Genomic DNA, 72,089 nt, shown 5'->3' with positions numbered 1-72,089 from the left:
CTTCTGTTGTTGCGAGCTGTCTTCTCTCTGGTTACACTTGTTTCCGGATTCTTTTGTGTGGTTGTACTCAGATATCTTGAGGCATTCTTGATGAATGGTGTTGGTGTCGTGCTGGTTGTGGCATGCAATGGCCGCGTGAGCGTAGGTCTGGGGTTGCCGGCGGGGTTGAAATCGTCGCGAGCAGACCCCTGATCCAGTGAGGCGTGGGCTATCACACACGATGCACTTGGGGACGCATGTGTGGTCTGCAGCAGCGTTGGGTGTCCCGCAAGTGTTGTACTTAGGCGCTGGCCTTGCATTGGGGCAGACGACTTGTCGATGACCGGGCTGCCAACAAGCTGTGCAGACCTACGTCTTGCGTTTAAAGGGCCTGCACTGGTAAGTAGCTGCTCTGTACTTGATCTAGAAATGGACTCGGGAGCCACTGAATAGAATATGTACTATGCTGGAGGTTCCGAGGCGTTTTGCCGAGAGGATTTCCAGGTCGAAGTTGTAGTTGGTGACGCTGCGTAAAATGTCTTCATTGTGGTTGTCTTCAAGTATATTGAATATGGCTCCAGCGACGGTGTTGGCTGGGGCTGAGACGTGTGCGTCCATCTCGTATCGTCGGTCTTTGAGCTTAGGGATTGAATTGAGGCGTATTTTTGAGTCCTCTCCTCAGCGGGGGTGCTGATTAGCAAATAGTTCGGCGTTCGGTGAACTCGTATCTTATCGATCATGTTTTGTGCAATGAATGCTTCTTGGAAGATAGCATCGGCCAGTGTGGCTTGGGGCACTGATCTGAGGTCGAGTCCTCCTCTTGGGCGTTTTACGATTTTAGATGCAACGCATCTCATGCTCGCTTCTCTGTCTTTCCTACGTCTGTCCAGCGTTGTCCACACAGCTGCGCCTCTCCTCATCTCCTCTCTCCGATAGCGAACAGTCTCTCCCAAACAGCTGCGGGTTGGCGCAGCGCGCTCCCACTCCGTTGCTAGGTGCCGGTGGGCGGCGCTGCACGCGCTGCGCATGTGCAGTACTCTCTCTCTCCGCGCTCTCCTCTCCTTCGGGTGCTGTGAATACAAAGCGGCGTGCCGCGCTCCGGCGGTCTTAGTGGACGGTCGTCCGCGTTACGCTTGCACTCTCTCGCAGTACTCGACGATTGCTTGGTGCAATCGTCGAGCCCCTAACTGTGCACTTTACTGACCACAAGGCACTCATTCTCGCCTGCAATAAAGACCGTACCTGAGCATACGTGTACTGCATGTGCATTGCATAGTGAAAATGGAAAATTACGCCCACCTTCCCTTCGCATGAGAATCCCTTCTATAAGTGTAATCAATACGATGGAAAACGCCAATGGAACCCCCCATGAGATGCGTTGCATCGCACCAGGATTCCCGCGAGGGGAGGTGGGCGTAATTTTTAATACCCTCCTCGGGGAGCGGCGATGCCGCCGGGCCATGCCGGGCAGGTCAGTTCCGGTCAACGTTGCGGCCGGTTGTGTTGTTTGTTTGGGGGATTTAGAGAAGACTAAAATTTGGCGTGCTGAGAGGCGCGTTGCCGTTGTCGTGTTACATCGCAGCCATCTTGGTTGTGTTCGGAAGGGTGAATATCCTCTCCCTGCACTACGACCTCCATGACCGCGGCTGCAGGCGAGGGTCAAGGGGGCTGGTTGCAGGTAGGCGTAGCCGCTATGCCCAACCCCTGCGTGGTCCACTAAAAATTGAAAATTGCGTAGAAGAAAAGGCCATAAAGTTTGGAAAACTGATGTCTAGCCGTTCCTTACATCTTCCGACAACGATGGGCACTGGGTTTAAGGGTTCTGGGAGGGAGCTTCAGCTGAACACTCGGAAAGTTGGCGGAGCTTGACGAAGCACGTCCCATCGAGGCAAGCGACGCAAGCGCCTCCAAAAACTTTGAACTGATACGCCTATCGACCCGAAAATTCCGTACCGGTTATATCAAGGCCTAGCCAAACGGCTTCAATATAATGCGTTCATTGGGCTTATGGTATATTATCGCAATACTTTTGAAATTTTTAAATTTACATCATGGAGAAAGTGAAAACCGGTGAATTGTTTTTTCGGATATTTATTTGTTATCGCAATCCAATTCATTTATTCAACAGGTTTTTTACTATTGGTAACTTACGTAGGTATCTAAACTCTGTTCTGAAGCATTCTTTCATAACATCTACCTAAAAGGAACAATCAAGATTTCTGGAAAACTGCTTGAGCTTACACGTTCTTCAAAGTATAAAACCAATTTTTATATCCAATTTTTTGTTGTTTTTTAATGCTGCCGATACAGTTGTCAAAACATCTGTGCCAACATTTTGTCGTAACACCCGTGCAAAGGCGCGAGCGGGAATTTTTACCTTACACCTTTCTGAACTTGGAATGTTCTTATGTCTCCCGCCCACTGATGGGAGCGTGTGCAGCCACGCGCCTCCCCATACCAGCCCATGTTAGCTATGCCTATCAAGGGAAGTTCCAACTGACGCTCTGACTGCCTGCCTGGCTGATTGACAAACTGAGTCAATGACTCTTTGACTCAATTATTCACTGACGCGTCAACGCCAAGCCAATACTGTTACCCTACAGGCTTGAAATTTCGGGAGTACAATTGTGTAATGGCGTAAGGGCTCACTAAGACACTATTTCTCGAAATAATGCCCGTCGAACAAGGTCGAATGGTGTCAACTGCGTTGTTTCCTGGATCGATGTCTTCTACGTAAACGTGACATACGGGAAGACGTCATCCCAAGTCTTATGCTCAACGTCGACGTACATAGCATATCCGCGATCGTTTCGTACAGACATTCTGTTGCGTTAGTTCAGGGGTGGCACGCCGCCGTTCTGCGGTGATCCGTGTTGCTGTAGGGTAAGATTCCTTGCATGAGCTCCGCAGTGAAAGTCATTCCACGGTCCGTGATTAGGGCTTCGGGGGCTCCCTGTCGCAGCACAACTTGGTTCATGAAAAATTCGCAACTTCTTGTGCAGTCCCAATCGGAAGAGCGGTGGTCACTGCGTAGAACCTTATGTACTCTGTCGCTACGACATACCACTTGTTCTCGCATCTTGACGTAGTTAATGGCCGCAGGGGATTCCATTGCAATGTGTTGAAAGGGCCTCGATGGGACACAGAGAAGCTGCAGATATCCCGCGGGTCTCATCGGTGGCGGTTTTCGTCGCTGATAGTCACGGCAGTTGCGGACGTAGTGGGCCACACCGCTTGCAAGGCTGGATATGTCCAATAGTGCGAGCTGTGCCGAGGCCTCCGGAGGATGGGTCGCCATGGCACGCTTCCAAAATTTCGTCACGAAGGTCTGCGAGAATGACAAGTATATAATTTGTTCTCGTTGTAAGGATGAAATTTCTCTTCACAAGGACGGAGGTTTCGAGGCTGAATGCAGGTAAGTTGCAATTGAAGGCCCTTGGCAAGCTGACGTGGTGTCCTTCTATATAGCCAATCAAGACGAGTAAAGCGCTGTCCTCATGCTGCTGTGCGGCTAGGTCGCTTTCTGTCAGTCCTGCGAAAAATGCGCTCTTTTCGTTCCAATCTTGTGGTGGTGGGTTGATGTGGCCGCGAGGCAGGCAGTCGTCGTCAGAGTGTTTATTGCCGTATTTATAGACAATTGTAACGGAAAATTCTTGCAAGCGCAAGCTCCACCTACCGAGACGGCCAGAGGGGTCCTTCAAATGGGCGAGCCAAAACAGCGCGCGGTGTTGAACGTTGAGCGGTCTTCCATACACGTATGGGCGAAATTTTGACATGGCCCATACAAAAGCGAAGAACAATTTTAAAGAGGATTAGTAGTTTTTTCTTCCTTTGATATGCCACGGCTGGAATAGGCGATTACTTTTTCCCAACCGTTCTGCTTTTGGACGATGACGGCGCCCAAGCCTATATTACTGGGGCCTGTACGCCTTTCTTATTCGGCATTTTCGTCAAAATGAGCGAGCACAGGCAGATTTTGCAGGCGTTGTTGCAACTCACAGAATCATTTCTCTTGGGCACTTTCCTAGCTGAAAGGGGTGCTATCTTCCGTCAAGCGCTTGCGTAGCTCTGGAATGCGGGTGAAGTTTGCGACTAAGCGCCCGTAGTACGCGCATAGTCCGGGAAATCTTCGCACGACTGTCTTGCCTGTCGGTCTTAGGAATGTCCCTATGGCTGAAGTTTTTGCCGGGTCTGGCAGTACTTCCGCGGCGTTGACGACGTGGACCAGAAACTTCAGCTGCTCGTACGTGAAGCGGCACTTTTCAGGCTTCAGTGTCAATGCCGACGTACGAATGGCCTCGAGTACCGACTCCTACCGAGTAAGGTGTTAGTCGAAAGTCCGGGCAAATACAACAAGGCCGTCGAGGTATACAAGGCAGTTATGCCACTTCAGGCCATCTAGCACAGTGTCCACGACTCTTTGAAGCGTTGCTGGTGCCGTGCACAGCCACATCACATTGAACTTGTATAGGCCGTCCGGGATTATGAATGCAGTCTTCTCTCGGTATCTCTCTTCCAATTGAATTTGCCAATAGCCTGTCTTGAAATCTATCGAAGAGAAGTACTTTGCATGGCAGAGGTGGTCGTGGGCGTCGTAGATTCGTGGCAGTGGGTATACGTGTCCTTTTTGGTGAACTTGTTCAGTCGCTGGTAGGCAACGCAGAACCTTCATGTGCCATCATTTTTCTCCACGGGTACGACCGGCGCAGCCTAGCGGTGTTTTGACGGCTGTATAGCGTCGTCGCTGAGCATGTCGTCGACTTGTGTCAGGATCGCTTCCCCCTCATGTGCAGACACGTGGTACGGTGACTGTCAGGTAGGTCGGGCTGTATCTTCGGTTATAATTTGGTGTTTCCTAGAGGTGTCTGCCGTACTTTTGAGTTCGTTACCATTTTTTGCGGTAGCGCTGGGTTCACGTTGAAGGGATGCGGAAGCTTGAAGTCGTCTTTTCGTGCGCGTTACAATTCGGCGACCACGGTCAAGTCATTTGCTTCTCGCGTTCCTTGGGAATACTAAGAAACCCCGCATGGTGTCAGAGCCAGATCAACGCAGTTTAAAAGAACTCTTCGAAACAAAGTTTCGCTTTTGAATGAGCAGAATGACGTCAGTGTATACAGGCTAATTTCTGAGAACCTAACATCGGCACTCATTGAATCAGCAGCAGCTCTAGGAGAGGATACGTAGGAAGACTAACAAGCAAGGAAAATGAATGCCAAATGTAGGTGCATGAAAGAGTCAAATACGGCGGGTCGGATTGCATTAGGCGAGCTATCAAAACTGAAAAACAGAAATAAAACCAAACACATTCTTATAATATGGCAGTGATTGATGAAACGCTGTAAATATGATCAAGTTTGAAAGAAACAAAGTGAAAGCTAGTCATCTGCAAAGACAGGATTTAAGCACTCGGAGATGACCATGGAAATATTGCGCAAACTTGGACGAGTAATAAAGGTGGCCAAACTATTCTACACCAAGGTATATGTTACCGATGTTAGGCCAGGTAAAACTACTGAGAGTAAAAGCACCACTTTCGATCTCCCAGTGGTAACTAAAGAGGAGGTCGAAAGTCGTAAATGCTCTCAAAGGAATGAAAACAGGAAAAACTGCAGGTGACGACGGTACAACCGTTGATTTTTTGAAACTCTCCGTAGTATTTTTCGAATGCTCGAACACTCAAAAAGTGCCCATAGCTCGGGAAAACACGCAAGTTATCCTGATTCTTAAGAAGAAAAATACTACAACCTCAAGAAATGCACAACCGATAAGACGCACAACCGATACACAAAGTCATAGTTAGACGCATATGTTACAGTCTGGATTTCCATCCACCCAGAGTTAAAGGCGGGGTTTAGAAAAAAGGGCTCTACCTTGGTTCGCACTCATGTCGTCAACCAAGTGATTAAAAAATACGCAAGTTACACCTAAACCCTTTACATCGCTTTTATAGCTTACGACAAAGCGCAGATTCCGTACTCAACTCAGCCGTTTTAACATAAATAAAATACCAAGGAGTAGAGAAAACCTCCATAACCCTTCCAGAAGACATATGTAGGGGATGCAAGGAGAGAATAACCCGCCACAAGCAAAGTGATATATTTCTGATAATAAAAGCAGTAACACAGGAAAATGCCATCTCTGCAAAACTATTCGCAGAATGCCTGGAGGGCTTATTTATAAAGCTCGACTGCAAAAACTAAGGACCAACGATAAACAGGATAACATGAGCCATTTGAGATTTGCGATCAACATAGCCTTGCCAAGTAAGACAGCAGAACACAAGCAGGCTATGCTTAAAGGAACTAAAATCAGAAAGACGGCCATCGGGGTGAAAATAAATATTGATAAAAAAAGTAACAAGGAATAGAAATCCCAGAAACTTCCACTTTAGCTTAGGAAAGGAAACGCTCGAAGATATAGAATATAACTACATTGGACAAATGGTGAGGGCTGGCCTCACCCCCAAAAGAAAAACCGGTGCAGAATAGGTATGGGATGGGGAGCACTCGCAAAGCATTCCTAAATAATGAAAGCTGAGGTACCTTACCCTCTATCAGCCTGCTGAGGTCCCCTGCCGGATGAAAGCTTCTCCCACTGACCTCGAACCACTCCTGCCCAGCACATCTCAGGTAAACAGTTCACACCCCCCCAATTACTGTATAGCATCCTTCCATCATGTAATGGCTTCCCCTTATTCTGCACCAGTCCCTAGGTATTCACTCTGATACCCTGTATGACAACCGGTTGTCCGTTCGACTCACTACATGGCTGTGACAAGTGTGTGGCGCCCCCCTGACCCTAATATTCGCTGGCCCAATTCCATTTCTTTTTCTTTATTTCAACTCTGATATCGCCCAGTCTAGTTTGTTCGCTTAGCTAGGTAGCTCGTTTCTTGTCCCTGAGTGTTATTTCCAAATTAACTCGTTCCATGCCCTGTTGAGCCGACCTAAATTTACTTTCCAGGTATTCAGTAAGGCCCCAAGTTTCAGCTCCGTATGTCATCACCGGCAGCACGCACTGATTGTAGATTTTTTTTGAGTGAGAGAGGTAGCTCACATTTCATTTTTCGCGAGTGCTTGCCGAGTGCTCCCTAACCCATACCTATTCTGTGCCAGATTTCCCTGTCGTGGTAGGGGTCGGCGCAATCCATCTGTCGGAGGCAGTTTTATCCTTTAGTTCCGCTAGCGTGTCGTTTGCTAAGCTGAAAAAGGTACTCTTGAACGCTTGTCCCTCCACACTTTATATTTATTTTTATTTATTTTGAGCCACTCGGCCGTGCTTTGTGATAATACTTCCTCAACCATTTTTTGCGCGTGTAACGCAGTATCAATGAGCAAAACTATGTCTTCCGCAAACTTCAAATGGCTCAAGTATTCTCCCGTTATCCTGGATGCTATGTTTTCCCAGTCAAGCTTTCTCAATACCGCCTCTCAACTAGCTATGAATAGTTTTGGAGAAAGCTTATCTCCCTGCGTTAGTGTTTTCCTGATCAGGTATCTACCACTTTGCTTGTGGAGGGCGATCCTGCCCGTGCATCCCTTAACTATATATCTTCTAGAAGTCTGATGTAGGTTTCCTCTATTCTCTGGTCTTTTAGCGCTTCTAAACCGGCTGCGATGAGTACGGAATCAAGCGCTATTTGTAATCACTAAAAGCGATGTTATCGGGTTTTGTGTACTCGGCATTTATCTCTCTCATGGTTAGCTACATGGATGTAATGTAGCGTTGAGTACCTTTTCCGAAATTGAGCATGCTCTCCGGGTTGATTTACATCGGGCCTGTGACCTAAGCGGCTTACTATAACTTTGTTAAACAGCTTGTAAACGACTGAGAGTAGTCTCATGGCTCTGTAATTCTTGAGGTCCTTGGGACCTCCCTTTTGATGGACGAGAATGATGTTGGGATTTTGTAAGGCTATACGCACTTTCGTAATCTTCAAGCATTTCTAAAATAGTACAGCAAGCTTATCAAGTATAATATCTCTTCCCTCTCTCAAACGTTCTACAGTTATGCCTTCATTAACTTCAGTACAGCATGGTCTCGAATCATCTGCTGTCGTAATTATCTCGTCCAAGTTGTGCGTAATGTATCGGTTGTAATCCATGAATGCCTATATCCGGTCTTTGCCGATGGCCAGCTTTCCCTTAGTTGTTTCAAGCTTCCCTCTAATTGCCTAGTTTCCTCAATCACTGCCATGTTATACGCATGAATGTCTTGTTTTATTTCTGTTAATCAGTTTTACAGCTCGGCTATTTCAGTGCGATTTACCGTACCTAACCATTTCATGTTCTTAGGTTTGGCAATTAGAACTTCCTTTTCTTAGTCTTCCAGATGGTTCCCTAGATGTTACCTCTCACACAGCTGCTGCTAATTCACTGAGTGGTGATATTAGGTTCTCATTCAACCTCCCTACACTGACCTCATTCGGCACGGTCAAAAGTGAGAACTTGTGTTGAAGAGCTAGCTTAAACTGCGGCTGTTATGGCTCTGAGTGAGTCCATGCGTAGTTTCGTAGTTGTCACAAGTGTCGTTCTTTGCCTTCTCAGATTCTGCCTTAGCTTGCATGTAACCATTATGTGACCGTTCCTCAGAATTTTACTTGGCACCACTACATCTTGCACTACACTCGGGTTGGCATAAAAAGCGAAGTCAATTTCATTTTAGGTTGTACCGTCGGGACTTTTTCATGATCATTTCCTAATATTTCGATTGTAAAAGAATGCGTTAATGAACCTCAGGGTACTTCTCTCTGGAAATCCCACAAGTGTATCTCCTCGACTGTTGCGATTGTCTATTCGTACGTTTCCCACTGACCTCTCTCCCATCTGCTTTTTGCCGACCTTGAGTTAGTCTCCCCTCACAATCGTGAACTGCGTTGTTGCCTTCTTCATTGCTGAATCTAAGTCCCCGTAAAAGCTATGTAAATCGTCAACCTCATAGCTGGTTGTTTGCGCAAACGCCTGTTTTATGTTTAGCCTGCACCGTTTGCTTAGCTTGATTTTAAGAGCCGTGACTCTCTCGGTAATGCTGAAAAACTTCTCCACGCTTCCTGCTATTGCTTTGACGCATCGGGATGGGGTGGGAGTTAAAATCCTACCCTATATTTTTTCCTCTCTTGGGGTCCAATGTAGCACAGAAAATGTTCACACATTGGGTATGCCCACTAGTGAGCTGTTTGATCTGTTCTGCACTTCGATTAACCCTAAAATATCCCAATTAATGTCCGAGAGCTCCTGTAGTAGCAAAAGCAACCATCCCTCTCTAGACAGAGTGCGTGCGTTCTAATGGCAGCCTGTGCGGACATAAAGATTTTTTTCACCGTCTGCTGCATCGCTGTACCGACCACCGCCGTGGACAAGTGCTCTACAGGCGCTGGGGACTGAGGACCAAGAGTTGAGTTGGTTAGTCATGGGAAAGGATGGCCAACTTCTACACCTGGGTGGCCAGACCCTTCTCCGGTGAGGCAGTGCTGTTTATGCACCTAAAATCATTCATAGGATTGCTGAACCTTTCTAGTGTAGCCACATAGGTATCCGGGATGATGGTAAGCTTCAGAGTAGGCACGACTCGGTAGCTACGTAAGTTCGGCAGAGGGAGCCAGACGAAAACGAGCGAGAGAGCGAACGAACTTCCCGCCGACGACGTTGCCACTCACGCCTGCAGTGATATTCAGCCAGTGTTTGTCGGTTTTGCTTTTATGGCTGCGGTTCTTAAGGAACAAGCTTAAACGGAGGTGCACTGATGAGATTTACCGACGTCTGGTTGTTGGAAAGGTAAGGCACTGGCATGCTGTAGTGTATAGCTACGGAAAAGCCTAGTTTGAAGAATAGCCTGCCAAACATAAAGTGAGCTTCTCACTGGACGCTCAGTTGGCTAGCTTGAATCTTAGCTCCGGCACTTCCGCCCAATCACGTGTGCCATGAATGGAAGGAACGTACGGTGACCGTTTGTTTGCACTTCTGCTTTTGACTGTAACTTCACAAAAAATGCGCCGAGTGAGCTAGTTATAGGTGTAAAAATATCGAAACAGCAACGCGATGATGCGAGTTCGTGGTTGAAACGGTCACCTTATCGTTTAATTTACCTAGGTACTCTGTACAGCAGTATTATTCGACGCGGGCAAACGCCTCCGCGCAACTAATAGAAAATTTATGTCTCTTAAACTAGTGCAGCTAGATAGTAAAACTTTGATGGAAGGGCAATCTTGAACTTTAGGGAAGAGCAGAGCAGAATATTGTGAACTTTCAATGCAGATTTCCTACCGAAAATGCTAAACATCCAGGAACTTTGTACTAGCATGTCCGCCTTGAATGAAACTCTCCCGAAAGTACGGCGACTGTTAGTTTCCATTCGGCATTTTGCTTTAACTTTACCGAAACTGCACCTAACAAGCTCGGTTAACTTGTCAAACTATCGGAACAGACACGCGATGACGCGAGTACGGCGTTTAGGAGGTCTCCTTGCCGCTGATGGTAGCTAGGTTTGCTTTATTTGAACGTTAGTCAACGCGAGCGGCCGTCCCCAAAAGGATGACTTCCCGCGCTGTGACCAAAATGAAAAATCTTCAACTGCTGCTTACAGCCGGGAATCACATACGGAGCTTAAACTTGGCGCTTAGGTAACAACTGGAAAGCAAAGTTAGGTCGACTGAATGCGCCAATGAACGAATAATGGGGAGAATAACACCCAGGGACACAAAACGAGCTACCTGGATCAGAGAAAAAACTAGAATGGACGATATCTTACTTCAAACAAAGACAAAAATGCACTTGGGCTGGCCATGCGGTGAGAGAAACGGAGAACTGGTGGACAATAACGGTAACACAGAGGATACCAAGAGATGGGTCAAAAAGACGGGGAAGGTCATTACCCTGTTGGAGGGACAAAATCAAAACTGTGGACTCGAGCGGCGCTGGACTGCAGCGGTTGGAGGTGAATAGGAGAGGCCTTCGTACTGCAGTGCACCTGAGAAGGCTGAAGGTGATGATGGCGGACATTGATGTTGGTCTTCTGCGTGGTAGGCGATGCGGACGGTGAAGCGTGACTGATCTCGTACGACACATCAGCGACCTTCTGCAGGACCTTCCAACGGCCATGGCATTGCGAGAAACACTTTTTCCAGGGAGGAAAACATAGCGGCATAGGCGCCGCAATGACACGAGCGTTACAGCAGGATTATCTACGTTGTAGCGCTTAATTTCATATCCTGTTTTTGGCAAAGCCTGTGAAGCCGAAAGATTGGCGCGAGCGGCCTCATGTGCTAGAGGTGCTCGAAAAATGGCTTCGAAGGCAAATTCGGGCAGTAGAGTGGTTGATGGAGGAACCAACGTGTCAAGCGGTAAGGGGGGCTCACCTTCAAAGAGAAGTTCACAGAGTGAAAAAACCGCCGTATCATGGCGCGAGATGTACGCGAAAGTGAGGTAACGCATCGCCGAGTTCCAGTATTTGTGATCGGCGGAGACATATTAGAGAGCATGTGCATACGCGTCGGTTAAAATGTTCTGTAAGACGGCTGGTCTGGCGATGGTAAGATGTGGTAAGCTAGGGTGTAGTGGAGCCTAAATGAAGCAGATAACCTACTGTTTTTGACATAGAGCTCCATGGTCACATAGAGCGCCGTGGTGTAGACCTAGATAGACTGCCTTAGCTGCTTGGTGCAATTTCTTGAGAACCAACCGTAGAAGCTGTTCCGGGAAGTCCAGGGGGAAAACATTGCCGGCAGGTCAAAGACGGCTGCAGTAAAGCGTCCCATTTGGTAATAGGCACGTCTGCAGTCAACGGTCGTGTGAAGTTGAGGAGACATATTTCATGAACACTTGTAAGGTCACTACGCTGATCTTCCCCAATATAAATCAAATCGAAAATAGGCAGGGCATAAGCGTTGGTGTCCAGGGAAGAGGAACCAGGTGGATCGATGGTATCGCCGGCCAAGCAGTCCGCGTCGTAATGCATGCGACTAGGTTTACAGGATACAGTCAAACACTGCACTTGGAAGGTCGAAGCCCAGTGCTCTGAGGGGCGAGTGGAGTCCTTAAAGGAGGACAACAAGCAAAGGGCGTGGTGCTCGGTGACAGCATTAAATGTCCTCCATAGAGGGCTGGACGGGACGTTTCTGCGGTCCATTTAAGAGCAAGGCATTCGCCCTCCGTGATGGAGTACTTACGCCATGATGACGTTAGAAGAAATCTGGCGTAAGGAATGACTCGGTCACAGTTTGCCTCTCGCTGCTCCCAAACAGCTCCAATGCAGTATTCTTTCGCATTCGTACGGTTTTCAGTTGATGCCGATGGGTCAAAATGTCTTAAAAGTAGAGAAGCAGTGAGAAGGTCCGTTATCGTATTGAGAGCTTCCCTATGTTATGAACCCTATGAGAAGGTTGTGTTCTTGCGAAGGAGATGAGGGGTTGTACGATAGTCACAAAATGTCTATGGAAGTGACGAAAGCGTGAACACAGGCCGACAAAGCTTCGGACATCTTTTGAAGAGTGAGGTTGGGGAAACGTTTTGATAGCTGAAACCTTGTCAGAGTCGGGGTTGACTTCCATTGCGTAAACTAGGTGGTCACGAACAGTGATGCCGTGAAGCAGAACGCGACGCTTCTTTTAATTACGCTGGAGTCCTGCCCTTGGGAATACGTCGAGGATCGCCGAGAGGCATAGGAGATGCTTTTCAAACGTGGGCGAGAAAAAATTGACATCGCCAAGATAAGAGAGAGAAGGTGGCCATTTAAAGCCATGTAGTAGAAAGTCCATCATCCACTCGAACGTGGCGGACGTGTTCCATAAACCGAAGGACAATTGCATAAATACATAAAGACCACCTGGTATTACGACAGGTGTTTTCGTGATCGAGCTCATCAACAGCCATTTTCCCGTATGCACTGCAGAGATCTATGGAAGGGAAGCACTTGATCATGTGGACGCAATGCAACGCGTAGTGAATGTAAGGAGGGGGTTACACGTCATTAGTAGCAATTTTATTTAGATGAACATAGTGTACACAACACCGCCATGTACCATCCTTCTTCTCGGCCAGTATAACAGGGATACCTATCGAGTAGTGGAAGGCTCAAACTTTTTATTGCAGAGTATCTTGTGTACTTCCTCTTAAATAGCTGGGAGTTCAGACACGAATACCTCGTAAGGCCATCTGTGTAAGGCGTTGGCATCTCCTGTGATGATGCGATGCTGGAGAGCAGTCGCCTGTCCCATGGGCCACCGTCAAGGTCAACGATGGCTTGAAACGATGACATTAAATCACCAAGCCTCCTTCGGCTAATAAATTCCCCCGTACTGCGGTATTAAACACAGCGTAGCCAGCGATGCTCCTTTTGGAGTAATATGCGCTGTATAACTGAAGATGGTGAGCGGCAGTTGGAGGCGACCATTCGAAGAAGTGAGGCCAGCGTGTGGCGTCATCATACTGCGCGTCACGGCCACGTCAAAAGGAGGCGAAACGTGGTAATCGCCATCAGTATCAAGCGGACACAGTTGCAAAGACACAAATGTGATGGCCACGGGCGGCAACAACGTCGTGTGAGGAACGCAGGTGGTGTTTAGAACATCGTCGTGATGGTGATAACGAGGCAGCTCCAAGCGGAGGACTCTACCCCAGCAATCAATGAAAGCTGAATGGTCCGCGAGAAAATTTACGCCGAGAATCAAGTTGTGGGAGCATTCGTCCTTCACAGTAAACAACACTATGATTTTTTGGCCAGCACAGACAGCGACTCATACCCACTGGATCAATACAGAGCCCAATAGGCTCGTCACAGTATAAAAAATGCAATCCTGTTCCCAGAAGAGCCCAATATAGCACATCACGGTGCAATCCCTCGAGCAAAATATGTTTCCGTCTCCGGCCAAGCTTAGGCCTAAGTATGTTTCCCGGGCGGGCTGGAAGAATAACACAGAATTACAAGCGGCCTTTGCCCGGCCAAGGTGTGGATATACATGTTTCGTTCGGGCTGTGTCGGACCGCCCGATGTAAAAATACACCGCGCCATGCAGGGGCTGAAAAGTGGCCTGTGCAGTGCTCTAGTATTACTCACCGGGACATTCTACATACACTTGTTGAAGAAAAATCAACAGGCGTTAGGTTCTTAGGGAGAAATGTTCGCCCCTCTTTGCACAAGTGCAACCACGCCGATGCCCTCAGCTTGTGCATTCTAGAAGCAGTTCCCACAAGTCATTTTGACCAGAGCACTCAAAAATGACCAGATGAAGTTTTTAAAAGGCAATAATTTAGCGGAGCGCAATATGTTTGGACTAGAACTATTCATGTGCGCTTCGTTAACCCACGCAAAAGTGAATAGTGTATGGCATTGCACAATGTCCGTGGGCTGATTACGTTTGTCATCTAATTGGGACCCTCCACCATATGATTTGTTCAATTTGCACACTAGGCCCGTTCCATTGGTGTTTCTGGGCTATTGTAGCGAAGACACCCTACGGGGACGTGGACGGCGTTCCGCAGCGAGGAGCTTGTTGTTCCCGCAAGTCGTCTTGACCGCAGCACTCAAGAATGACAAGATAAAGTTTTTAAAGGGTAATAATTTAGCAATAAAGAGGGAGCCCAATATGTTTGGACTAGAACTATTCATGTGCGCTTCGTTAACCCACGCAAAAGTGAATAGTGTATGGCATTGCACAATGTCCGCGGGCTGATTACGATTGTCACCTAAATGGGACCCTCCACCATATGATTTCTTCAATTTGCACACTAGGCCCATTCCATTGGTGTTTCTGGGCTCATTGTAGCGAAGACACCCTACGGGGACGTGGACGACGTTCCGAAGCGAGGAGCTTGTTGTGTGTAGTGCACATTTCTGGTAGCACCTAAAGGATTTTGTCCCCTCCCAATATGGTTCAGCAAAGTAGGCGCGAATGAAAAGCCGGTAACCTACTTGGTGTCTATGCACTACTGAAAGAAATAAACAATGTAGCTAGCCGCACGACAAAATTCGCGTGCAAGCCACTTACGGCATGGGAGTTGCACAGTAACTTACCGCGAAGTTGAAATGGTAGCCCCGGTTTTGAGCCACAAGCGTACGGAAATTGTTTAGGTCAGCAGGAAAGTCTTCCAGAATCTCCATACCAACTGGGTGCTCCCTTTAAAAACTAACAGCTAAATTTAAATCGCGTCTTTTCGTTACCTGATCTAGTGCACTACCGAAGGAATTAGCTTGTGATTTGCCTTTGGCCTAGGAAAGTATGGGTTATTTGCTCACAAAAGGGCAATATTTCTCGTGTAAAAAGATTTATACTGCTTCCGCACCCCCAGCCCACATCAGGTCCGTTTCGTTTCAGCGCACTCAATATATGAGCCACCGGATGGCCGGCTGCAATCCGAACAATACCACCGGGTGTGCTCACTTGTGGGTCATAGGCCAACACCTGTGAGAATTCGACTTCTGCGAAAATCGCCTTGGCGATCGCTCAAAGAACAATCGATATCCTGCCTCATTTGTTGACAGTGCTCATTGCATGGGGAACAAAGTCAGCTATACAATGTGCTCTTTATTCTAAGCCCTAGAAGCTCTAACGTATGCAGGCAACATATCAAAATGCGGTTCTGAAGAAACTACGGGTCATAATGTTGAAGAGGTGCAAAGCTATAAATCACAGGTGTATTTTGCTCTTTTGAATCCCATTTCGCGCAATCCTCTCCATCTACAATTAACATTCAACAGTGAAAATCGACGTGAGAAACACAAACCTATAAATGCCCAATATAAAATCCAAACAATTTGGGAGAATCAGTATGACAGTACTTAATGCCTCTAAAGCTTGCCACGCAACTCACCTCACACGGTATACTTGACGCTTGTCATGAAGGCCGAATGCTTTTAGTTGCAATAACATCATTATTCTCCGATAATTAAAAAGTGCGGGACTTGCCGTAGAGAGCAGTCCAATCAAGTTTGGGTGAAATAATGTTTGATATATACATTTACATAGGCATGTAGCACAGCATGTAGCTGTTGAAATAAAGAAACCGATAAAATGTGCCGCCGGGAAGATGCGACGCCACGGGTGCTAGGAGTGATGGCAATATTAGACCATAAACAGCCGCAATTACAATGTCGAATTTCTGACAAATCTCAGCATGGACATGATTGCCGAATAAATGATTCATTGATAAATTTTAGGGTTTAACGCATCACAGCTACAGAAGCTTTGAAGCTAGCCATAATGGAAGCGTCCGCATCAAATTAGGCCAACCAGGAATCTGAAAGTGTTCTTGCTTTTTGACTCCGTCTTAAAAGCGGCCGCCGCGGCGGGGAATCGAACTAGCGTACTTCGGCGCCCCAGCCGAACGCCTTACCCACTGAACCATCGCGTGGAGTCTGATGTCCGTTAAGAAAGGCAGCCAGATTTATTAAACACGAAATATCTGACAATAATAGATTGGCACAAGTGCAAAGGCTGCATTAGCGCCAAAGATTAACAGTCTGTCCCCACATGAGCTCCGTTTTTGGCGTGATCTAAGAACGAATAATCGTTAGTTATCGTTTACCTGACAACTGCAAAACCTTCCTTGGTGCAGTTTTTAACCTGGGGAGGGTCACGCAAATGTTCCAAGACGATACGTGAGCACTCTATTCATGCTTTAGGCCAGACTCGAACCACCATTTTGTCAAACCGAGTTAACGCAACGGTAGATTGTTCGTTCCCGGCTTAGTGGAGAGACGGGGAGCGGCAGACGCAACTGCTATCACAGCGCAACGGCTACTTCCTCCAGGACAAAGTTGTTATGCAAACAAGGAACACCAGCCCGTGTGGGGACCATTGTTAAAGGGTACCTCTAATAGCACAATAGCACGCAAAATCTCTGGAGTGCCGCACATGGCAGCGGTGTAAGATCGGCGAAGCCCTGCAGCATGGCACTTCGACCCCACTTTCAGTGACATAGTCACGCTGAAGTAGCAGAAGACTGCCCTGGTACAACGGCATCGACGCCTCCCTGCGAGAAAGTGAGCTCAAAGTAGGAGCAAAACGCGTACTCAGCCGAAGCAAATGTCAGGACATCATAAGATGTCACAAAACGTGTCATGAACAATATCCCTGCGTATGAGTAGATAGACGATTTAGATTACTCAGCGTCCCCGGCCGCATCACACAGGAGTTGCATGTTTCGCAAAACGTCTTCAGCCCACCATACCGCGGGAATAAAATGCAGCACTTCGCCTATTACTAGAAGCGGAATAAAGTCTCTACAATTACCAGAAGCACTGGTTTGCTCCACTTGCATCAAGTTGGGTTCCTGAATGAATGGGTGCCCTTGTGCTACCCGTTGTGATTGCTGTTCCTGAGGACTCTATAAACCTATGGAGGATTGTAAATCTGACCAAAGTCAACTCTTTGCGAAAAGCACCATCTCAAGGGGACAAACCCTGCGCACAATATCGCCGTACTCCATTCGCCAGTTTCTCTTGAATGTCACGGTATCATGTTGCTTCTTTTCCCAGGCCACGAAACGCTACACCAGCCGCCCTCGTGTCTTCGGAAGGAGAAAACCATACAGTCTAGTCCAATTATAACAATATCCAAGTGGCAAAAAAATCCCATCGTTATAACGGATAATTTTTATAGGCGGATTGTGAAATAGGAAGATGGAACAAAGCTGAAAAGATTTTATTCGCATGCCTGCAAGGTGGTACTGCTACTAATTTGCGCAAAAGAAGCCACAGTCAGTCACCTTTGTTTGCCGCGTGTAAAGCTAGCGGAAATCTTTTCCAAGAGCATCTACAGGTGCTTCACCTAGCTGAGGTAAATGTCCTTGGTGGAAACAAAGTCCCCGAGTGACAGTGTCACGCATCGGGCCGCCTATGAAGACAGTACCTGAGTAGGCTGCGCAACCGGGTCATTAGAGTCGTCACTGTTGCAATTTTGGTGCACAATATCACCGTATTCAATCTTTATATCCGAAATCATGGCTCTGGAACATTGTAAGAAGCGGTTTGTTTTACCACAGAAGGAATACAAAAGTTGAAGTTGCCATAGCGGTCCTTCGTTATATCCGATATATTGTTATAAACGGTATCGTTATAAGTGGACTGGACTGTATCCACAAACCGCAGCGACCTTCATGAAAATAAACACGCGTTCCTCAATACACTGCACTCTGTACGGTTGGACTTGCAGATTGAAAGAACATCGGGGCGAACATCAGATTTGTGCTTCGAAGTGATGGCTGCCGTAGGCCGTCGTTTGTAGGTACACACCAATGTAGACGCCTCCGAAACATCTACTTAGTTAGCAGACGCGGTTTCAGCTCCTGGCCACAAACAAATTTAGCTCCAAGTAGAACCAGCACAACTCAAACGTGACACAATCACTCTATCAAGTAGGGCCACGACGCTCGCAGTTATAGCCACGCACTCCTCAGTGCTGGTCCTGTCTTCTGGAACTTATAAACGAGGACGACGCATCCTGCGGGTAAGCAATAGTGCACGACGACATGCAATAGCTGAATAAAATATTGGATAATAAATTCAATCTCTGCATTTACAAGCGGGACATCATAATAACCGCCCTTGATACAGCTCTCGGCAAGTTAAAAGAGACGGCCGCTGCAAGTGTAACAGCCTAGGGGTACATCCCCATGGGTGTACCACCGAACTGCGTTAGCCCTAAGTCACCTCATCAGTACGGTCGTACCTTGTGGCGAAGAGCGCTTAGAATCGAAGCATCAAGACCGAAGTAAACCGAGCTCACTGTCATAGGGAAACGACTCATGAAAGGCTACCACACACTGTAATGAATCTGTAGTGTTTAAAGGCTCTGAAAAGCTTTACAGCAATATCTTGGTGTCCTGCTTTACAACTCATAGCCGAAGCCGAAGTAATACGGTAGTCCCGCCGTACTCTCAGGGTACCGCAGCTGGCACAGACGGGCCACAGAAATAGCATGTAAAAATAAACACAGGCTTTGCGCAAAAAAGACACCACACACAGGACAGACGGGATAAGCGGTCGCGCAAAGCCCGTGTTCATTCACCAAGATGCACCAACTCGCACAACAAGTTCTTCTAAGCGGGTAAAAATGTTGCTCGGTAGAAACATTCCCGCCAAAAACCTGCATATCAACCGCTATTTCGCTGGCCGCGTGTTTTTAAAAATTCTCTCTTCATCTGCTCGCACGACCAAAGATTATTCATTGTAAATGTCTGCAGCACAAAAAAAAACAGTCGCGAAACATCATGCAGCTCCTACAAGAAGCCACCCGCATGTCGAGTCCCAACCTTACTGCCGATTAGGCTCTGCATGCGCCACATCGTTCATGGGGCTATTTACGTCAAACAAAAGAGGCAGAGTGAGTACGAAACAGTGCAACAGAGCGATTTGAAACTTCTTAATACGGCATCTGTTTCGGAGAATTGACTATATCTCTGCCATCGGGATGAAAAGCTACCGAGAAACGTGAATTCAAGTAGAACAACATACACTCCGTGGAGGTTCAAAATGTGAAAATTCGGAGTACACACACTCTACTTAACTGTTCGCAGTGTTTTAACGCGTGACGCAACGCAGGCGATGAGGCGCGGCGCAGTGGAGGGTTCCGGATTGATTTTGGCCACCTGGGGATCTTTATATGCGCCAACATCTCGTACACACAGGCGTTTTTGCTCGCCGCCTCAACCAGAAAAGTGTCCACCACGGCCGGGACTCGAACCTGCGTCCTCGTGCTCAGCAGTACAACACCTTGGCCACTGATCCACCACGGTCAGTGGAGGCCACACATTCAAGAACGGACTGGGGCATAGCAAACAAACATGCTTGGACATATACGGCAGATGGCTTGGTCTTAAAGGAGGAGGAGTAGAAGAGAATTTTCCCTCGCAGAGAAGCGGGGAAAACCTGGTTGAGCATTGACCTAGATGAACCAGTTGACCGTTTTTTAATGCACATGCTTGATAGGTCTTCGCATATCATTATCATGGTTTTTTAAAAATTTGTAAAGCGGCCTTTGCATTTGGGCGTGACATTGAATGCACTCGATAAATAATATAAAATTTCGCTTTAAATAAACAGTAGAAAGCTGGAATCTTCGCACTGTGAAGGGCTAGATCTTATCACTGTGAGGGTGTGTATGTGCAGAACAATTTTATTTTATGCAGGCCTCATAGTCATCTGCCGTAGCCAAACCACTTTCGGAGATGCTTTTGTGTTTAATTTCCTTGAGTAAATGCAGCTCTAAAGATACCTTCCCTAAGTGTGTCTATAACGTATGTTTTGTAGTGTTTAGGTATGTTTTGGGGTGTTCACACTGCCACTCCTAATTTGTACTGCTTTTTTTCACTATCCTTTCGGATGAGCATATCAGCATAGTTGTCGACTTTTATATTATAACGCCATTATGAATGTGCCCTTCCATTTTATTCTGCAGCAGTACAACAAATTCTCTTTCTGTGATATTTATTTGTATTTGAAAAACGTTGCATTCGTTTTTCAGGCTCATTTCAAGTAAAACTGGGCGCAGTGGCAATTGTTGCAGCTACAAATGGTTGGATATTTTGTCTTTCAAATTCTGTGAAAGGAAATGCATGTCGATAGTTGGGTGCTTTGGGATAAGAATGTCTCTGTACATAGTAGCTGACAGCGTTGGCTTCCTTCCTGGTTTAGCGAAGATGAAGAGGTGGAAAATTCCTTTTCCCTGTCATCAATGTGCCGGTGTATTGGAGCACCAAAGGAAAAGAGTGTCTTATCAGGCGGTGAGAAGGACAACCTACTGAAAATTATTCTTAGGTTTATACAATAAAGTGGTTTACATAGATATGAAATAAGAATGCAAGCATGAAAACGTACGTTTTAAGGAAAGGCTGCTAAAGTAAATGAAGAAAACATTAAATGACGAGGTAATAGTCACTTATTGTGATAAGGGCATACAGAAATCAAAGTGAAGAAAAATGCCATGATTGCCGCAGCAACCAAACCCACGATTTCCGCCTAACGCGGGCGGAGCTCTTCCAACTGAGCTATCCCGCCAGAGAAATCCTTGTTGATTTCAGCGGGTGTTCACATATTACACGGGTTAGAGACAAATCTACTTGTGCTGCTACTCGATCACGGCGGGAAACTCGGAGCTACTGTTGTTATGCCAGCTTCTCACCACGTCGAACGTGGTCGTATGTCGGGTGTAAGCCGGTAGAATTTCCTGACTTTTGGGGCCAGAATCATCCGAACACAATGTGAAGATCCAGAAAATATTGACAAGCGATTCAGTAAAAAAAATAGGTCTGGCTTAGCTCGGGTATGCCAGGATATACGTAGCGTGAGCCGGTTATTCTTAGGTTTCGTAGTTGTCTAGGATTAGCTGATTATCATACTTACTGCTGCTAAAACGATTTCCAATCCAATCCAATTCAGGTCTATGCAATGAAATCATCTGGTGGAGCTGCTTGGTTCATGTCACTCGATCCACCAGCCTGGAACTGCGCAACCAGACAGTGCTAGCCCTCTCTTGTACCACCATACCTGACGACAGCGGAACCGCATCGCCGCTTCTGCCAACCGGCGATGGCCTGTCCCAAGGCGATTTGCCAGCGTGACCCTCATATCTTTACCGGCACCGGCGAGCACAACGCCGAAGACCGGCTTAGCTCTTACGAAAGGGTAAACGCGCACAATAGGTGGTATGACGCAAGGAAGATACAGAACGTCGATTTATTGCTTCGCGATGTCCCAGAACTGTGGTTTAAAAACAAAGCAGCCAAGATGAAGAAAACAGCCTGGAAACAGACTGAAAAAAGCCAGAGTCAAGAGTATCCATAAATTAGAAAATAAGCAGAGTCTCAAAAATTATCGTCCTGTCTCACTAACTTCAACAGTTTGTAAGTTTCTCGAACACATTATCCACAGTAGTATTTTAAATTTCCTGCACGAACATAAGATAGTAAGCCAACATCAGCATAGATTCAGCAGGAATTTTCAAGCACTACACAATTGGTATCAACAATACCATCATCATCATCATCATCATTAGCCTATCTACGCCCACTGCAGGGCAAAGGCCTCTCACATTATTCTCCAATTACCCCGGTCCTGTGCCGACTATGACCAACTTATCCCCGCTAACTTCTTGATCTCATCTGCCCATCTACCTTTCTGCCGCCCCCTGCAACGCTTGCCTTCTCTAGGGATCCACTCTGTTACCCTTAATGACCAGCGGTTATCTTGCGTTCGCATTACATGCCCTGCTCAGGTCCATTTCTTTTTCTTAATCTCTACTATTATGTCCTTGACACCTGTTTGTTCCCTGACCCACTCCGCTGCCTTCTGGCCCCTTAATGTTACACCTATCATTTTCCGCTCCATTCCACGATGAGTCATTCTCAATTGAAGTTGGACCCTCTCAGTGAGTTTCCAAGTTTCTGCCCTGTAGGTAAGTACCGGTAAGATGCAACTGTCATACACTTTCTTCTTCAGCGATAATGGTAGGCTGTTATTCATTATCTGAGAATGTCGGCCATGTGCACCCCACCCCATTCTTATCCTTCTAATTATCTCTGCATCATGGTTGGGATCTGGGGTCACAACTTGGCCTAAGTAGATGTATTCGCTTACCACTTCCACTGCCTCGCCACCTATCTCAAACCGCTTTGCTGTCCCTAGGTTATTGATCATTACTTTAGTTTACTGCATATTAATTTTCAGGCCCACGGTTCTACTCTGTTCGTCCAGTGCGGAAAGCATGCTTTGCAATTCGTCCCCCGAGTTACTTAGCAAGGCAACGTCATCAGCAAATCTGAGGTTACTCAGGTATTCTCCATTAACCCTTACTCCCACCTGTTCCCAATCCAACGTTCTGAATATTTCTTGTAAACATGCGGTGAATAACATTGGAGAGATTTTGTCTTTTTGTCTGACACCCTTCCGTATAGGTATTTTACTGCTCTCCTTATGGAGGATGATGGTAGCTGTGGACCCATTGTAGATATCCTCTAGTATTCTTACATAATGCTCATCTACCCCCTGGTTCCGTAATGCCTGAATGACTGCTAGGGTTTCGACCGAGTCAAATGCTTTCTCATAAGTTATGAAGGCTATATATAGGGGTTCAGTATACTCAACACACTTCTCTATCACCTGATTGATCGTGTGAATATGGTCCATTGTTGAATAACCTTTACGGAACCCTGCTTGTTCTTTAGGTTGACTGAAATCTAACGTTTCAGAAATTCTGTTAGTTATTACCTTGGTAAGTACCTTGTAGACGACTGACAGTAAGCTGATCGGCCTGGAAGTTTTTAAGTGTTTCATGTCGCCGTTCTTATGGATTAGGATGATGTTCGCGTTCTTCCAAGATTCCGGTACACCTGCGGTCATTAGGTATTGCGCATACAGGTTTTCCAGTTTTTAAAGTACAATTTCTTCGCCATCCTTCAAGAGGTCTGCTGTTATCAGATCCTCACCAGGTGCTTTGCCCCCTTTCATTTCTTTTAAAGCCTTCCTTACTTCTTGAGTCGTTACTGGTGGGATGTCTATCTCCTCTGAACTACTGTCTCGTTCGCCATTATCCTGGATGTCCCGGCTACTGTACAGGTCCCTATAGAACTCTAGGCAACTGTGACTATTTTATCGCTATTTGTGATCACATTGCTTTGGTTATCTTTAGGTGCATACATCTGATTTCTCCCCGCGCCAAGACGCCTCTTCACTGCTTTCAGGCTACCTCCGTTCTTTACAGCGTATTCGATCCTCTCCATATTATACTTCCGTATGTCAGTGGTCTTACGCCTATTGATTAACTTCGAAAGCTCCGCTAGTTCTATTCTGTCAGCTGCGGTAGAGATTGTCATGGTTTGCCGTTTCCGAATTAGATATTTCGTCTCCTGTGAAAGTTTACCAGTATCCTGTCTAGCCATCAACAATACACGACTTCGCTATTTCAATTATTAATGGCAAACAAACTGACGGAAATTTTATAGATTTTTCAAAAGCTTTTCAAAGACTTTCGCTCAATAAATTACGATAGAAATGCAAAAAATTCTCGGGAATGATCAACTTAATAAATGAATATTGGCCTACTTCAAAAATAGGAAACAGTTTGTAGTTTTAACAATCATTCGTTTCATACGGTTGCCGTTGACTCTGGCGTCCCCCAAGGGTCGGTTTTGGGCCCCTTTCTAATATTTTGTTCATTAACAATATAGTAAATGATATCCCTGTACATTTTAGGCTCTATGCGGACGATTGAGTTATTTCTTCTAAAATCGAATCCCCGAAGGACCACGTTTTCTTAAGAGTCACTAAACAAGGTGGTTTCTTGGTGCAAGGCTTGGTAAATGTCCATCAATTTTGAAAAAACGGTGTACCTGTCCATTTCACTCAAGAAAAATAAATTAAATTTTCAAAACACTACAAACAATGCCATTCTTTCAAAGGATGAACCCTACAAACATCTTAGGTTGTGGATAACAAATGATCTTAACTCGGACAAAACACATCGACATCGCAACTTCCAAGGCTAGCCAGAAACTATTCTTTTTACAAAGTGCTTTAGGGCTTTCACCCCCATCCGTCCATATTCTTGCTTACAAATTGATAGTGCGGCCCATACTTGATTATGCCGCTGTGATCTGGGATCCTTTTACGCAAATTAGCATACATAAAGTAGAAAAAATACTAAGAAGAGCACTTCGCTTCATATGTAACAGTTATGGACGAACCTCGGCAACTGAACTATTAGACAGAGCTAACTTACCTTCACTTTCAGACATGCCGATATCAATTAATTAATGGGCATTGCAAGGTAGATATTGGAAAAATTATTTCATTTTCTTCAGGTTACCCCACTAGACATGCTATTATCGTACAATGTCTCCATTCCGTGGACGCAATAATTGCTTCAACAATTCTTTTTTCTCCAAAACCGGGCAGGATCAGAATAGTTTAAATAACCATCAAGTCGCAAAACAGTCTTTAACAACCTTTGCCACTTTAATAATTTTACTTCTGTGTATTTTTTTCTTTTCGTAAAATGCGAGTGAGTTTCACGTGTATGATTTTGTACACTTGCTTCTGTTTGTAAAACGCAAGTGATGGTTCGTTGTTTGCCTCGTGTAATATGGCTGCCTACAATAGGAAATGCAAGTGATTGTTCTATCTGTTTGCATTATGTTATAGGCTTATTTTTTCTTTTGCAACCATCTGCTAAAATCCCTCCAGAGGATAGCAGTACCTATAATCAATTAATTATTTAATAATAAATTATTGCATAAAAAAGTAAGCAAATAAAAATGATTTAATAAATTGGATTGGAAAACATTCAATGAGCATAAAAGTGGGTGGCTTTCTCAGTACAGATAGCCGCGAGCTAGCGCAGCTGCTTGGGCCCGAGTGATGAGGGGTTCTTGGTCCTCGCACCGTGAGCCGGCAAGCTTGCGCTCCCACTGCTCAGGGGATGGGGAAGGGAGGGGGAATTTATTCAGTAAACAAAAAGATAAAATAAGACGTGGCACGCATTCAACGCCCTATTTAGGGATGTGTTTTGAAAGCCAGCCGTGCTCAACCTTCGCGCTGAGCAGCGCTTAGGAGGACGGGTAGAACAGGCTGGTGCAACCTTCGCCGGCTACATAGTAAAAGGGCATCGAGGAAGACGCTTTCCAGATGTTGCTGAGCGAAAACTCCAGAACACCGGTTAAGTCGTCAGATTATGTGAATGCTACGACGAGCTGAAAAGAGCGCCTCTACGCTTGCCACTGACTAGCTGGAGCCGAACCATCCCTTTCTGCGCTGTCCTTCGACGAACCTTCAGTACAAGAGATGATTAAAGATCTCGTACGCGAAGACGTAGTCCGGCCACTTTCTCTTCTCGTGTTTACACCACCTACTTTTTTTGCTCAAGTGGCTGGCGTGTCTTCCCCGCTTCATCAATTATCCAGGAAGACGTCGCTGAGGCTCTTCTTCCGACCTGTCAGCAGACAGCTGTGACAACACCCCTTTCGTATGCCGAAGTTGCAACTACATCTAGCTACCCAGGTTCCTTCATTCCATACCCTTCGCCCACGCCTACTGCATATGACGGAGTCCCAGCCAGGCCTCGTTACACAGGCCCCACTTTGGAACGTTCGGCCCCGACAGTAGCACGTCTTTTCATTCTTGCCGCAACGTCCACTAACCCTAACCCATGGCACACAGCGGATTATTGTCCAATATGTTTTGCTTGCCGCATCCCGTGTCACGTTGCTCGTTTTTGCCATCTTTCGGTCCCACCACCGGATTACTCCTACCGTGTGTCCGCGAATTAGAGCAGCGTCTATGTTACGGCCCAATCCTACGTTTACACGTCTCCCGGCAAGCCGCGTAGTTCGTTTTCTTCTGACAAACACTGCGTTAGGCGTCACCAGTCGCCTTCACCACGTCGCCGCTCCTTGTCCCAGCGGTACAGTCTTCCCGGTGCACCGTCCGGGAAAAACAGATGAGCGCAGTTCCGGAGGCAAGAACTGCGGCTTCGTCGAACTACCACAGTTTTTCTCTTTCTCCTACAAATGCGATAGAAGTGAATGTTGAAGGAGTCGTCACGTCAACCGTTGTAGATACCGGAAATGCCGTGTGGGTCATGCGTGCGAGCCTCTGCCGCAAAATTCCAAAGGTAACAACTCCGGTATCTGACACTAGTCATCGCATTGCCAGCGCTCAACACGTGGCTGCATGGACTGCGTGCATGGCCATTGTGGTAATTCAAAAATTCCTTTATTTTGTGGAATTTTTGGTGTTGCCGTCATGTTCAAATGATATCATATTGGGCTGAGTCTTTTTGCCGCATCACTCAGGATTCACCGATTGTACCCGTGAGGAATTCGCACTCTTTTCCTTGTGTACAGCGCCATTGGACGATACGCCGACTCTTCTTCATTCTAAGCTTGTTCCCGCTACGTAAACAGATATTCTCCCATTGGCTGCCGTTCTGGTTCCGTGTCATGTGCATCTGTCTCCTCTTCAAGCCTTCCGAACTGTTCCCACGACGGAAGAACCCCAACAATGGATTTGCCGCAAGATTGCCGCAAAAATGGATTTTGCAAATTTGCCGTTTGCAATTGTTACATATCGCCACTGACGTTGACTGCCGAAGAGTCCCTTGGATGTGTCGAAGTTATAGACCCCAGCTTCACTGCAGACGTGTCTCATGACTCCCATCGACCTGCTGTCAGTGCTCGCACTCCTTCAGCATCTGCATCGACATCAAGTGTTTTTCTGCCTTCCATCGACCCTGGTCTCTCCTCCTCGCAGCGAGATCAGCTCATCCCGATTTTGAACCAGTTTTTGGCTCATTCGACCATGAACAAAATTCTTTGGGCCGTTCTTCGAACGTTCGTCCCCACATTGACTCCGGCACCGATGCTCTTTTATGTCAGCGGCCATACCACGTGTGACCCACCGAGCGCAACGTCATTGAAACACAGGTCACCGATACGCTGCACTGATATGCCATTCAACCATCCAGCTGCCTCTGGGCATCTCCACTTGTCCTCGCGAAAAAAAAAACGAGGGCTCCATTCGGTTTTGCGCCATGTACCGACGCCTCAACAAACTTACCCGCAAAGACGTATGTCGCTCACCCACTATAGACGAAGCTCTTGACTGTTTGCTAGGCGCCGAGCTTTTCACTTCCTTATAGGTGTGATCTGGCTACTGGCAAGATCCAATGGCGAACACCACTCGCCCTACAACGGTTTTTATTACGTTTGACTACGAGTTTAACGTTATGCCGTTCGGCATCAACGCTCTAGCTACATTTGAGAGCACGATGGACAGCATTTTGCGTGGGTTGAAGTTTAAAATATGTTTAGGTTATGTACAGTGCTCACGGATTGAAACGCGACACTGAGAGGGCGTGGCCGCCGCTACATAGAGCGCCACCCCTTGACGCCCGCGGAAGCTACGTGTTGCATTGTGGTATACGGCGAGGACGAGAGCGTGTTGACCACAAGCTTACTCCTTCCGGTTGCCAATGAGCAGGACTGTGGTTCCCCACAGCGACAGCGGGGCGCAGCGAGCCTGGAGCGCTGGAACGCGTTTGTGCACCGACGGTAGTAGCACGGCTGTGCGCGCAGCCAATTTCGCGACATCCTGTGCGCGCGCTCTTGTTACGGGTGCCCTTCCATTTCGGCAGAGTAATATTCATGTAATGCACATTCACGTTCATCGGAATAAAAGAAACTTCTGTACTAAGGAACAGCAAATTTTATTCCAGGATGTAAACTAAAAAAACGTAAAGACGCCTTTGCAGGCACGTTCGCGTGTGGTGCGGTGCATGAGTACTTCGTCGGCTCTCCTGTTTTTAGTTTATATCAAGGAATAAAGTTGGCTGTTCTTTCGTGCAGACGCTCGTTTTATTCAGATAAGCGTGACAGTGCCTTATATGCACAATGTCTGTGTCGTATCGGAAGGGCATGCGTAAGAAGAGCGCGCGAGCAGACGATGTCGCGAAATTGGCTGCGCGGTCCGCCGCGCGGCTACCACCAACGCACAAACGCGCTCCAGGCTCGTAGCGCACCGCTGTCGCTGCGGTAAACCACAGCCCCGCTAATTGGCAACCGGAAGCAGCAATCCTACGGTTAAAACGCTCTCATCCTCGTGGCATACCACAATGCAACACGTAGCTTCCACGGGCGTCCACAGCGGCGTTGCATGTACCACAGGCCACGCGCTCGCAGTGTCGCGTTTCAATCCGTGAGCACTGTACACAACGTTGCGCGTTCTGTTGAAACGCCTCCAACGTGTAGTACAAGTTTTGTAATGCCTTATTTCAGCTGGGCTTTTACTTAATCTAAAGAAACGCCAGTTCACTGCCCCCAAGGTTACCATCTCGGCCATGTGGTTTTCAGAGAAGGCGTTCTAACGGATCGTGGTGAAGTTTGAGACGTCACAGAGCTCCCCCCGCCGAGAACTATGAAGGGACTCCGCAGTTTCATTGGGCTGTGCTCTTATTTCCGCCATTTCATTCTGGACTTTGCTTCTATTAGTAGGGACGAAGCACCTAAGGACCTACCTCTATCTGGGTGTTGGTGTCCATGTACACAGTGCTGCGCATGCGCGAGGAGCATTGGGTTGGATTGTATTGGAATGGATTAGGTTGGATTGGATTTGGATTGAATTGAAATGGATTAGGTTGGACTGGATTACATTAAATTGAGTTCCATCGGATCCCTATAGAAGGCAAACGTTGCAGGCGGCGGCAGAAAGTTAGGTGGACAGATGAGATCAAGAAGTTTGCGGGATAAATTGGTCGCAGTTAGCGCAGGGCCAGGGTAATTGGAGAATAATGGGAGAGGCCTTTGCCCTGCAGTGGGCGTAGATAGGCTGGTGGTGATGATGATGATGATGATGATGGATCGGATTAGATTACATTGCATTGTAATTTTATATACTGTGTACATGCTTTGTCACTCCTCTACATGCGCGAGTGGGCAACGCCACGGGTGATTTACTATATGAACGAACCCCAGTGCTTCGCCCACTCGTCATGATTTACTTCTTGGGGATGCGTGAATTCTTTCCACTTGTCGCGCTGTCTCGGTAGTGGCAATGACATCCCTGCTTGGTCGCCAGCCTACGACAATTCATTTGCCCGGCTTCGCAAACGGCTTACAACAACACCTGTAGCCCCTAAGAACTGACCGAACCCCACACAGACGCCATCAGTATCATACTGGGTGCTGTGCTCGCCAAGTATAAACCAGGAATTCATGAACACGTTGTTCCGTATGCCAGCCGCCATCTTACGAAAGGCGAGTGTGCGTGTGTGAGCGGGCGTGTGCGCATGCGTGCGTGCGTGCGCGCCTGCGTGCGCGTGCGTGCTTGTGTGCGTGCATGCGAGTGTGCATGTGTGTGCGCGTGCGTACGTGTGTGTGGTGCTACATTGTGTCGGCGGCGTTTTTCGTCGCTGGCAGTGACGGCAGCTGCGGACGTAGTGGGACACGCCGGTTGCAAGGCTGGGCCAGTAGTACTTCGTCTTGATTTTTTCTATAGTGTGAGCTGTACCGAGATTTCCGAAAGACGCGTGGTCGTAGGACGCTGCCAAAATATCATCACGAAGGTATGCGGAGATGACAAGTCCATAATTTCTTCTTGTTTAATTTTTCTTCACGAGGACGGAGGTTTTGAGGCTGAATGCAGGTAAGTTGCGTTTGAAGGTCCTTGGCACAATGACGTTGCGTCCTTCGATATAGTCGATCATGACGAGTAACTCGGGGTCGGCACGCTTTTGTGCACCGAGGTCGCTTTCCGTAAGGACTCGGAAGAATACGCTGTAGTCGTCGGAATCTTGTGGTGGTAGGTGGATCGGGGGCGAAGCAGGCAGTCGGCGTCAGAGTGTTTCCCTCCAGATTAATAAACTGCTGTGACGTGAAAATCTTGCCAGCGCAAGGTCCACCTACCGAGACGGCCAGAGGGGTCCTTCAAATTTGCGAGCCAACACAGCGCGCAGTATTGAACCTTGAACAGTCTTCCATACACGTACGGGCGAAATTTTGTAATGGCCCATAGAAAAACGAAGCGCTCTTTCTCTGAGGCTTAGTAGTTTTTTTCTTCCTTTGACAGACCACGGCTGGCATAGGCGATTACTTTTGTGCAAACACTTTCCTTTTGGACGAAGACGGCCCCCAAGCCAATATCCGTACGGTCCGTATGCATTTCTGTTTCGGCGTTTTCGTCGAAATGATCAGGCAAAAGCGGACTAAGAAGCAGAAGGAAGGTTCTGCTACTTGAGCTGTCTTGTTTTTTCGCAAGTTTTCCTATCTAACTACTGCTTTCTCGAGGATGGGGGATAAGCGGACTAAGAAGCAGAAAGAAGGTTCTGTTCCTTGAGCTGTCTTGTTTTTTCTCGCGTTTTCCTATCTAGCAACTGCTTTCTCGAGGATGGGTTAATCTTCAAGGATGGGGGATGATGAACCCTCCTGTACCCCTCGACCCTGCACAGCGGTCGTCGTCGTCACCGCTGCCGGGAGCCCACAACTTGGAACCCCTGGCTGCAACGAATCCTCGGAAGGCTCCATGACTGAGGAAATGGGCTCGGATAGTGAATTCACAGTCGTCACAGGGCGTCGTTTGAAGAAGAAACTCCAGCGCACCTGAATGAGACGGGAGACTGGTCCAAAGGCCTTCACGGTTGGTTATGTGCCCGTCACGGGGAACGATAACATAAATACGTTGAACCTTCAGAAACTTACGGGTACTTTTGCCGGGTTGCGGTTAACTAGGTTAAAGAAATCCGGATCAATGCCCGATCGAACGTGCTAACGGTTGATGTGACCACTGACGGCATCATGGACACGTTGCAGGCCATCACAGCGTTAGGAAACATCCAGGTGCCTTCCTTCTTGGTACACGGGAAGGAAACAACGACTGGTGTCATCTCTCATGTAGACCTGGAGATCAACGACAGTGACCTAGTGAAGCTCCTTCGTCAATGGTGCGCATCCTGGACAGTCATCGCATGGGTCGATTACGGTGCGTAAAGATGGTGTTTCTCTGCGATTCGTTGCCAGCGCCTGTGTAGGTAGGTTTACGTGCGACATCGTCTGCGTCCGCATGTGCCACGGCCCCTTCAGTGCCATAAATGTCAAAAGCTAGGTTAGGTCAGTGCTGCTTGTAAGAATGCGGTAGCATGCAAGCGATGTGGCGATGCTCATAACCATGTTAACTGCAAAGGCACGCTGAATTATGAAAACTGTTCGGGTTCTCACGAGGCAACCTGTAATGAACGCCCAAAAATGATGCATGAGAGTGGAGTTCTGCACACTATGGTCAGAGAGAGAGAGAATACAACTTTATTGAAACGCCTGCAGCTTCCCTACCCCAACCTATTCAGGCGGAGGCTTGGATCGACGTGGCATTACGTCGTTCCGGCGGCGAGGCTAGCGTCTTGCGGGCGTCGGCTTCCGGGGACTAGCCCCTTCAGCACTCGGTCCATCCGGTCGCTGCCTCTCGACCGCCGCCAGGATCTGCTGGACATTCTTGTGTTGCTCTTCGTAGTCATTGCATCGCTTGGCCGCCTCGAACGGCGGTGGGAGAGCATCACCTCTGGTTGTATATTCTTCGTTCACGCAGTCTCTCAGGATGTGAGCCAGTGTGGCGCGTTCACTCCCGCACAGTTTGCACACTTCAGTCACGTACACCTCCAGCCACAGGTGTTTCGCGAGCACTGAGGTAATCACTGAATTGGTTTGCAACTGCCTAAACACAACCGCCTCGGCTCGGGTCAGCCCTGGGTGAGGCGGTGCCATCGTTCTCCTGCCTAGTTTGTACCATGAGAGCACCTCGCCGTAGCTTGTCATAGTGTCCTTGTCGGGGAAGTCCACGTCGTCGGCGGCGCTTCCCGTGGCGCGGCCGGCTAGTCCTCGCGCCACGGCGTTGGCCTTCTCGTTGTGGTAGGCGAGCCCCAGCGGGCTCGCTACCCCTTCTCCCGCGTGTGCAGGAAACCACTTAATCACGAAACTGCCATTGTCTCCGTCGGCTTTGGCCTTGCGCAGAATACGCGCGGCCGCACAGCACACCCTGTTCCTCGCGAAGTTGCGCACTGCCGTCCTGGAGTCGCACAGCCCCGTCGTGCATCTTGGGTCCGCGATGGCTAGGGCCACCGCCGCTTCCTCGGCCTGACACCGCGTCTTGACTCTCAGGCTTGCCGTCGATCTGGTCGCGCCAGTTCTGGCTTCGATTACGGTGACGCTGTAGGTGCCGTCGATGTTCTGGTAACTCGCCGCGTCAACGAGCACGGCTCCCTCGTCGTTGGCGTGGGTTGCGATTAGCGCCTTGGCTCTCCTCACCCTCCTGTCCTGGTTGTAGGTGGGATTCACGTTCCGTGGGATCGGGCACACGACGATGCCTCTGCTCGTTCGCTCCGGTACTCGCTCCTCCGTCTCGATTTCCCTTCTTACGCTGAACCCCAGGCGACGCAGTATCGCTCGACCAGTCCTTGTCTCCGATAGCCTCTCCAACTGCGCTGTCTGCTGGGCTTCCGCAATCTCCTCCAGGTTGTTGTGGACGCCAAGGGCTTCCAACTTCTCCGTGCTCGTGCTGCCCAAGAGTCCCAGTGCCACCTTGTAAGCCTTGCGAAGCATCGCGTTGATCTTTCTCCGTTCGCAATGCCTCCAGTTGTGGAAGGCCACGACGTAGGCAACGTGGCTGACGACCAAAGACTGGACGAGTCTTGTGAGCCTCTCCTTCATTCCGCCTCTTCTGTTCGATACCCTGCTGATGAGTCTCACTGCCGCGCCGGTCTCGGCCGCCAGCTTGGCCACCGTTCCACCGTTCACCCGATTTCGCTCAATGAGCATTCCCAGGATCCGGATCTTGTCCATCTCGGGGATGACTCGTCCCCCTTGCGTCCGCACCATGATCTTCTCGCAGTGTCTGGTGCACTGTTTCTTGCGGCTAGTTCTCTTGGGGGAAAGCACCAGCAGTTCCGATTTTGACCGGGAGCATACCAGGCCCGTGCCCATTAGCTGATCTTCTATTGCTTCCACTGCTTCCTGCAGCTTGCTTTCAATGTGGCCGTAGCTGCCGCCCGTGACCCACAGTATGACGTCGTGGGCGTAGATTGTGTGTCACACCCTTCGATTCGCTGTAGCCGGTTGGCAACGCCGATCATCACCATGTTCAAGAGGAGCGGCGATATGACCGCTCCATGTGGCGTCCCCTCGCTGCCTAGCGTCTTCTCCGGCAACTGCAGGTCCCCCGCACAGATTCTGGTCGTCCGGTCCATCAAAAAAATTCCCGCGCCTTCCCGCGAGGGGAACACGAGTAAATGCAGAGCATTGGGGGTCGTTACGCCGTGTAAAGTCGCGTTAAGGTGGGTAGTTGGGTCGTAGTTGTGTTGGCGTTGGTTTGGATTAGAGAGAGGAGAGTAAAGTCGCGTTAGGGTGGAGCGAGCGTCAACCAATGAAGGAAGAAGCAACGCAGTGACTGAAGCACGAGCGACCGATGGCCGCTTTTTAATTGCAGCGCGCGCAGTAGAAGGAGAGCAGTACGGGGGAGAGCACGCATGCACAAGCAGCGCGCGGCCTTCCACGCCCCACCGCGCTGCTATCACGCACCTGTTACGCCGAGACCGCGACGGAGCGAACGGGCTAACTACGACGCATGCGCGCGCCAGCTGCTGTTCAGAGAGAGGAGGGACGGAGGAGAGGCGCACCTGCTGCGGACGCGGAGCTGTGGACGCCGTCCGACGCAGGAAGAGGTGAGGCTAAGAAATGCTCTGCATTTAAAAGTCTCTAATATACTCGTACGATCTTCTGCCTAGGTTAAGGCGCGACGCTTAAGATACGATAGCAGAGTGTCCCACTTTGTCGAAGGCACTCTGCAGGTCCAGGCCCAGCACCACTCTGTTGTCCTTGGTGTTCGTCTCGTCATCCACGATCTCGCGTTCCAACTGGATCATGGCGTCTTGGGTTCCCAGCTTGCCCCTAAACCCGACAAGCGAGTCTGGGTACAGCTCTGCTTCTTCTAGGTACCGCTGCCATCTGTTCATGAGCACGTGCTCCAGGATTTTCCCACGCACGACGTCAGTGAAATCGGTCTGAGGTTCTCGATTACGGGCGGCTTGCCGGGCTTCGGGATCAGGATGGTCTTAGCTTCCTTCCACTGCCGTGGGAGACGTCCGGCCCTCCCACACTTGTCGAAGAAGGCCGTGAGGGCCGCCGTCACCGCGTCGTTCAGGTTCCTTAGCGCCTTGCTGCCGATGCGCTCCGGGCTCACGGCAGATCTTCTGTTGAGGTCTTGCATGGCGTTCCTGACCTCCCACTCCTCGATGTCTAGGTCCAGTTTCACGTTCTCGCCCCCTGGTAGTCCCGGTGTTCTCCCTTGGGGGAGACAGGCAGGTAGTTGTCGTCGAGTCTTGCCTTCTCTCGGCCTCCTCGTGCTCCGTCGTTGCTCTGTGGATGATGTCGCCAGTCTGTGCTGTTGCACACCCTTGGTCTGGGTCTCGTCCAGAAGGTGTCCCAGCAGCCGCCACGTTTTGCCGACGTGGAGCTGCCCGTCCGCCTCTCGGCATGCTTGCTCCCATGGCTGCATGCCGACTTCTCTGCAATAGTCCCCGATGTTCCTGTTGATTTCGGCGATCTTCTTTCCGAGCTTTCTGTTCGTGCGTTGACGGTTCCATCTCATTTCCAGGGCCTTCTTGGCCTCGATGAGGTGGGCCAGTCAGCTGTCCATGTTGTGCAAGTTCTCGTCAGTCTCGATCTCCATCGTCGCCCCGTCGGTCGCCCTCGCGATCGCCTCGGAGCACGATTTGATGTCTTCTATGGCTGTCTGTTGGGCCGGTGGTTTCCTTCAAAACTCCTCCCAGTCCGGGTATTTGTGCTTTCTTTTGCCTCGGTCCGCGCTGCGGCCGAGCGGGATCCGCACCTCCACGATCATGTGGTCGCTTCCTAGGTCGGTCCCGGTGTTCGACAAAACCCCGAACGCGAGGACCGGGGTTGTGTCCCTGGCCACCGACGTCCCCGTTCTCGTGGGAAATGCCGGGTCTGTGATCAGGGCCAGTCTCGCTTCCGTGCCTTCTTGCAGCAGTTCCCTACCCTTCTCGGATGTCTTGTCATATTTCGGGGCGTTAAAGTCCCAGCACAGCACTGTTGTCCCGTTGCCCACGACACTCACTGCTTTCTGTATGAGCGTGCGGAAGCTTTGCTTTCTGTGCATCGGGCTGCTGTACACGTTTACGACGAGCATGCTCTCACTCGCCCTCTCCGGTAATCCCCTCCACCGCGCAGTTGTGAGTCCACCCACCGGTGGCCAACTCGTGCTCGAAAAAGGCAATCTCCTTGCGCACGAAGGTACACACACCTCCGACCGGTCTACGGCTGCCCTTCTTGCGCTCACTGTTACCGCTCGGGACCTTTGCTGCCCTGGCGTGCGTTCGGTAGCCTCGGAGCTTTGGCGTTTCTGCACTGAGAGTCCCTTGTAGTATGAAGACGTCTGGTTTCATTTCTGCGTGTTTTAGGTGCTGGATGATCGTTTCCTTCTTTCCCGCGAAGCCGTTGCAGTAACAGTGCCAGATCAAGAGATCCTTCTCTGGCTTCTGGCGCTTCACTGCTGCTTGGGTTGGCTTGTTGCTTGGTGTTGGGTCCATAGTTTTTGTAGCTTGGCGATTATCTAAACTTCCACGTTCTGCATAACCGACTGTATCTGGGCTGGCAGCTCCACCATGCCGTTCTGTATTCCTTTCATCGACTGTTCCACCGAGGTGAGTCTTCGGTCTAGCTTGTTGAATTTTTCGTTCATTGTGCGCGCAAGCTGCTCGCGCTCCTCGTCCATGTGGTCGAATCTTGCCCGCAGCCTTTTCTCCTTCTTATGGCTGGGCTCCGTCGGGCGGCCGTTGTCACCGTCGGTGCTGCTTCTGGCAGCCTCCTCCACGGTGACCACCTCTCTCTTCTCTTCTCTTGGTTCGTTCGGGGGCGTCGGCTCCCTCCTCGGTTCTTGGTTCTATGGCGGCTTGCTTGGCAGCAGTGCTTCTAGTAGTACCAAATCAAACGGACCAAAGGAACGGCAAGCTAAAAATTTCGGCGCGACACCTTCCGGGCCATCGCCTGCACTCGAGATAGTTGAGTTCGCTTGTGAGTCCTTTGGTAGTTGGTCACTGCATGTCAATTTTCGTAATTTCGGTGGCAGTGCCTCGTCTCGGCGAAATAAAAGACTCGGCGGCACCTTGTGCCGCAGGCTGAGCGAGCGGCGCGATTCCTTGCAGCAGCTAGAAGCCTGCGGTATGTGTCGAAGCCGTGTAAGGGTTCGTGTTCAGATTCGAGATAATCAGTGCGTCAGGAGCTCTGTTATCGTTTCGTTGAGTCTTGAGAAGATTGGCGTGGGAACCGCTAGAAGATTAACCTTCGTGCGTGACTGAATGGTTGCCGGTCAGTATGAAACGGAAGAGACCGATAATATCAAGTATCACTTCGCCGCTTCTTTTCATCAAGGTCTGGTTCCCTTGACAAAAATAGTCCATTGATTCATTTTTGTGGGGGTTAATGCGCCTACGCTACTCAGCTGATGAGGCATGCCGTAGTGGGTGGCTCCCGAATTATTATTATTATAGGCCGTGTCTAGAGTGCCGTCCGATGGTAATATAAGCACTCCACTATATCGACGTCCACCGGCGTTTTGTGGCAAAACTGCCGCACCTGGCTGTACATCGCCCTAGATAACGTAAAGCTAGGCAACCTAACCTAAACATAACATAAGATAACCTAACGCACCTAAAGAAATCATTTAATACACCAAAACTAACCTAAGGCATAAAAATTGCACTTCAATTAATTAATGAAAAAGAAAACCGAGGCAAGAGCCAGTCTCGAACCGCCGACTTTGGGATGAAGAAGCTGAAACGGATCCTCTACACCACAACGACAGCCCTTTTGTCCGGTGCTAGCCTAGTGTTAAATATGCGAATTTCGTCGGACGGCACTCTAGCCATGCCTGGAACGATCAGCTAAAGTGCTGTGGGACGGCACTCAAGAAACTGCGATTATTATAATTCTTTATTCGGAAGGGGAGACTCAAGGTCTAGTCAGGGATGGGGAAGGCGGTAAAGGAGGTGAGAGCGTCTACATTCTCTAGTGTATCCCCGTCGTACAAGCGAAAGTCCATAGGGACATAACAGTCTCTCTTGGGTGAGCCCGGCCCAGAGGAGGCGATGCCCACTCCTGGAGGGTCTTGATGTACGGCGGAAGATGGGCTCTCCTGTCCACCGCGAGCCGCGAGCACTCCCACAGCATGTGCTGCATTGTGGGTTGGCGCGTGACACGAGGAGCAGGTCACGATGGTAGTCTCCCTGGAGTTCTCGAGGCGTTCTCTCAGGTGTCGTGAGCGTCGGAGAACGTATGCCCACCGCGAATAATTATTACCACCGAGGGATCTCTAAGGTGCGCCGACATCAGGAACGCGTGGGTGCTCTTGCTTTTCGCCTCCATCAGAAAAGTCGGCACCCCGGCCGTGTATCGAAACCACGTCCTTCTGCTCAGCTGCACGACGCCGTAGCCACTGAACAAGCGCAGCGGGCAAATATTGTAATATGGTTACATTATTATAACGAGTAAACATTTCAGCTTCGCCCATTTGCATTTTTATGCGTACACCGTGCGTTGCATGGTCGGTGTATTCTCATATGTTTTTTGTTTTTCGGTTTGTTTCTTCAGGGCTTCTTATTTTTGTACTTTTCCTAGAATTGTGGTGCGCATAAGACAATTCTGATCTTGATTCTGATCATTTTTCTTGATAATTTGTTTTAATTTATCTTTTCTGGTTTTAAAAATTTCCTTTTGGATATTGTCTTGATATTTGCTACTAAAACGATTAAATGCGTTAACTACGACAATTATGCGTTTTCGCGCGGATGCAGGGCGTTTAGAGTTGGTGGTGCATGTTACTCGGCAAAGAATGCTTTCCAGCTAAAAGAGCGCTTGACAAAGGTTTCTCAGAGCTAGCACGGTACTTCAGCCTCAGCACATGCAGCGCGCTGCCATGAATCTAGGCCCTCACTCGTCCTTTCGTGTAAGGCGCTGCCGAGCGCTATTTTCGAGAACAAAAAAACGTCGCGGCCGAAATCCGGAAAATTGATAGGCATTGACTAGCGAAGGATCCTCCTTCGTACTCAGCTGTCTCGACAGCAGCCACTATGACGGAAGACGTCGCGCCCATAGTTCTTGCGCGCCCCTAGCTTGGTCTGTTTTATTTTGCGGCCACCTGGCATGCGCAGCGTTTTCCCTTGAAAACTTGATCGTTCGCTCGTACTTTGCTACAATGGGACCATCTTGAAATGGTGAAAGAAACACGGCTCAGTGCCAAAACAGAATCACTAGAAAATAAAACCGGCCCCAAAAAGAAGTCAGGCTACAGTTTTGAAAGCAATCTATTTTCTACTTATCTAATTATCTACTTTCTGCCACTTTCTACTTATCTACTTTATTCTACTTTCTTCGTATTTACTTTCTGCTACTGATTTCGTATTCCAAGTCGATTTGAGACTGCGCTGCGTGTGGGTGATAGCACAAGCCGTACTTTTTACTGAAAAGCACTATATGCCTAACCCCCCCCCTTCCCCCACCCAGTTTTCATTCTGGTCTCATCGATTTAATCGGCGCCGCTCCGGGGCTCCTTCTCACCCCCGCTGACACCTCTATCGCAACTAATTTCCCTCTCGCCTCCACCGATGCCCCTTTGGCAGTTGCGCAATCGGCAGCTAACGGCGGTAGTGCGGTTATCAGATGATTGCGACAAATAAACAAAAGCATGCATGGGCGTAAAAAATGCACTGACGATTTCTACACTCCCTAAAAGGAAATTCGTCTGTAGTGTGAGCTGCAGTCTTCTCGGTCGCGACGCATTTCTGCTGGCTCTCAGGAAGTGTTCGCGTCATCAGAGAACGTACGGCGGCGTGCGCTGCTCTGCTGCTACGCCGTAGTGCGCCGCCGCCGCCGGCCAGCATGTTGCAAATCGTGTTTGAACCTCCCGCGCAAATGTCACGTGGTTCGGATTAGCCCCGCACAAAGGACCAGCGAGCATGATGTGGCATATGTGTTTAAACCTCCCGGACAAACGTCACGTGGTTTGGATTAGCGGAGAATGGAACAGCGTCTGGGGAAAGTGTCAGGGGGAGGGCGCTCCTTGACGGCGACACATGAAACGTGTTACGGAAAGGCAGTGAGAGAGAAGACGCCGTAGCCGCACGTGTCGCACTCCACTTCACCCTTCTCTAGACTGTCCTCTCCATTTTTTTCTTTGCTGACTCGGTTATGCGGGCAAACAGACGCCACTCCCACGAAGCCCAGGTAACAGCTGCCAAACGGCTGCCCCCTAAAACGACCGAAACCCGCCGCCGCCGTTTCCACTCTAATTGACTTCGCCACGTAGCTGCAAATCCCTCCCGGAAGAACAGAAACTTCCCCAGTGGAAACGCCGGCTTGAGCGCATATTTCTTTTTCAGCTTGGAAGGCCTTCCGAGGGACTTTTTCGCCGCTGTGTATCACGCCTAAGTAAGCGCCATCACAGGTTGCCGGTTTTTGGGTGCACGGTTTCAATACACATGGCTCTATGCAGTTAGTCGGCTGTCCTCCTTGATCGAGTGGTTCGGATGTGGGTTGATGTGTTACACAGACACCTTACACCCACAGTAAGATGCATACGAGGGGAATGACAACGGACAGCCACATGTTTGTACGCGAGAATAGAGCTCAAGTGCTTCCAGATTTTAAATCGTTATGAAACGGGTGCATGCCGCTCGTTTGGAGGAAGAACAGCAAGAATAGAAGTGTTGACCCGAACACAAGCGCGAATGGGTGCAAAAACAACGGAAAGCTGCTGGCACCGCCATTACCTCCTCAAGTTTAGCTCGTAGAGTAGCGGCGAATCCCTGACGGATGAACAGCAATTTGCCCGCTGGAACGCCGGCGTGAGCCAATATCACTTCTTTAGAGGGCTTTCCGGGAATATTTTCGACGGCGCCCATCACTACTAATCTTGCGCATATGACCGGCTGCTGGTTTATGCGTGCGCAGGTTTCTAGTGGAGAGTAGTGGGAGGGATGGAGGAGGCGTGCACGCGCAGCTATAAGCTTCATGCCCGTACTGATGACTGCCATGTCCGTTGTGCTGGTGCGAAATTTAAAAGCGGACGTTAAACGGTCCTTAGTGGTAGAGTGGATTGGTTTTGTGTGTTAGGCTATGTTCAGATTACAGACGCAAAACCCCTATCGTGATCTATGCACGTAAAAAAAGCCATGTCAGGCCGTTCGGTTGGCTGAGACGTGAAATGATGTCATTCTTTGAACTTATAACGACAGTTTCGGCAACAGTCTGAACCCGGCCTTGCAAAAACAGTGAGATGCTAACGACGTGAGAGGGAGACAGGCAGTTTCATGTTTTTTGGCAAGAACATAGCTTGGATACGTCAGCGATTCATTCAGCTAATTGGCTATAGGATATCCTCCATCCCAAATGACGATAAACGTGTTTTGTTTCGTGCAATCTTTGGACTGCGTTCAGCTTTGCACATCATCCATCTTCAACAGAGTGAAAGGGCACTAATTTTTTTTTTCAACTGACGCAGCCCCAATAGGGCGAGCTGAATATGCCAAGCTTGGTTCGTGCCGCTGCTGCTTCCCTTCCCCTACCCAATCCCCCTGCCTCCTGGCTCTAAGCACTCGCGCGCTCGGCCGCCCAGTCCCAGTTCGCCCTGGACGACAGGGCTCGGGCCCACAGAGCTGCACTTCCGCGGCTTAACCATACCTACTAAGCCTAGCCAGGAATAAAACGAAGCACCTTATGGCTGAGGCTCGTCCGGCGTCCGGCGTCCGTGCTCACGGCGCAGCACCATGTAAATCGAAACATCTGTGAACAAACTGTTCACGAAAGGCTAACAAGAACAAAATAAAAGGTTCACGAAAGGTTCGAGAGAGAGAATGGGGAAAAGAGAGAGACGCACAGCACCGTCAAAATCTAAACATCTGTGAACAAAAGGTTAACAAGAACAAAATGAAAGGTTCATGAAAGGTTAGAGAGAGAGAGAGAGAGAGAGAGGAGGGGGAGAGAGAGTGCGCCTGGAGAGCCATGCGGCGCATGCGCGAGTAGCATTGGATTGGATTGGATTTGGATTGGATTGATGTGGATTGGAATAAATTCAATTGTACGGGATTGAATTGGATTGGAAATCGTTTTAGTAGCAGTAAGCACTCTCACGGGTGATTTACGGTGAGAACAATACCCAGTGCTTCGTCCACTCGTCATGATTCATTTCGTGGAGATGCATAATTTTTTTCTCTCTCTATCAATTTCCCTGGTTGTCACTGAAAATCAGCGCGGAAAAAACAGCACAAAAAGGAACGAGAAGTAGACTTGACAGCGCTGCTCAATGGACAGCGCTGATTTTCAATGATGAACGTTCACCAGCTCGCCCAAATCACAGTCCTCTTGAACTATATTCCCTCGGTTGCTCCACTATCTACACTTCAACTCAAGCAGCGGGGAACCCGGGAGCAGGCTGATCTCAGGCCTTCTGGAATGCCGCCCCAGAGTAGGTGTGCTTCACGTCAGGATAGGTGCCACACACCTGACACTGCGGGGTGCGCCAGTTCGGGTCGTAATGTGCTAACCAATCAGGGCCAAAGGGAGGGAGATTGCGTCTGGTGATTGTGTGTGCCTTCGCTAGTGTAATTTCAGGAGTCGCAGAGTAATGACGCAGCGGAAAAGGCGGAGCTCCTTTACCTCACTCCGAGTCACGCGTTCGGGGAAGCGTTCCGCTTTCTGACCGTAGTCTGGGGTTGAGGGTCGTTCGGGCAAATTCGCACGAGCGGTAGAATGAGCCTGTAAGGTCCACTTATGAGATTAGCGGCCAGGCGCCCGGGCTGCCCTTGAGAACCCGCCGCTCTGTCTAGCGACGTAGCACCGCCGACACTGCGCTGCAACTGCCGCTTATTCGTCGCGGCGCGCACGGGAGACGAATTGTCTGGCCCACCGCATTCCTCAAGGATAATCCCCCATTGAGAAGGCAGACTGCGGCGCCGGATTCCAGGAATGTCTACTTGGCGCGCGGAGGGGGTGGGATTACCGGCGTCCGGACAAGCGCCGCACGAGTCTCTATTGTTAACACGTCCCGGTCAGCATGACGCACAGTCGCGTCTTTCGCGCTCATCCCTCGAGGTCGTACGCGTTTTCTGGCCCGCGGGCGGTCCGTTGACCTGAGATAGCGGCGCCTCATTGAATATTCCGTGACGTGGTGAGTGCCAGCTGTCTACGTAAATTCGGGCACTCCCATACGCGTGTACGAAGGCTACAGGGGCGTTCCCGAGAGAGGGTGATCTCGAGGTTTTAAAAGGCCGAACTTGGCCGTTGGAAATCGTTCTTGTCTGAGCGCTGAGCTGGCTGTTCGCGGCGAGGCAAGGAGTCTCGACCGTTAACGCTAGGTTGGGAGTTGTGAGCCCCCTAGTCGAGGTTAAGATCGCGTCGGAGGTTTAGGGTGCAGCGCCGCACCGGGAAACTAGACGGATCTTGCGGCGAGACAGGGTCTCGGCCGTTGTTTCTCGAGCGGTTTGTGTACGCTCTGAGAATAGGAGAGTTAGACGAAGTTGAGAAGCTCAAGTGATTTGTGCGCACTTGGAGCTAGCGTCTAGCTGAAGTTTGAAGTTTTTCTTTTCGTTACTCATGTACCCAGTTTTCCTACTGTAAATAGCTGTATATAAACCCTTCGTTTCATTTAATCAACCCCAACGCCTTGAGTCCCTCAATTCGACCGCCGTCTCCCAGAACTTCAACACCATCGCCCAGCCAGCCTCCTGCCAAATCAACCGGAGCCCGGGCGATTGGGTTCCTGATCGACACCGGACTTCGGGGAAACGATCTTTACTGAGCCCTTGCATTCTCTACAATTCCCTGGACTCCGTGGATACCCTTCATGAAGAAGTAGATAAGGGGGGCTGTGTGCTTCTATGTAACATGTCAGATCGGGCTGCATGTGCGTGGGTAGGAAGTTAGTAGCACTAGAAGTCTCTTTAGTAGTCTCGTCTAACCGCAACGGCAAAAATGTGTTATCGATGTCGTTGAAAGCGGCGGATTGTCATAGCTCAGCGTTTACGGCGCCCTGTGAAATTTTCCGGAAGTGTAGGTGTTACTTCACATTCGCCGAACTCACTCATTTCAGCAACCATCGTTGTATTTTATAGGTATTTGTGATCGAATAATTGGACGCTCGTACCAAATGGCAGCATAAAGGAAGGGAAAGTAATGAGAGTGGACAATGAGAACATGGAACATGAGAGATGGCGCTCTTTACTGGGTCAAACAAACAAAACCCGGGAATAAACGAGAAAAAACGAAAATACAGCCGCTAATAATAAACGAATGTCAAAAAGTAACGAGCCTCATAATAGCGATAGTAAAATTGGAAAAGAAACAGTCCCACAGTTTGGACGAGATGTTCGGGATGGCACTGGTCAGTAGCTTGGGTGGAGCTTCGTTGGCACGCTAGCGGTGCATTCTTGGCTGCAGTGGGGCGCTGCTCCATGGTGTCCTCTACTTGGCCGTTGTCTGCTAGGACGTTAGAGATCCACTATGGTCGCGTACCACCTACTGGGAACAGTAGCATCCCGTCGGCAGCGCGAATCTATGGCTGCATCCAGACCACCTTAAATGAACGGTGTAACACCTGGTTTTTTAGCAGCAGTGGTTTAAGCTTTCTGTTCCGCCGTACAGCACCATTAAAAATACCGAAAAAAAATAGCGAACGTACGTGACCGTCCACCTCTTGAGGAATCTCCGCCATCATCCAGGCTGGCGATTGGGCTTGCGCCTCGCGATGGGCTAGCAAAAATTTATAAAAATAGCGAGCGCACGCGAACGAGTGCCCAGTGAGGAGCTCGTGGCGTCGGCCAGCTCGACCTTAGAGAACACTCCAGCTAGCATTCGTTGAGGGACCTCCGGACTGCTGTTCCTCTCGCTAGTTCACGTGCGTTTTCGCCTGAAGTGGAGAGCAAAACGCCGAGCTCGCGAAGCCGGTTGCCGCACGTTCTAGCGCCTGTTAACGCGGTTCGGTGTTGGAGAGTTGTGAAATCCTGTGGACAAAGCTATCCGTGCCTGCCAGTCATGTGGAACTTTCAGCGGCAAGTTCAGGAATTTATGGAGGTACAGCAGCGGGGTCTCTGACGACGGGAGACGGGCCACCAGCTCTGCTGTTTCTCCAGCCTTGCAGCTGGCGTGCATGCTTCGCGAATTTTTTTATGCGGCGAGAATCTTCTCTCTCCAGCCGCTTCTTCACCTTTACATTAGCCCATACCCACACAGTGGTGATTGGTTGTTTTCTCTCGGAAAATGTTCTTCAGTACGCAGTACTACTGGCACTTCATCTCAGTAGGGCATACCACCTGACGTCCAAACAGACAATGGCTTCAGGTTTTGGTTCATGACTGCAGGCTATTGTCCTAGGCGTATGAATTTAAACAAGCTACTTCTAGTCCAAGATATGTGCTTTTGAATTGTTGGTCCGAGAAATGTGCCGAGTTAATTTTAGAGATGTGAAAAACGCACTGGCAAAGCAAGATTTTTACTTTGGTCTGCTTCTTTTAGGACAACGCCACTACAGTGCGGACGAACTACAGAAGAGATACTGCATGTGATAACGCTGTTGAACCCATTGCACAACTCGGAAAATTTGTAGCGCTACCAGACAAACTATCCCGGAAGACTGACTGCGTAGTTTGAAACAGGTTCCACGGTCCGTCTTCATTCAAAAGGGTCCTGGACAACCGAAGGTGGAGTTCTGAGGCTGTACAGTCATCCCAGGTCCTACGACGTGCCCACAGAAGAGTGGCAGCAGCTGCTACAGAATCCTTGACATATGCGGCTACCAGCTAGACCTTCAGACCGGACCTCCCGAAAGCAGGGGACACGAAGCGCAGTCTGAGAAGGCGCAAGCGAGCGTTTCCGGGTTCTATGCCCGCGGCGCCTAGCTAGGGCGCAACCACATCGTCAAGGCCTGTATACCGCAGCGACAATGGAAGCCGCTAAAACGCCTAGCCCAGAATAAAAAGTGCCAAGTGCTTTTGCCAAGTGCTGTGAAATGAATCCTTAACATTTTATTAGTCCACCACTGAAACATTTCGGTTGTTTGTTCTTTGCAAAGCATGCAGCTTGGGTAGAACACGACCCTTAATTTTATGAATACCACGCCAATAATGATGCTCCTCTTCTTGCAATCGCACCTCTGTTTCACGTCACTTTTAGCCACACGGGCAATGGAGGCGCTTTTTGGGTTAGTTCTAGTAACTCGCGTCAGGTGCACTTGGTTTTTCGGTTTGCAAGCAGTCGTGTATACCTAATTTCCCCCAGCACTTACCTGTTAAGTTCACATTAGATTTGGCTCGTGGTAAAGCTAGGCGTCACGAAAGTTATTGAGAACCAGCCGTCGTGGTTGTTTTTGACAATTAAGGATGCTGCTGGCTTTGAGGCACACAGTTCCGTAAACAATAAAGATACAACAGTTTAAAGAAGTACGAAATTTATTTCGCGAAGCGCTATTAATTCTATAAATGTCCTCATGTCCAAAGTCCGCAGGGCTCCAAGCTTTGAAATCCTTGACCACTCATGGTGAGCCGATTGCTAGAGACAGGTATCCAAATCCTAAAAATGAGGAAAATAGTTTAAATCTCCCCCGAAATACGACGTGCACCGTTTAGGCTTAATTTGAGCATCTCCTGACTGCTAAGCCGTCACGGTGGCAGGGGGCTCTGAGCAAATACAACAGTTCTGCTTTATATACATAACTGTTTAAATGTACTCTTGCGGGCAATTGTGACGCCATGGTAAGAGTTGGATTTATGGCTCTGCAACGCGCGGTGTTGGAATTATCTTGTGGCCTGCCACAATGTATCATTCGGGCCTGGTAACTTTGCAGCACATGGGAGAAGTCATAATAGCACACTAAAAAAAAAGGAGTTCGTGGTTTTTTTAATATTTTGGAGCGTTTTGTTGACCGTGAAAAAGTGTTCCCAGTATAGGGTAATTGTTCATCGGGGCACCCGATTTTAAAGACATGCGTTGTTTCTCACATTACGTTTCACATTACATATTCTTCATGATGTCATCTGGTTAATGCCACTCTTTGAACTCCTCTTCATTGCCGACGTCTCTTTATTGAGTCATGTACTCTGCTTTCCACGCGCGGCGTGCAACTCTCTCGTGCCATTGTGCAATGCCGCGTGCTCCTCGCCAAGCAGCTGTGCACCGGACTCGAGCCTGCGCTGTGGTTGGCTCAGCTGCGTTACACAATGCCTTCAATATTACCTAATATGCACGCACGCTCGTACACACGCGCGCGCACGCACGCACGCACGCACGCACGCACGCACACACACACACACACACACACACACACGCACACACACACGCACACGCGCGCGCGCACACACACACACGAGCGCAAGCGCGCACACATACTCTCTCTCTATCTCACACACACATCACACACATCACACACACACACACAAACACCCACACAAACACACACACTCACACGCACGCGCACACGCACGTAGACGCACACACACGCAAACACACACGCACACATATAGACACGCACGCCACACGCGCGCGCACACACACGTGCACACGCACACGGACACGCACGCACACACGCGCGCGCACACACACGTGCACACGCACACGGACACGCACGCCCACGCACACATGCACATACACAAACAGACACACACACACACGCACACGCAGGCGCACGCACACACACACACATGCACCTGCACACATGCACGCGCACACGCGCGCACACACGCACATGCAGACGCACACACACATCCACACGCACAGGCATGTACACACACACAACCACACACACAAACACGTAAACGCCGTAAAACATTAAAACAATGAGTGAACTGTGACCTCCTTATATCAGCGATCCTCCGTGTAACACAGAGAACCTTATTCCTTTGAAGAGAACATTTTTGTTTAGAATGAACATCTGCCTTACTACCTTTATCACTACTTTACTACGCCCTACCTTTCACCCCTTTCACGAGAAGACATCTGACCTCCTTTTCTCGATTAAGTGATTTTCTTTCCGTCCGCCTACCTTCCCGACCGTCATAAATCTCATCCAACAATGGCAGAGTAGCGACCATTACGTTAGTTATCTGGATCCGGGACCCACATCATCAGTCACAATCCCTGAAAGTGAATTCTTCGCACTGAATTTCGGTACGGGCCTAAGCTGCAATTAGTATTCAGAATTCTTCAACAAAATGAACCCAAATTTTCCCGGGTACTTACCTGGACTAGGCCACAGGCTGATCTAGCTGGTACATATTTTGGCCAAAATTCTTTTTTTGAAGAAATAAGATTTAGCGAAGCCAGAGAGGGATGGTGAAAAGGGCGGGACGGGCACCCGTCCCGTTCTTTTCACTTTACGTGTCTTTCGCTGCGCCTAATGTTATTTCTGTAATATGAACCACACGTCCAATAACACCTCTTCATTTATTTTCTGCCTTCTTTGTGGGCGTTTCGTTAGCAAAGCACGCATCTTAGCGTAGCTAAGTTAGTTTTGGCGAACTATTCAGTTATACATCCATGCATGATGTAAGTATAATGGTTTCATTTTTGTCGGTGCTTTTGTGTAACGTTACGGGGCAAGCACGATTTTCTGATAACTTAACAAAGCCAATATAACGTCAAAATTTTGTTGGGAGTCGATATTATGCCACTTCAGGGAACAACGAATCGGTATGGTGGAAGTAATATTTCTCATTCTGTAGTTTCATCATATTTGGTTTTCTTGCAGAACATAAATGGATCACTTTCCCGATTTAAGCATTTTTTGGAAAAATTGCTTTGAGCAGATCTTGTACTCTTAATCTGGAACTACGCGAATTATTTCTCACAAAAGAAGGGATGGATCATTTTTCGTCTAGGACGTCTTACTTAGAATGTCCAGATTATTAATATTACAACAAAACAAACTAAAACAAAAAAAATGCAAAGACCGAAATAAAAAAGTTCTTTTGTGCCTCAAAGAAAAAAAGTGAGTGAAATAAAAAATTTCCCCATCTTCCTGTAGGGGAACCCTAAGTAGTATGCGAAGCAGCCATGGGGACGCGCGCGTCCTTTATACTGCGGAGCTAGAGTGGCGCCCCAAGCGGAGTATGCAGCGGCTACTGTCGCGCCTCTAACCCTAAGCTGCTTCGCATTATTGCAATCAGAGCCGTAGATGTTGCCATTCATTGCGCAATCCTGGAGAGGAGAGGAGAAATGCCAGAGAGAAGAGGAGAATCGGAAAGGAGAAGACGAGGAGGATGCGCATGCGCAGTGGAGGTGTGGACACTGCACAACGGCGGACGCACAACGGCGGAGGGAACAGGCGCGACCATAAGCTGCTTCGCATTTAAAATCACCGCAAACGCCTAAAACACAAACGAAAATAGCCATAGCCCGCCAACTGGATAAAGCGCTGTATTTTCAGGAAACTGCATATGGGGCGGAAAGTTCACGTGTGATCATTATAGTAATGTAAAGGAGATAGCTGATCAAATAGAATTTTAGCACCGATTCAAACATAGATTTGCAAAAATGAATTTACAAAATTATAATAGAAGAAGTACAAACATATTTAGAAAAATGAATTGACAAAATTGGGACTATGAATACTAAGCATCTTCTAAAAATAGCTAAATATAAAAAAAAATTCAGGAAATAAATTTTAGACATCCGCAATAAAGGATATGTGTAAAGATCTTGCCTGTAACGCCCAGTGTTTGCACAAAAGAACATATTGGTAGGTATCGGTAAATAGCGTGAACCGAAAATAAGTGGTTGAATGGACTTTTGAATAACAATACAATTGAATAACAGACACATATTGCCTAAACAATCAGTAGCTCTAATAACCATCTCAGACTAGTTCTTTGAAAAAAGAAGACTAAGAAAAAATGGCTGAAAAAGGAACGAAAACACAAATACAAAAATGAAAACAGGCCAACAGTGCATTGTGGCCTTCATCTGCACTAATATACAAAACAGGCGAAATTAAGGCAGTTAACTCTCTTAAAAGACTGAAGGCACAGACTGCGCTAGAAGAAACGAAGGAAAGCTTCAGACAATGAAAGCGTTCGTTTTATTCGGCCGCTAATAAAAACCACCCATAAAAGCCCTATAAAAACTAACAATTCAGCGGATTTGTAGGCAATTATCTCAATTCTGTAGATTCTGTGTTCCTATCTTGCAAGACAGTCTATCACGTTTTTGTATTCCAAATTATTCTGGAACTCTGTCGTGTGAAGCCGAAAAATCTTTAATCTTAAAATTGCCTCCAAGACATAGGCCTTCTCTGGCAGCGAAGACCTTTAACGCGCAATACAAAGCACCATTAACCGGGTGTGCGGGAAATAAAACGCTGTAGTAGGTAATTTTGAATTGACCTTTCGTTGAAATAATGCGCTAACTTTCTCTTCCACATCACCCAACCCTCTTACTCTTCTCTTACAATCTCGCCACTCAAATAATACGGGAGAGCTTAGTTCAATTCAAATCAATCGTTCCGCGTTTGTACTGTCAACTCAGCGTTGTTGCCACTGCGCGCCATGTTCTGTGTAACCTCAACCCTCCGTAGGAGCTGGTGTGATCCGCTTTAAAAAAAAATTTCCTTCCCTCCTTTATCTTCTCCCGCTTTTCTCCGCTTTAGCAGCTCACACGGTAATAACTGTACGGGCTTGTTCTATTCGATTTTCCCGCGTTTGCATATCCACGCGTCACCTGTTGGGAGAACCGGTAGAGTTTTTGGTAATGACACGCCTTCAGTAGGAGCCTATTCTCTATATTTCAATACTGTGAATGCTGAGGTAAAACTTGCATTATAAATGTAGCCGTTTGAGGGCAGCAACGTCGTGCAATTTTTTTCGGGATAGCTGCATTAACACAAAGGTTCCACCCGCTGTCCACAGGCTCACAGCACCAGTAGGAGCACTATCATATGCAACAGGCAGAAATTCGTAATCGTGCACAACTAAGCAATGGACTAATTATGTGAAGTACTGCATAGTGTAATATAGAATATACCCAATGGTATTTATTCGAAGAAGGGCAACCCGGTGCCCTACCCGTTTCTTACAAGTAACAGAACACAGTGAGGCCTGGGTAGACGGATCATGTGCTTGTATTTCCCCTTCAAAGTATTGTGTCTTTACACCCACTAATCTGGTTTGCAATTGTCCGGGTGCGGCTGCGACGTCGCATGTGCTGCACCACCGGCGACATTCAATGGCGACGAGAAGTATGGAGTGAACATGCAGAGAACGAAAGTCCTTTGGTACGTTTGTGCGTTCCTGACAGTGGACACAGGAGAAATATTTGGTGCAAATTGTTATGAAGCTGCATTCGCTAGGTGTACGTAGTCCTGGGTTCGACGAATATCCATCTGGTAAGGTTGGAAATTCATAACAAAGTCGCTGCTACTGACGAAGTCAAATGAACAAAAATAACGTTTCAGGTATCGTACGCGATGCTTGATCACAGCGAGGCGATTCAAGAGGTCGTCATGGTTTTTTCTATTGTGCGCGGGAAATAGCAAAATCTAGAGGCCCCTTGAAAGCATTCAGACTTGTGCTACGAAAAAATAACAATAGTTTATTTTTTTTGTTTCCTTGAAGGAAGGCGCCTTTCTTGACGAATAAAGTTGTTGTTTATTTGGTTATTCAATCTTGCCACAATCTTTTCATCCCATTTAAAATTTTATGTTATGAATCAGTGTAGTTCTACGTTCTACTTGAATGAATTTTGCACGACTTATGTGGTTCTTACCCAACGCATCCGAAGAATATGGCAGTTTTTGGAGAGTGTTGGAAACACCCTAAAATTTGGTACTATTGCCGTGGCGAGCTTGATATCTGGGCTAAAGGAAGTCCCCACAAGACAGCCGTTGCGAGTCTTCCTCGCAGTAATAACTACGTCTTGGTCTTGCTCCACCTTCAAGGGCGGGAAGCGTGTTTCAAAGTGTTTTCCTTGGTATTGCTCAAACGTCACCACAATGCTGAAAAAAATCAAGTCACATTCAACTAGAAGAACGCCAGAAACGATATGAAACACACTCGAAGTTACATGTCAGGTAACATACTACGTCTAACGTGCTGTGCCCAGATGTTCGGAAGACGGTTCGTTGTGGCGCGCTTCCAAAATTTCGTCACGAAGGGCTGCCGGGATGACAAGAAGATAATTCGTTCCCGTTCTGGGGCTGAAATTCTTCACCAGGACGGAGTTTTTCAGGGTGAATGCTGGTAACTTCCAGTTGAACTCCCTAGGCACGGCGACATATCGTCCTTCGAGGTAGTTGATCACGACGCGGAAGTAGGGGTCGGCACGTTGCTGGGCGGCTAGATCGCTCTCCGGCAAAACTCTCCGTCAAGACTCTCGCCTGAAACGTAATCATTCGCAAACACTAAAGGAAGGCTAATACTAATCAGCACACCCAATCACTACCCGCATTCGTATCAGGACTGCAACCTACATTTCACAGCGCCAAAGCTTTCCCGCCTCCTACGGCGGTCAAATAAGCGTTCGTACGGTTCATAATCGACCAGTCGAACTCCCTTAGCAGCTACAGCACACATCCCAGCAAATGCTTGTTGCAAAACGCTCGCGCCAGCGATTTCGCCTAATAAAATCACACGATAAGATAAACAATTTTAGCCTATTAAGTCCGCACACCCCAGCTACCGCACCGCTACCGTATAATACATTCATCTTGACATCGTATACAGACAGGCCAGGCAGATGTCACCGCGCCATCACTTCAATGTATCTTGGCCTTCTGCTATTACTGATGCCTACCCCCTTTGCGATTTTACACATCCTTACCGCGTTGAACCTCCGTTCTTGCTCTTTCTTTCATTTCCAATGATCATTTCTCGAACACCGTGGTATCGTCCTTCACAGATACTGTTATGGTCACGTACCCAATCTGGGGCTGCTCTAGCAATGCTCATCTCCTACACTCCCACATACACCATGAACGACTCATGCACGTTCGTCAGTACAACATAAATACGCGTGCGAAATGGGCACACGAAAATATGCCACACACATAACCTAAGCTGTGGCAAAATACGAATTTTGCTGCAACCTGGAGAGTTTTTTCGGACATCTGGCCTCACTAGCCATCACAACTTTCAATTTACTCACGTTGTCTCCCATCTTCTCCCCATCCTGGACAATATCCCTCGGCTATGCTATAGTATGTACGCTGATGACATCACCGTTTGGGTAACTGGGGCAGCGATGCGGATACAGAAGGAACACTTCAAGCAGGAGTCTTAGCGGTACAACAGGCAGCCCAGGAAGCAGGTTTAACATGCTCGCCATCAAAATCTGAACTCCTCATGATATCACCACACGCCACCACCCCTAAAACAGCACCCAGCGTGCATTTTTATCTGGATAATGCTCCAATACCAACTGTGAATCCCATAAAAATACTCGGCCTAGTCATACAATCCAATCGCAGCAACACATCGGTTCTACACACCCTTTTCTCACACGTAACCCAAATCATAGGCCTCCTGAGGCGCGTAGCTGCTAGGGGCCACGGCCCGACGGATAAGGACCGCTGCCGATTTATCCAGCCATTTCTACTGAGTCGCATTACCTATTCCCTCCCATATCTGTCCCTTTCTATCCCGGAAGTCACTTAAGTAGATGGACTCATCCGTAAGGACTACAGGGCTGCTCTCGGCTTGCCTCCTCACGCCACCACTGCCAAACAATGGGCCACCGGTACCTACAACTCCCTGAACGAATTAATGGAAGTTCACCGTACGGGCCAGATATAATGTATGGCTAAACACACACCTGGCCGGCTCTTACTTGAGGAGGCAGAAATACATACTCCTCTTACATCAACCCCCACGGCTCGCATTCTTCCCGATTATAGAGATAACATAACAATCCGGCCACTCCCCCGCAATATGAACCCTACTCATCATACTGCCCGAAGAGCTGCTCGAGCGTGTGCCCTCGTTTACAGTTCCCCTCCCTCACCAAACACCTTCTACATAGATGCTGCAGCACACAGGCACAAGCCGACCTTCACTGTAGCTGTCGTCTTCTCGCCGACTACTACTACTCTCACGTCTCTCATTATTTCCACCACAACCCCACATGTTGCGGAAGAGGTGGCCATAGCCCTGGGTCTCGCACACCGGCTTGCCCCTGATGTAATATTACCTAATTAAAAAACGGCCATCAACATTTTGCTAGCTGCAGTATCTCCACGATAGGCTGCAAAATTCTGCTTCAAGATTAAGCCCCCCCTCCTACGGAGCTCCTCGGGTTACCGGCACACACTGGACTAGACTGCGCGGAGTGGGCTCATAACGCGGCACGAGCGCTGGTCACCCGTGCGCCTGACGAGACCACTTCCCGTCAAGGATTTTACTCCGTCAGGGACTCCCTCACCACTTATAGGGAGGTTACAGATTACTACCGCCTCTCCCGCAACAGGCTGTCCCCGTCTCACCCATAGCTAACCCCATCGGAGGAACGGCTGTGGCGCCTCGTCCAAACGAAATCGCTCCCCAAACGAGCCCTCCATCTTCACATTTACCCATCCGCCTACCCCTCTTCGCTCTGCCCGAATTGTGGCGCTAACTCCACAGTGCTACACTACATGTGGGCCTGCCTCTCTGAACCCCACCCCACCAAACTTCCGCTGACCACTCGATGGAGGCCCTGGACCGCTCGGACGAAGACTCCCACGCCCACTGTGACAAGAAGACGGCTCCCTTCAAGGACAACAGGCGGCTTTATTGATCGTCTCGCAGACCACCCTCAGTCCACCTCCATGACCGAACATGAAGAAGACGAAGACGAAGTGCACGAGCCGGGCCCATACCCCAAGCATGCAATGCAGGCCCAGCGCCACCATTGAATGTCAATTCTTTTTCCTCTATCAACAAAGTTCCAACCCACTCGTCATCCGAGCACAAGCCGTGCTGGCGGCCCTTCGGGCAGCCATGGCGGCCCCTTAGGCCAGTGGTGTCAGTAAAAGTTTTTATCTCTCTCTCTCCCTCTGTCTGTAAACAAAAAAACCTGTGTATATTTGTGCCATATGAAACTGCTATCGTGATTGCGACCACCAGAATTAAGTACTGGCCACGGCTGGTGGAACGGCTAGCCGTGGATTGTGCCATCCCAAACCACCGGTACCATTCCAACATACTTTTAAACCTTCCATTAGACCCCAAGCACGCAGCAGGACCTGTAACGCCTGTCCCGATCTCCCTTTCGCACTATGACCCTGCCCATGTTAGAACGTGTAGAAGCACAGGATAAGGCTGGAATCAGTCAAGGCGGGAACTGATACTATATCAAAAACTTCCTAATAGCATTATAAAGATTCGAAAAATAAAGAATACTTAAGAATTGACACTTTTTGATGAACGGATCACTTTTATCAACAATCTACAGTCTAATAATGGAAACACCATCGGTCTCACTAACCTTCGCCCAATTTGGCTCGCTTGGGTCGGGAAGCACTTGTTATGCATGACATTCACGCGTATCCTCTATGTTTATTCGGAGCATTTAGCCCCCTCCCTAAAATCGCGTACGTTTCTGGCCCGTACCTGTGCTGACAATCTATTTTCCATGAGGAAGATATCATTTCTCCGGGTATAAGGTTTGTGTACTATTACTTTTGGCGACCGCAACGCCTCCGATTCCCTTTTTCACCACGTTATCTGCTCCCCACCGGAATGCCAACATTTTCTTTGATCTATGCTGTTGAGTTTAGTCTTACCTTCGCGCTTGAAGGGCCTCATTCCGACATCGGACCACGCTATCACCTTATTTCAAGCTCTTTTAGAGACCACCAAGGCGTCGTTTTTTTCTCAAGCTTTTGTACCCCGAGCTGCTGCCTCTGGTGAGGTAGTTATCTGATGCCCTAGATTTCACTCTTACAATCGCTGCTTTACACCGATTATATTCCGTTCTTCTGCAATCTCAGCTCACTGGGAGAGGTGGAAATTAGTTGAGATCCCGTCCATTTCATTCCTCTCAGCAAGCAATACCTCAGAAAGCAAAATAGATTCCTGTCTACTGGAGGGAACTTAATTTTTAAAGATAAAGTTACTCTGGGAAAATAGCGCAGTTTGGTAATTTTATCGGGGAATCATTATTATTAGACGTTACTATAGGCCGGTCACTAGTTTCCGTAATGCTGTTAGCTGGGCGCCTTTGCATATACGCTAACACGGAGTGTCTCGCTGGCGCTTCTTGGAGAAACATTTCGATTGAAGTACCTATAAGTGCTCAACCACGGCCATAGGTTATCATACTCACTCTTGGGAGATGTCAACAACACGGCACTCGATGACTACAAAAACCCCCGTGTCAAACTGAAAGTTAATCTGCGTTCCGCTTGGTTCCTGAAAAAGAAGAGATAAGCAAGTCAGTCGTGGCGCATGGAAATTTTACGTCGCTGAAAATGACATTGCTTTACGTGAACATCTCCATGAAATAATAAAGTAATGTCGGTATTGATGCGTGAGAGGTGCAATATTGGGCGTGCTACCAATACTTTGATGTTAACGCAGTGACTCGGCGTGATGCAACATGCAAACATCCATGAGTCGGTAGGGCGTGCTGGGGACCCATCGATGTATTAGAACAATCATACAGATAACCTTCCATGCCGTGTGTCATCAAAGTCGTTCGTTGACCATGTTTGCAAATAGTTTGTCGCACAGCTTGCAAATGAACATGTCAGCCAACAGGCGGCCCGAAAGTGCACCATGGTTTCACATAAGATGCCTTTCTTTCTCGCACTGAGTCGGCACAGCGGAAATAACAGCATCCTCTCGGCTCGCCATTCTTTGCTGTTCTTTACACACGTCCTATCAGAAAGCCATACTTCCAGCCGCTAAAGTGACGCCGTCGCACTGGTCATGCGAAGCAACGATTGTGTTTCACGTCCACATGTCTCGATGTCTGCCATCATGTCGCGCACCCGGCGCGGTGGCTCAGTGGCTAAGGCGTTGTGCTGCTGAGCAGAAGGATGCGGGTTCGATTTCCGGCCACGGTGGCCGTTTTTATGATGGAGGCAAAAAGCAAAAACGCCCGTGTGTTCGACGTTTCGGCGCACATAAAGATCCCCAGGTGGCCAAAATTAATCCGGCGGAGCCCTCCAGTACGGCGGGCCTCATCACCTGCGTTGCGTCGGCGAGTTAAACACTAAAATCAATCACGCCGCTGTGAACAAAATTTATAATAGTGTTGGGAGAAGATACTGAAACAACTCCTGATCCAGAAATGGCGGAAGCTCGCAAGCACGCACAAGAAGTGGCTTTCTGTAATAACGAATAAATGTAACGTGATTGGTGAATCTAGAAAAAAAAATTTGCATACTTTAACACGACTTGAAGAAAATGTTGAGCCTAATCATAAACTTGCGACCACCTTGAATGGTCTTATCTAATTTTAAACACATGAATTATTTATTTGAAGCTTAAGAACAGGTAATTAAATTTAACTGTTTACGCTATAGGAGTCGTTGAGGAGAATAGCGATATGTTTGTGTATGCTGTAAACAATGACATTCAAAGTCCTCTGAAACTGAAGCCAGTCCTATTGGAGTGGATCCGTCGTAAAAGTTTTAGGCCCAGTCGTGTCACGAGGTATTCTTTAATTAATGTTACGTGGATTGCCTGCGTCGGAAATGGCTCTGAGATGGGACGTGTAGTTGGACCCCACAATACAGAAATAAAGGGTCTGTAAATTCACGGCCTCGTCAAATTGGTAGCTTGTAACGGCAGTGGACTACGCACATTTTTCTTTCGTTGTATTCATGCATCAGCAATGATTGTGTCTTGCTTCTCCCGTATCATCGATTGAAAAAATCCGGATCGCAAATTCTTGAACCATGCCCGCCTTTGCATGTCGCGCATTCCAACTTCCTAAAAGACTCCTTTGCAAGGTGGCACCTCATATTGCATAGGAAGGATCGCCATGCTCGGGCTAACCGTTTCCTTTTCTCTGTTGTTGTCAAAGTTGCGCCGTGTGCCTGGTGCTTATATTTTCTAGATTTGCAAAACAAACAAACGTTGTGGTTGTTCTTCTGTTCTTGCGAAGTATGCACAATCTGGGATGACGACACGTGCTTTATTCGGTAACCATTGCCGTTGGAAGAGGACATCGACATAACATACTGCTATCCTGCTTTGAGCTCTGTCCTTACATACTGCCTGAGCTTTTGGGAATCTGGCAGGACGTTGTGGTGGTTGCTTCCACTGAAGCAGGTCGTGATTAGGAATTGCACTGGACACGTCCAATGCGGTATAACGCCTTGATGATTGATATCGACAATGCCTCCAGGAATGCATCATACGGAACGTCAAGCATGCTGAGGAGGCTGATATTTAGCTGGAAGCAGTCGTAAAGCCTGCGCCGCTCCTATGCAATCTATGCAGACGTGCAGCTGAAGCTCAAGGAGGGATGTAAAATGCTGCTGTACAGAATTGCTTTTTTGGCCGAACCTCTTCCTAAGCAGCTAAATAGCGCCCTCGTAGCACGCCACATTGTTGGGAGTCCGGTGATGGCAGTAGCCATTTCAAGTACCAGGTAGGTTTGAAGGTAGGGAATCGTCTCCGTGATGGAGGGCGTCTGGTGTTTATAAACTGCCCTGTAGAACTGCTCCTGGAACGGCGTCTATAGACAAACCCTCTCATGAAAAGGTTTGATGGGAAGCGCTGTGAGATGAGGTGCAGAGATTTGTGACGGAGCCACCATTGGGCCATTTGGCGTATCAATCGCTGTCGATGAGGCAGACGTCCCCATAAAAGGAGGAGGAATAAACTTTATGCGAGCCTCAGGTGCTGCTGTCTTGGCACCCGCCTGGTGGGGGGTTTCCTTTAGTCCGGGATACCCTGGCCTGCGCTGCCCACGCGGGCCCTCTCTACCAGGCCACGCTGGGAGGAGAGGTCGGAGCTGGTCAGTTGTGCCACCCACTGCTCGTAAGTAGGTTGGGGATTGGGAGTAACGGACGGGGTTTGTTGACACCCCCATTCCAGATGGTATAGGGTGCCAGGAGGGGGGCAGTATTTGCAAGATGCGGGGTAGAGGGTGGGGTACATTGCATGGAGTAGGGTATTGTGGGGGTAAGAGTTTGTTTGTAGTCACCGGAGTATTGTACCTTCGGTTCTAGATAGGTGTGGGTGGGGTTCAGGGTATTGTTGGTGCCCGCATTGGTAGTGGGCGAGTATATCGGCGTATTTTCTAAGGGGCGTGGGCTTGAGGATGTCGCCATCTTAAAGTTTGTCACCCTCTCGGAAAACGGCCCGGTGTGTATGCTCGCGGGCGGCGGCGTGTGCCGACTCATTTCCTTTGAGGGTTTCGTGGCCAGGTGACCAGACAATCTGTAGTTCAGGACGTCGCTTAATTTGTTTTAGTATAGCCAATGCTGGTAGGGATATTCGTCCGATCAAGAAATTGCGGCATGCAGCTTGGGAGTCTGTCAGTATAACTGTGTAGTTTTCGCAAGTGGTGGGAGCTAGGGCGATAGCAACTTCTTCGGCTGTTTCTATAGATTTTGTAATGGTCGTGACTGCGTTTAACTTTTTTCCGTTGGCGTCGGTCACACTGGCAGCGTGCGCAGATTTGTGGGGGTGTGGAGAGGCGTCTGCATAGCGACTGAAGGGGAGGTGGTCATACTGTACATGGATTGCTCGTGCTCTTGCTGCTCGTTGTGCCTTGTTATAGTTCGGATGCATATTACGTGGGATTGGAGCCACTCTGATGTGTTGTCGAATTGGTCCGGGGATGCGTGTCTTCTCGTCTTGTTGTTGTGGGGTCGAATTCCCTAGCCGGAGGAGGGTCGCTCTTCCCGTGGTGGGGAGTTGGAGGCGTGTGAATTGAGAAATTCGGTACGCTTCTTGGATTTCTTCCCACTTATTGTGGACGCCCAGTTGTAGTAACTTGCTTGTTGCCGTTTTACGTGGCAATCCTAGTGCGGTTTTGTAGGCTTGCCGTATCGCGGCGTTCAGTTTGTTTTGTTCGGAGGGTTTCAGGGCTAGGTAAGGAGCACTGTATGCAATCCGGCTGATAAGAATGGCTTGGATTATGCGCAGAGTATCTGATTCTTGGAGGCGAAATCTTCGGTGAGAAACTCGATAGATAAGATGCATTAATTGGGAGAGAGTACGTTGGAGTGGCAAAATTGTTTGGGCACCCGACCAGTCTTTGGGAATAAGCCCCAGAATTCGGAGGTGGGGGATGTTAAGAACGGGTCGATTATTGATGCTGAGTTCCGGATCCGGTATAGAGCTGGCATAAAAAAGTTCAATTTTTGCATTGGTCCCATTCCATGGGAGTGACTTTCCGTACAAGCCGGGTCAACTTCCCAAGCGTTGTAGTGCCGCAAAAGGGCCGAGTGTGAGGCCGGGGAGTCGCTTGTTCCTATTCTACCAGTAGATGCCGGAGCCATCAGGACTCACGAACGCACGCGGTGACTTCCACAGCCATATTTGACGTTCAAATCGTAACCCCTGTGGCCGTGAAAAAGTTACGACCCCTTCCATTGGGGAAGTTCCCGACCAAGTCGGGTAACTTTCAAAGTTCCAGATCTCCTGGGAGACACTGTTGACCAGCTGTCAACCGCAAGACCAGACTCTCCTGGTGACACGGGCAAAGACGGCGAGGGCAACGCATGGATTCCCGGACTAAGGTTCCACTCCCACATTTGAGCTTACTAAATGTTTTCTCTCTCTCTCTTTCTCTCCTGGGCAGGGGGTGCATGCGACAGTTTTTCAAGAGGGAGCACCTGAGGGCTCGGCCTGTCGTCATCTGATGTCGCCGTATACGGGTGTTGTGTCGTATTAAAATACCGGGACACTGGTTTTCCAATGCCTCGCGATACAACGTTTAATGTACGTGGGCAAAAACGCATACTAAAAGAACACACCGGGACACTCGTTTTTCGTTCGCGCTTGCTTGCTTCTATTTCGCTCTGTACCAGCTTGAACTTTAATATTTGCAGTTTTCCGTTGCGAAGTTCACTTCTGCTCGATCAGTGTAATTGGGATGTCTCGCATACCATCCCACCTCCGCAGCTGTCACATGAGTGGACATGGCCTGTTTGTTTGTAAAACATTTACTGAGTGAAAAAAGGTTGAAAAACGACCGTTTTTCACAGGTTGGGGCCAAGCGGCGCCGAAGTACACACAACTTTCTTGTATCTCATGATATAGTCACATGTGGCGGAACGGTTTCAGGATCGCCCGCATGTTGGGCGCCTGTACATATTTTTGTTCTAGAGGGTGCCCAGCGGCTTCAAGTCGGGAAGCAGGAGCTTCCCACTTCCGCCGCAGTGGTGAAGCAATTCCAAGCCCTTTTTTCCCGCCAATACAGGGGGCGTTTGAACTCTTTTGAGTGGTGGGTGGGCAGGTGCCATGGACTCGCCAGATTGCGTTTGATGGACTTCCCACACGGTCTCCCATGGGTGGCTGCGGTCTAGCTCCAAGCCTCTATTCCCACGGAAAAGGCGCCCAGGCACACCGGGGACGCTTGTACCCCCTGGAAAAACAGGTGGGTATCCGGCGGGCCAGAATTCGAACCTTGTAACTCCTGCTTACGAGACGAGTGTATTTTCACTCGACAATCACTATCGATTTAGGTTACGGCCGTTTCCACCGTTGCATTTCCCGAGAAAGCCGGGTTAATTTTTATGCCCGATATACACTTCCGGGGTGAGTGAACCAATTTTACTGGTTGGTGTCCAGTGGTACCGAATTACCTAGAACGTTCGAATAACCAAGGTCTGCGTCAGTGGTGGTGCGTGTCCAAGCCCTTAATCACCTGTAGAGACCTGTCGAGTGGTTTTCTTATGACCTTACCAGTCGATTGTCTGGCGCCCAGCCACGAAATGTCGTGCAGAGTAAGTGCCAATCATCATAAACATTTGCCAAGAAACTTTAGAACATCACGCACTGCCCGACATGATGATGCGGATTGTGAATGGTGTAGCACCGGTACGCATTCCAAGTGCGGAGCTTAAAGCGAGGCAATGATCCCAAGGATAAACTTCTATAGCTGGCTCCGCGCTCACGCAAACACTGGCCCAACAATAACGCAAGTGACGCATCGTAGGCGCCTAACAACAAAAAAACGCAAAAACCTAATCATTACACCGTCTACTGTAACACAAGCGTATCGCGCAGGAAAGAAGAGCTGGACGGCTTCAGAAAAATTGAATCCAAGCAACGTAATTCACAAAATATGTTCTGCATTACACTCACTGTTTTGGATCATGGCAGCGTTACTCAATATCAATCCACTGCTAGATATCTCTAGGTTGTGAATGATAGCATGCCTTTTCTATTAGTCACAACGGCATTCCGGGACACATAATATCTTGTGGCGGGCAGTGGCTTTATTCACTTGAAATAGACAAAATAAGCAGCTAGTCATTGCCTATGTAACAACCTGATTCGCCCATTTGAACAGATTGATTTGTTAGCCTATATACCCATCCTATATCCACACCCGTGTCCTATGTACACACTAGAGCAAAATCACTAACTTCCAGCCCTACTCGAATACCAGCTCGCTTTCCATGCCCTACAAGGATTTATTGCCACCCAGTCTCAAATGGTGTCATGCAGTTTTATTCGGACCCAGACTGATTCGGGCTCCATCTCACTCGGTATCACTGCACTCATGCTCATTCTCTCTCAGCATAACTAGGGCTAAAATGCACTTGTGCTCAGGTGAATTTCAAACTAACTCGTTTGACACACTCTCGAACTCACTTGTGTTCATTCGGGTTCAAACTGGATCGGGCTAGTTTAACAGTTGTTTTACGTTCACTCAAATTCATACTCACACGTGCGTTCAAGCACAAATGAAGCGGAGGTAGTGCACCCGTGAGATAGTCCACCGACATCTGCTCTTATATACATTGGACAAACCATAAACACTGTGGTCGTTCTCAGCAAGGCAAAGGTTCACCCGCTCAAGCCACAACGACCCAGACTCACATAAATCATGACGACCGCCAAGAAACTTCCGCACCGCACAAAAAGTCGAAGCGGCACATGACGGCCAATCACTCGTAGAGCGCAATGCATTCTTTAGTTTCGATGACGGGGCTCCGAAAATGAAAAACACCAACACAATCTCCTAGTCCCCTGCCAGCAAACTGGGGTCGCACGTGGTGAATGCAGCTGGTTAGAAAGGGGTTCTACAATAGAGAGGGCGACAGCGGGAGATAAATAAGAGTCCTCCTTTCTGTATGCACGTCAGCAAGTCACGTGGTGCCGCCGCTACGTGCGTCATGCCCCGCCAGTGAGGAAGCTGGAACGCATGTTCCCATGACACTGGCCAAGATGACCGCATGCACAACTAGCGAAACCCAATCACGTGTGCAGAACGAATATGGGGGCCACTGAGGCCCCCCCCCCCAAAAGTACTGTGTGTGAGTCATGACACTAAAAAAACTGGGGTACCTCATGATATTCAAAGGTTTATTTTATTTATGCGCGCTGACTGACTGAATTTTTTGGCGTTATATATTGCTTTGATGTCAGGGGAACATAGTTTTTGTCTCTTGCTGACTTGAAGATTTCCCTGGTTGTACACATGATCCATAAGTAAGCAAAACAGAAAAAAACTCACTCAAACTCAATCACAATTTTTTCATTATAGCTGTACTCAATCAAACTCAGACTAAAAAAGCTCGCCTGTTCTCAAAATCCCTCATACTCACTCATCGCACATTCCTTTGAAATCGTACTCACTTGTACTCAACCTCATTTGTCCTCAAGAGTATTCATACTCAATCTGTACTCATGAGTGCTCAATCCGTAATGAGTACTCATTCGATGCTCACAAGTACTCAATCTTCTCTAAACATGAGTACCCAATCTATACTCATGAGTACTCAATATGTAATGAGTACTCATTCGATACTCACAAATACTCAATCTTCTATAATCATGAGTACCCAATCTATACTCATAATTACTCAATCTCTACTCATGAGTACTCATGAGTACTCAATTTGTACTACTCACAAATACACAACTCAACGCTCAATACCCCCCGGCACAATTAGGTGTCCGCGTAGATTGACTTCCGTTCGTATCCAGATCACTATATCCATATTCGCAGTTGCTCAATGCTGGCGTTTGTTTGAAATGCAGAGCATTTCTTTAAAGGGGTCCTGAAATACCTTCCGCTGATGCGTGGATGTACACGTAACCAAATAAAGCAATGTATTAACAATCTCCTCCCGCAAGAATTTTGTTAAAGCGATGAGTATTAGCTGAGAAATCGTAAATCAAAAACCGCGCATTATCGTCGTGCCGCGTTTCCTCCTCCTTTCAACTTACTCTCCGCTGTTGACGGCGAGCAAGCCTTCCCTCCCATGATGCTGCGCTCCTCGGCGGTGACCTACTTCCGCTATTGCGCTGCTCACACTGCCTCTGCTACGGGCAAGCTTTGTTGACACGATGTATCCCGCACTCCGCTCAAGGCTTGAAAAGCGAACAAAAAATCTGGCCGCATGTGTGTGGCGGCCTGGCCTTGCCCTTTCGCGGTGTACGTTGCGCAGTTGCTATCGGCGGCACGTGACTTTTTATCGGAGTTTGCCGCCGCACGGGGGGATCGTGCGCTCGCTCCCTTGGATGCACAGCGCACTGTTTATCCAAAAAGCGCCGTATCAGATGTGGACCCGCTGATGCCGGGACTTATTTTGTGGCGGTGGTTTTCCTGCCGGCGGCATGTGAAAAAGACATTTTAAACCGATACAGAACCCGTGCACAAAACGCCAGTTCAGCTTGGGGCGACGCGTCGTGGAGAGCGGCAACGTTGGCAAAACATGCTCCGCCGCGCCTCTGAGCTTTCTAGCGCTGGAGCGAGCGCCATTTCTTTGACAATATTAAACATCGGTTGCCCTGGCAACAAGGCACGAACCGCTCAAGAAGTCAGTTGCGGTTGCGTGATCCCGGTTTCAGCTTGGGGCCCCACCTTATGGCATATGGGTACTGCAGGCATACTACTCACTCCCATTTGGAAGTGCGAGATGCGTTTGGCGGTTTGGCATTACAGGAGGCGATGGTGTGTGTGTTGTGGACGCCTTTGTTTCGCGATGAAATGCGACGTTGTGCTTCTGCGGGTGGATAGTGCTTCCCATGGTCTGGATTATCTTTCTCGAGTGGCGTACGACTCAACCTCACATGGGGTATGTGCAGTGTGCGTGGCTAAAAGCTGTGCGCCAGAAGTAAGTGACTTGCTGTTCGTCCCCGCAAACCGCGCGCGAGGTGAGTGCCCAATTTAAGAGGGGCTGGAGGAGGCAAACCATCGTCTGTCAATCGATGTTCGGACTTGCAACGCATGTTGTGACGTTGTGTTCATTCGAAACGAATCTCTGGATTGTTTGGAAGTTGAATAAAATGTATGCATCAAACATGGGAATTCGGCTCAGGGCGTTCTCTGCGATTGCACGAAAGAAGTGTCACGGGGCTTCAACGCTTTCTTTATGGAACGTGCTCAGGTAAGAGAATGTGCATGTCGTGTTATGGCCGTGTTGCATTCTATACAAACGGTTAAGCGTTTGTTTACACTTGTTTCGTTTGTCGTAAAATGTCCAAGCATTCCGGCACTCCGCTGGCAGATCAGCCGGTGAGCCGACGCTGAGCAGACGGCTCTTCTCTTCGCGGGAAGTGCGTGAAAAAGCCGCCCAATAGCAGGATGTCTAGCTCATGACGAACATTGGGGAATCGATGACGTAGACATGTGAAGATGGCGGCATCCAAAAACACGAAGGGAATGGTGAGAAAAAAGCGACAAACTTTGGAACAAAAGTGTGAGCTTTCGGCTGCGCGTAAAAGAGTAATACTTGGCACAGATTATGTTGACGACCCAATCTAACGATTGCGCTAGTCAGTTTAGTGTGCTTAAAACGCCTTTCAGGGCCCCTTTAACTCACGATGTCACCGGGCGTTGGCGTGCCTCGGCGTCCGCAACAGCCGTTCCAGGTGCGCCCTCTCCCCCACTCCTCCTCTCCCGCATCACGCTACCCTCCTCGCTCTCAACAACAGGTCCGCACCTATCCCCCTACACTATATAAAAAAATAATACTTACCGGCGCCTGGTTTCGATCCCATGACCCTGCAGGCGGAACACAAGGTACATGGTGCTGTACCAACTAGGCCACAAAGCCGACACAGAATGGAAGGCTACGAACGCGCCTTATATTTTTGACTCATTCAAACTACGTCAAGAAGCCGCTGATACAACGCATTCCTGTGGGCGGAACGCGAGGTACATGGTGCTCTTCCCACTGCGCCACAAAACCGACAGAGAATGAAAGGCTACGAACGCGCCTTATATATTTGACTCATTCAAACTACGCCAAGAAGCTGCTGGTGCGACGCATTCACTACCACCAACTCCCCAAACACTAAACGTTAACGCAATACACCCACCCCATATGCGACGCATTTACTCGAGTCCCCCTCGCGGGGAGATGGTTTTTTATGTTGTTGTTCCGGATATCAGAAACTTTGTTACAGGGCGTTTGTCTCGATGAGGATCGGTGAATATCAAATAGGCTTGTTTTATAAAGTGTGTGCCGTGGTATTCTCCGCGTCAGACCTGAGCTTCACAGCGTTTACGGCATTGGGTTAGTCGCGTCGCTTGCGTCGGCGACCGTGTTCCTGTAACTCCTTGCGTGCTTGATGCATGTGGGAGCGTAGACTCTTTCTTGGGCTACTTAAACCCACACATTTTGGTCTGTCTGTATTGTTTGTCTGTGACTCTATTCAGCAGCCCGGCCAGAGTAAAATTGATATTGCGCAATAGTCTTATATACTCACAGCCACATGTAAACGTCTAAGCCCGGTTTATACGTTCATACTTGTCAAGTCTGTTGAACAAGAACAAGACATTACGCAAATATAAGACAGGAAGTTAGTACACAAGGGATATTTACAGTGTTCCTTTATTAAAAATTTCATGTATGCTTGGTTTTTTGATAGCAAATGATATTCAACATGTACTGCAGAAAACCGCTGCCTCTGGCGGCATATGAAAAATCATGCGGAAACAGCAACGAAAGGTACCACTCGCTAGGTTCCACGTTCTGCTTGGAACGCACGTGGAGCATGGCCACGCGGATTTATAAACCTTCTGGTCGGTCGCCTCCATTCACTCGCGTCTCCGCCGTACTGCAGCGCTGGCATCGAGAAACCCGGCCTGTAGGAGTGGAACGCAGTAAATTCAAATCGCCGTGCGCAAACCTTTAAAGTGTTTACCTTGAGATGAGCGCGACGGTACAGGAACAGCATGAGAGGTGAGCGGGAAAGCAAAGGGGGGCATTTCCTTGGCAAATGTCTACAAAGACTATCGCCTTTTGACGACATTTGCAACGAAACGAGAAGATACGCGGCCAATTTTTTTCCAATGGCGAGCGGCGGTGTGCAGGGATGGCATAGTTCGGCACGTTGAGGACGTTGCTTCGATTGAGGTGTGCGTTGCGTATGGTGCGGGAGCCGGTTGGCTTTTCGTTTAGCGTGCGGTGGCGTGGTGTTGTCGTAGGGTGGCTTGGCGCATGGGTCAAAATCGTTGCGGTTCCGTGCTCGCTTTCACCGTGGTTGCTTCGAAGGAAAAACCGATGTTGCGGGAAAGGGGGCGCAGTTCGTCTCGTTTATTCGGCCCGCGTTTCTTCGCGTCATAAGCGTTACTTCATCGGTAGGGTGTTCGATGCCTTCATCTGGACCTGGATATTTTGTTGGCGTTCTTGCCGTGTCCGTGTCATCGCTCAAGCTCTCCTCCTTTGCCCGTTGTTTCGAGAATGCTAAAATCGCTACCTCTCCCGTACAAGCATGCTCGAAAGCGTTCCGTTCGTCCCCAGTCGGCTTTCTCGCGGTTTGTCGGGTTGGTCGTGTGAGTCTCGATCGGAGCAGCGGGTGCCGGTGGCCTTGTACCTTCCAGTTAGGACGTGCCGCAAGCGGTGGCCGTGTCGTTGCTCATTGGCGGACCTACCTGCACGATTGTAATGTCGTTCGTTCGCTGGACTCTGGTTAGAGCAGCGGGTGCCAAAGAGCTCGTACGTTACGGTAGGGTTGAATCGCTTACGCTGGGTTGCTTGTTGCTTGTGGCAAGTTTGATTTCTGCGGCTGTGACATTCGATGGCCAAGTCCAGATAGCAGCACTGGGAGCGGAGGATGTCGCAAATAGCGGTCTCCTACGTGTGTGCTGGATTGGTCGCGTTCCATGCGGTTTGCATTTCGTTCGCCGTGGTCAGCTCCACCGGTCCAAGTTGGATGTCGTTCGTCATCTCTGGTGCGTTTCGTGTGCTGTGCGTATAGTTTTTCCTGGAAAACTCCCATAACATTGGTGTGCGGTCATTCGCCACGTATTGTGCGTTCCGTGCGCCTAATTTCCGCTCGTCGTGGCCTATCCACCAATCCGGACGCGATGTCGTTGGTTGCGCGGACCGGGGTCGGGACAGGACGTGCAGAAAATGTACGTACTGGCCCCGTTGCGTTCCGCGCTTTCAGCGTTTCGTTCCTGTATGGCTGGACCGGAAGAGCGTGTGCCAGGCACCTGGTGCTTTCTGGCTCGGTGCGAGCTACATACGTTGCGCGCCTCGTTGCTCGTTGCTGGAATGACCTGTGCTCGGGCGATGTAGCTCGTCGATTGGCCCGGTGTCAGAGCGGCGTGTGTTCGTGATTTAGCCATTACCTGGGAGAGGTCCGGGAAGCAGGCAATCACAGTTTTGCATGCGTCTTCACGTTCGTGTGCGGGCCGTCGTGCATGCTGCCTGTGTCCGGATCTCGTGCAGTTCAGGCACTGTGGCAAAAGTGTGGCTAACTCTCACCCGTTGTATCAGACAACTTTCTCGTTCTCCACGCAGCATCCTCCTCACAAACAGCGCCGTTTTCAAATTCCTCTGCCGTTTGTCGTCGTAAGCAGCCTGAAGTATCACTGGCACATTCCTTTCTTTGGAGAGCTGGCGACGTTGCTCGTTGTCCACTAGAAGACGCGAGACGATGTCGTCCATTCGGCTAGAGCAGGGCAGCCCTCGTAATTGTCGTGCGCTCATGAACTGCTGTTTCTTCGTTGAGTATAAGACCAAGCGTTCCGTTCAAGTCAGCAGTGGGTCGACCACCGTTGAAGCGGCCTCCGTCGGTGCTCCACGTATGCGTGCCGCACTCTCGTAGTCGTGGTGTGGTTCGTCCGTTTCGTTCGTCTGTTCATCCGCTCGTCCTCCCATGATTTCAAACCTAATCCTATCCACTGCGCCATGTTAGCTAGGTCGTGGCTCGAAGGAAAGCTAAACAGGAAACGTTTATAAATGTTTAAATATTTCGAAATACTGAGGTTACATATACATTAGGACAGGTAGCACGGGAACAAAACGTCTTACGCGGTGTCCTGTCGTAGGGCGAAAGCACTACGCGAAGGCGCGTACCCGGGAGCGAGTGAAAGGAAAAGTAAACACTCGCGTTGCGTCTGGCGTCTCCTCGTGTGCTCAGGAATAAATCACCGGAGTCTGGGGCGCGTCGTGCTCTTGTGGGAATCGGGGCTTCTCGGCTCTGCCGAGGTCGTAAAGTGCGCTTTTCTGCTTGTCTTTCTGCGGCAGCTTTCCTCGTTCGTTTTCGTTTCTCGGTACGCTGAAATTCTCCGAATCATCGGATGTGGTAGCCGTCGCTTCCTGGATCGAAAATGCTCTATGGTTTTGGCGAAAGACATCAGGCTATCGGGTACGTAATCCACGGCTTCGTCTTGATTGAAATTGATGTTTTTAGAACAGGGCGGAGGAGGGCGAGTTTCAGAAGCTCGAAGCTTGTGTGCCAGGTTGGTTAGAGCACTGGCCACCGTATGAGCTCGGTCATTGCCCCTGGTGCCTGAGGGTGCCGGTATAGTACTTGTGTTGCGGTGCCTTGATAAAGGAGCGAGCAGAATCTCCTGGTTTTTGACATGACCCCGGAGGTGAAGTTTCTGCATGCCTCTGCCGATTCTGAGACTAGGTAGAGCCTGGAGGACATTGCTCATGCCTGGGGAATCGCCAAGGCGATTGCCGTGTCTTCAGCTTAGAGGACTGAAACATGTGGCAAAATGTTCACTGCGAAGACGGCATTTCCATTCCCATCAACCACGACTGCAACCAAAGGTCTTTGATTGCAGCTGGCGCCCCCAATGGGCAGGGCTGCAGCATCTGTGTAGAGAACCGCTTGTGGAGGGATGCACGATAGGTTAGCTTCGATGGGAGCAGCTCTTTTCCACCTGCGGTCAGGATGTTGCATCGGACGCATATTTCAGGGGATGGGATCGACATGTATTCAGGAACATCAAGTTGTGGGGTAGGAGTGCGTTACTGGATTCTCGGAACTGCCATGCGTGAGGAGGCCCGGCTGTCGGAGTACGTGGGCCCTCGGCCCCGTTTTTTACCCTTGTGTATAGGCACGGCAGATGGGCTGTGATTGGTTCATCGTAGTGTTATAGAGACCTAGTTCTTCAATTCTGTCGGTATTGGTCCATTGTGGTAGGTTCAGCGCCTGTTTATAGCATTTTCGTCTAATATTTATCTCGTCAGTTTCACGAGCCTAAAGACGGAGGCACGCTGTACTGTTAGCACTTCAGGTAATTATGAACGTCTGGACAATTCTTGTTATCCCCGCCTCTGTCGTACCACAGTTTCTACTTTTGATTTCTTTGATTAAGTTAATTACTTGTCGGCATGTCGACGTAAGTTTTGAATGGTATTACTTCCTAATGGTATTAGTTCCTGATTTTCGAAGGCGCAGCCCGAGGATCGGAATGTTGGTAACTTCATGAATCGGAAGACTGCTTGCGTGGATGGGTGGTCTCATAGAGCTGTGAACCTTACTTAGGCGTTTGTGGCCGTCCAGTAGAACCAACTCCATTTTCGGTGAGGACCACTTTAGCCCGCAGCTACGGGCGATGCTGGATGCTACAAGGGATGCTGCATCTTGTAGTTTTTGGGTTATGGTGATTATGCTTGATTGCTTCCCGATGGTTCAGAATGTTGTGTCATCAGCGTAGAGCGCATGCTCCACGCCTCCTACTGTCTGTGCGAGGGCGGGCAGTTTGATGAGTGCCAGGTTACACAACAGGGGCGACAGCTCTGCTCCCTGAGGTGTCCCTCTATCATCGAGCTGGATTTCGTTGGATGTGGTGTATCCGATATTATTATTGCCTATTCTGCTCATTAGGAAGTCCTTCACGTACTTGTAAACTTGTGCACCACACCCGGTTTCATTTAGGTTCGCAACGATCTCGCTGTGTAGGACATTGCCGAAGGCTCCTTTCAGGTGTTAGGTAAGTATTGCATGTTGGTTGTCCTTACTTTACACATCATGCATTTCACGCTTTAGCTGTAACAAGACGTCTTGGGTATAAGATGTTTCCGGAAGCCAAAAATAATGTTGGGGAGCTGTCCTGCAGCTTCGAGGAAATGTTCTAGCCTTTTTATCCCGGTCCTCTCCATGAGTTTGCCTATGCAGGATATGAGGGAGGAGTGCCTAAGGTTAATAATAAGCGGTTTGGTCAATCTAGGAATAAACCTCACTTCAGCTTCCTTCCATTCAGTCGGATGTTTGCGTGATTGCCCATATTCCTTTAATTGGCACAGAACGATTTCCAGAGAGCTGTCATCCAAATTAAATAGCATGCTGCACGTAAATTGATAGCGGCCGGGAGCACTTCCATTCTGTCTGTCATTAAGCTGGCCCTACTCTCGTGAATACCTCTAACGGCGTCCAATTTGGTGTTATGTTTGCCGGTATAAGAAGGGTAGAATGTGCCCCTAGTCGTTTTTAGATAGAGTGATGTTAGCTCAGCAAAGAGGTCTTGCTGAGGGCCAGTGTACATGTTTAAAATTCTGGCTATGTTGCCATCTGTGACCGCTTTACCTGAGCTGTGATCGATGAGGTACTTTACAAGGCTCATGTTTTGCAGCGAACGAGGCTTCCTTTAATGTTTTCGCATACATTGTAGCATCGGTCACGGTGGAATTTGATCGCATGATCCTCCGCTAGCCTCGTGATGTTTCGCATCCTCATTCTAAGTCGGGCATTCTTCCTGTATTTTTTCCATCTTAATATTTTATACGCATACTCCGTAGGCGAATTAGCCTAATGTCGGCTTCCGGTCTCATCGAACTGAGATGGGATGGTTTCCGTACATTTCTGGACGTCGTCCAGAATGCCCTCCTGTCCTAAATTCGTACGTCTTCTGAATCATCTCACTTTCGAGGATGGTCTTGACTCCTTTACGGTGTTCTCGAAAACGATCCCGGTCTATCACTCGAGCAATGCCATGGATCGCCTCGTAGCTGTTTTGTCGCCCAATTGATTGATGGTAGAGGTAATGCGCCGACGCATTGCAGGCGATTAGGCGCGCCGTAGTGGAGGGCTCCGGATTAATTGTGACCACCTGGGGATCTTTAACATGCGCCGAAATCTTGCACACGGGCATTTTTGCTTTTCGCCTCCGTCAGAAAATCGGCCGCCATAGCCGGCAATCGAACCCGTGACCTCGTGCTCAGCAGCACAACTCCTTATCCACTGAGCCACCGCGGCGGGTTTTGTCGCCCAATTATGAAAATGATGGGGC

Source organism: Haemaphysalis longicornis, unplaced genomic scaffold, assembly GCF_048455015.1.
Source record: "Haemaphysalis longicornis isolate Haplotype H1 unplaced genomic scaffold, Haemaphysalis longicornis Haplotype H1 scaffold_5, whole genome shotgun sequence".
In the NCBI taxonomy this organism is placed as follows: Eukaryota; Metazoa; Arthropoda; class Arachnida; order Ixodida; family Ixodidae; genus Haemaphysalis; species Haemaphysalis longicornis.
This window is presented reverse-complemented; position numbering follows the sequence as displayed.